Raw genomic sequence first — 68360 nt, 5'->3', positions numbered from 1 at the left:
GAAAATGAATAAGACTATTTGTACAGTTGATCTAATGAACTTAATGTCACACACAGGGGCATATGTAGGCCTATGCTTATCTAGGCCATGGCTTACCCCATGCTCAAACGGATAAATTACTTATTAGTAACTACATATTATTACCTAAATACGCTTAATTTTACGTTTGATTTTGTTTTGGTCAGTCGTCTTTAAAAAATTAGCGGTGTTGTTGATGTGTACCATAAAATAATGTAATATCAATATTGAAAAATAATTAAAAAATGTCACATTAACATCATTGCTAAGTTTTTAACTGTAGGCGATCAAAATAGAACCAAAATGTAAGGTTGCGTATGATTTTGAAAAAAATAATAGTTGAGTGACCGAAAACATAAATTAAGTAATAATTGGGGTGACCAAATAGTTAATTTACCCTAAATTAAAAATATGTATGGATTACGTTAAGAAAATTATTGATCCAATTAATGATTTTTTCTAGATTTAATCTATATATATAATCATCATTATATTTTTTAAATAAAAATATATAATTTAGATAAAATTTTTATTATATTTATTAATCCAGTCTATATATTTTTGATTCGCCGATCTCACAAATAACTATACTACAGTAAATGCATTCATGACATATGCATGTCGATGAATATAATTGTGAAACAATGCTATTTATCAAATGAATTCCCAAAACATGCATATTGACACCAAGGAGATGCCCGGTGTCACGTAGTTCGAAAACACTTCACAACTATACAAATAAACATCATGGTGTAGTTCAATATCACCATAGCATACGATATCACACTCCACAATTTGATAAGTTTTGATGTGTTTCCAAACTTCATTATAAGTTTTGATATGTCAAATTTTTAAAATTTGCATTTTAATCTCTTTGATGATTTGAAATGATATGATGCTTCTTCGGCATGAAGCACATAAAATTATTATAATATTTAAATAATGAAAGTTAGTTTTAGAATAATGTGTCAAAATAAATTGAAAAATCGAGAGTTAAATTTATTATTATATATGTAACATGTTTTTTATGGTCTAAAAAGAAATCAGATCGAAAATACTATCGAGGAACACAAAATCAAATTATCTAATCATATGTCATACATTGATCATACCTTGTCACACAACATAACATAGGTCATATCAAAGCATTTTTAAACTGAAAATTAATCAAGTTTAAAATGATAGCTTATTTAAGGACCAACATATTATTATCAAAATATTCAAGAGTTAAAGTGTAATTTTTTAAAGTTAAGAAATTAACTCATAAATTCAACTAAATCAAATTCAATGAATGATCATCTCAAATATACATTTATTCTGTATTACAAAGTATTTTTTTATGATTTAATTAAATTTTAAATTTTAATGATTAGTGGTAGAGTGATTTAACTAAATCACGTCATAGTAAAAAAATAGTTAAATATATCTTGTGATTATCTATGTTTTTTTTATGATTTAAGGGTGGAGTGATTAAATTATAAATTTTAATGATTAAAATAGAAATGAGTGTAAAATTGAATAGTGAACTTTATAGTTTATTCTGAAAACGAATACAATACTGAACCGAAAGCTTTAAAAGAGAATTTCTGCTCAAACTAAAACGTGGAAAGGTGCCTTTTGGTGTCAACTCCAGAAAGCATAGTTGGTGCATGTTCAACATTTGTTACCTTCATTTTCAGAACCAAATATAATTGCTGCATGTCAAACATATGTCCACTTGTTTCTTCTTTTTGAAATAATCCATTTACTTACACTCCCTTGCTCTCAGCCACTGCCTTCTTCTTCTTCATGCAAGTAAAACAACTTTTGTTTGTATTTTGCCCTCCCCCCAATATGAAAAGGCTCCGACACACTCTACATACACAAAACTACTTATAGAATTCGGTGCATGGCCCTTTCCCCAACGTCATAGCTTCGTTTATAGTGCCTTCCTGTGTTTCACTTTCCTTTTGAGTTCACGGGTAAGCTCTTTTCAGTTTTCTGATGGTTCATTATCACATATTACTGATTGGGAACAACTAAGAATTTACATACAAATCATAATGTTGAGTTCGATTCATTCTTAGTAGTTTTCTTGCAGGTTGAGTTCCAAGTTTATCGAACCTGGACATTATGGGTGTTAAGGCATTAGATTACGAGTCACTGAATGAAAATGTGAAGGAAGTTCAATATGCAGTTAGAGGTGAGTTGTATCTTCGAGCTTCTGAACTTCAGAAGGAGGGGAAGAAGGTACGTTTGGCTTTAGTTCAGTCTTTTGAGTGTTTAATGTTGGTTTAATTATCTTTTTTCCCCACATATATTGTTCTCTCATGTGTAGTAATTTGTTTTACTGCTTTTAATTTGATGTCTGCAGATTATTTTCACAAATGTTGGCAACCCTCATGCTCTTGGACAGAAGCCGCTGACTTTCCCTCGTCAGGTATAGTTCTATTTATTCCAATTTTTATCTGTTGGGAAATTTTGTGCTGTGCTTGTGCATTCAGTTGCTAGTATCATGTTTAAGTTGAAAAATGTGGTATTGCAGGTGATTGCTCTATGCCAGGCTCCATTTCTGTTAGATGATCCTAATGTAGGACAGTTGTTTCCTGCAGATGCAATTGCAAGAGCTAGACATTATTTTCATTGACTCCTGGTGGTCTAGGTACATCATCATGTTATCTGTGGGAAAATAATGGTCAAACCACCTAAAATACTCGAGAATTCTCTTTAATATATATGTTTGTTAAGTATTGTACTGCAATATAGTTGATTTAGGAAGAGTTCTCAGAGTTTAAAAGGTATGAATATGGTATGCAATATAAATAGCTTGTGTTCCTTCACTATATATCTAGGTGCATATAGCGATTCCCGAGGTCTTCCGGGCATAAGGAAGGAAGTCGCCGAATTCATCGAAAGGCGTGATGGATATTCTAGGTGACGATCAGTTGTCATCACTCATAATATCACAAAAGAATTCTCATTTTTTCTTCCCAAGTGGTAAGCTTAGTTTGCACTTCATTTACCAATGGTATGCAGTGACCCGGAGCTCATATTTCTCACGGATGGTGCCAGCAAAGGCGTGATGCAGATTTGAATTGTATTATCCGTGGTCAAGGGGACGGGGTAACATGTTTTGCTCATCCATTTTTCTAGAACTTGCTTTCACCATCTGTATCATCGTTTTGAATCATCCTAGTTCAATTTCTTCTGGCTTATATAGTACAGACTACAGAGATTTACCATCTTAGTGCATAATGCTGATATATTTTTGTTAAAATTTTGTATTTCCAGGTTTTGGTTCCTGTCCCGCAGTATCCGCTTTACTCAGCTACTATCTCTCTCTATGGTGGTTCTCTTGTTCCATACTATCTGGAAGAGTCTGCAAACTGGGGTTTGGATATAATCTTCGTGAATCAGTTGCACAGGCTCGCTTTAACGGAATAACAGTTAGTATGCATTATATTCTTCTTGTTCCTGAAGGAATTTGAGAAATAAGGTCTGAAACTACAAAGACATCACAATTAGATGAAATAATGGATTGAAAGAACCTAAGTAAGACTCTTAGGCATACATAATTGTTATCTTCTGTACTACTCGTTGAAACTGTTTGTTACATTTTGATTTTCCCATCAGGATTATACTACTGTAGCTATCTTTATTCTGGCATGAACTTTTCTTTCCCTGATACATGCCAACAAGCTGAATTTGCTTTTTGTTTGTATATGACCAGGTTAGAGCAATGGTAATCATCAACCCCGGCAACCCTACCGGTCAGTGTCTCAGTGAAGCAAACTTGAGAGAAGTATTGAACTTCTGTCACCGAGAAAACTTAGTTTTACTTGGAGATGAGGTTTATCAACAGAATATATACCAGGATGAGAGACCCTTTATAAGTTCTAGAAAGGTAGATGCTATTTTGCAGTTACCTGTTAGATCGAACTGGCATGGAGTTTTAACATTTTTATTTGCATATTTTTCCTTTGTACCACTGGAAGGTTTTGATGGATATGGGGCAACCCATTAGCAAGGAAGTCCAGCTTGTTTCTTTCCACACTGTATCTAAAGGATATTGGGGTGAATGTGGGCAGCGAGGCGGGTACTTTGAGATGACCAACATTCCTCCAAAGGTTTGTGCCGTCTTACCAGCCTAATGATTTTCATGTTCCACGGTATGAGCCGAGAATTTTCTCCCGATTTCCCAAATGTCGATAGGTGATGAATGTGAAATAATTTTACCATATTGAACTTTCATGTTAAAATGAAATCCAACTGAATTGGAGCACATTATAATTCAAGGTCATGTGTCATATAGAAGAAGGTATTAGACATGTAATTGTTCCAACATTGATGTTATCTGCAAATGGTAAACTTGTATGATTCTTCTTACCTAATGTAGGACGAAATTCTGTCATGATTTAAGATTATTGAACCGATTTTCAGTTCCCTTTTGCTTTTGTGATATTTTATTTCAGACAGTTGACGAGATCTACAAGATTTCATCAATATCACTCAGTCCAAATGTTCCTGCTCAGATTTTTGTGAGTTATTGTCATGCTAATTTCTGTGAAATTGGACACTTCATTGTTCAGTTCTAGTTATAGTGACGGTAAGGTAAGCAAGCTTTCTCTTCTCTTGACAGATGGGATTGATGGTCAACCCCAAAGCTGGAGACATTTCATATGGCAATATGTTCGGGAAAGGTAAGCCTTTTAAGACGAAGTTTGTAAAGATTTGTGCGAACATAATTACTTCATTGATCTCGGTAGATACACCTTTTTAACGGTTTAAAATCTATGGTACATTACTTGAAAAAGAATGTTGGTTTGAGCATTGGGATGTTGATTTTCACTATGTCATGAAGAAAGAGATTTCTCCTTTAGCTTTTTAATCAACAATGCCATTTAAACTTGCAGCAAAGGAATCCTTGAATCCTTGAGGAGAAGAGCAAGGATGATGACCGATGGATTCAACAGCTGCAAAAATGTTGTTTGTAATTTCACTGAAGGTAAAATAGTTGTTTCTGAACAGAGAATGTCAAATCTTTCCTTCTTGTGTTTTTACTCTGGATCTTTCTTGTTGAATCATACAGGTGCCATGTATTCTTTTTCCTCAAATCCGTTTGCCTCCGAAAGCAATCGAAGCATCCAAAAATGCAGGAAAAGTTCCAGATGTTTTTCTATTGCCTCAAATTATTGGAAGCAACTGGCATCTCCACTGTCCCTGGTTCTGGATTTGGTCAAGAAGGGTACTTCTCCATTCATTTTTATTTTCATTTCATCATTCCTGTTTTCTTTTGCGAAAGCTGTGACACCCTCGACCTAGGTTAGAACCTGAACTTATAGATTAGTTTATGCTTAAGTTCATAGGTTCTTCTAATCTGCTTCAAACAAGTTCGTAGCTAACATGTGTTATTTCCGATCAGGGTCTTCCACTTAAGGACGACTATTTACCGGCCGAGGAAGCCTGAAATCATGTCGAGTTTCAAGAAATTCAATGACGAATTCATGGAGCAATACGAAGCTGTTAAAATCTGATATGATGAATTTGTATCTTTCCTCAACTTGGAAGTAAGATAATTATGTTGTATTTTAAGTCCTACTGTTCTGTTCCTTGGTTTATGTATGCTGTGCTTCAATAAGACCATACTGAATTTTCTCTATTGTAAAATGGCAGTCAAATCTATGCAGCAACTCTCCTTTTTGTAACCTTTAAATTTACCCTGATCAAAAAATTAATTAAATTTCAAATTATACATAATTTTATTCATGTAAATATCCAAATTTGTCACTTTTCCATTAGTTTTGGATAATCACAAAATAATTCAAGTTATGTCACTGTTCTCCCAAACATTTCAGTCATAATCAAAGTCTCCCTTTTCTAAACGTGTAAAAAGATGAGGGGTAGGTCCTAACACTTATCTTCCTTGACCGGAGTTCCCAAGTCATCGAAGAACTCCATCAAAAACTGGAGAAAAATGGCATCCCAAGCCTCAACAGGTTACAGCAGAGCTAAGGAGCTGAAGAAAAATTCGATGAGACAAAAGCCGGTGTTAAAGGACTTATAGATGCCGGCACAGTAAACATCCCCAAGATGTTCATACGACCAGCAGAGGAGCTTTCCCAGGAGGTCATCATCAATTCTACACACACAAACAACAACATCCAAGTTCCCATCGTCGACCTAAGTGGCATGGAAGTCGATAGCCGGCGTAAGGAGATGGTGGACCAAATTAAGATTGCATCAACAGAGTGGGGTATTTTCCAAGTAACCAATCATGGGATCCCTTTGAACGTGCTGGATGAGATGATAGATGGGGTGCGTATGTTTAACGAGCAAGATTTGGAGTTGAAGAAAGAGATGTACAGTCGTGACACCACAAAGCCAGTAAGGTTCGACTCCAACACTGATTTGTATACATCAAAAACTGCTGATTGGAGAGACACTCTCTTCCTTCTTCCTTCCGTTCTGATCTTGACCCCAGCAAAATCCCAGCAGTGTGCAGGTATATACAAGTAAACACACACTGTTAAAATCTTTTAATCATATATGACCAAATGAATTCGTTGTTCAATCTTTTGAAAATCAACCATAGAGTATGTAAAGCATAACAGAAGGTTAGGAGAAACGTTGTTCGAGTTGCTGTCGGAGGCACTCGGACTCCGATCAGACCACCTCGGCTCGATGGGGTGTGGCAAAGGGTGTAGCATCGTGTGCCATTACTATCCGCCTTGCCCCCAACCCGAACTGACTTTGGGGAAAAAACATACGGATCCAGGCTTCTTGAACGTGCTTTTGCAGAATGAAATCAACGGTCTCCAAGCCCTTCACAAGGGCCAATGGTTAGATGTTCACCCACTCGAGGGGGACTGATTGTAAACATCGGAGATCTTCTTCAGGTCATACAATTCCATATTCTGATTTGGTTGAGATTCTTGTTTCCAGATAGCCACTAACTCATAAGTTGTTTATGGCAAATTATATCAAATGACAAGTTGAAGGGTGTGAGGCATAGGGCAGTAAACAAGAATGCAGGTCCCAGAATTACAGTGTCGAGCTCTTTCTAAGGACATGTTAGCTTGCTTCACGAAACGTTCAGCTCAATCAATGAGTTGACATCAGAGGCTGATCCTCCTCGATACAAAGATGTGTTAAAGGAATATTATGCCAGATTTTTATCAAACTCAGATGGTAAGTCTCTTACCGATTACTACAAGATGTGAAAAAGTAAAGTAACCCCATCGATGGCCTGGAGGAGTTTAAGCGTTGGTTGATACGTATGCAAGATGTGGGTGTATTGAAGTTTTCAAATGAAATGCTGAGGGTTGAAGTCGTAATAGAATATTGAAATGTTAAGGGTTTTTTAATTAGGACAAAACTAATAAAGTGTACGTAACACCCTGAATTATGAACCATAATTTTTCTAAGTTCAATGATCAAATTTTTTAAAGGGTTTAAATATTAATTTAAGTCATTGAGAATATAATCATATTCGATTGAGTTCATTTTATTCGAGGTTGGCTTAATTAAAAATTAAATTGAAAACTAAAATGTAGTAATTGATGTTTAAAGACCAATTTGAAATTGAGGCAAATGTGGAAACTTTTCATATCAATTATTCCAACAAGTGAACTAGTGGAATTTGGTAGAGAATTTTAGTATAGGTGTCGAGGAAAACTTGAGTTATCAATTTGAGACATATATTAAAGTTAATTGTATCTTAGAAAGTTAATAATAATATTTCTTTTATTTCATTTTGGCGAAACCTAATTGGAAAGAAATTCTTTCATCTTCTCTAAATTGCTTTTGGGATTTAGGATTTAGGCTTACACTGAATATAATTATGAAGGATTGGAAAAAAGATTTAGGGATAAGACTTACCAATCAGAGAAAGGGAATGTGGGAATACTGTAATCAAGGGTATGAGGGTATCCTGACGCTCGTTTGGGACGAATACATGAAGAGGTTGAAGGGGTGCGACGCAGTGCACGAGGGTGCAGAGAGGTACTATCGTGGCTTGGAATGTTGAACGTAGGGTATCGGAGATAAAAATTGTTACAACCTGAAAAAAAAATGATGAAAATTTATTTAATTTGGTGAAATTTAAGGGCTAAATTAAAAGTTTTCAGAATTATAGGCCGTTTTAGAAGTTGAAGAAAATTCAGGGACCTAATTCTAAATTTACCCATTTTGTGTCGACAGAGAAAAAAAAATAAATATGTTAAACGTATGGTTTCTGGTTTCAAACCAGAAACAAAAACTAAAATTTCCACCCATGCCAACCCTTCTTCTACAGTCAAATTCGTCGTCATCCGCCGTTCCATCTCGCACCACCACTCCCGTTTGGTTCGTCGACGGTGAACAAAACCTTGCAAATCTCGTCGTGAAACATCATCTAACGCCGTGAATTTCGACTCGAATTTTTGAAGTTTTTTTTAACCCACCGTCGTGAAAATTGTCGATTCGTCGTTGATTGTTGCTCCGTTTTCAACACCTCCCGCACCATCGTGTTCCTTGCATCGTTCCGAGCCTACCAGTGTCGCTTTTGTCTCCGTTGTCACCGACATGTGAAGGGGTGAGGAAGATAAAGTTTATGACGTTTTAAAATCGAGCTCCGCCGTTCAAAATTATGAAACGAGCTTGGGTAAGTGACTCAAAATCCCTTAAAATAATTTTAGAAATTTTTGTGGAATTTTCCGACCTCCTAGTAAGCCGCACGCGCCGCCCCGCTGAGTGGTGGATAGCCTGTAATGGGCTGACCGACCTGAACCGACCCGCTGACCCGCCCCGCCTATGACCTGATTTGACCGCCCATTGACCGCCATCGTTGACCATTAACTTGACCAAAAAGTCAAAATTTTCGAAAAGTCCTATCTTATGTTTTTCGACATCCTGAGTCCGATTCTGAAGTCAATTTTGCCAAATTCAAACCCGAATTGACTCGTAAACCCGAAAAATGCATATTATTTAATTGTTTTAATTTAGTTAATTGAATTAAATGATCAATGACTAATTATTGTTATGGTATGTTAAAGGTACTTAGGGATCTCCTGACCGTTTCACTGCTCGACCCGGTTCTTCCCGATCCGCTCTTCCTCGAGAGGCCGTGAATACACGTATAGTTCTATAACCCTAGTAGTTATTATGTTTAGAATATTATTCCGAATATGACCATGTTCTGATATGGCTTAGGTTCCCGTTAAGTTGAAGAGCCTAGTGAAGCTGGTTCGATAGATCTTCCGGACTGACCCTATTATCGAGGTGTGTTCCTTGTGTGCAGTAAATGTTTTAAATATCTGTTTGAAATCTCATGTGCACATGAATGTTTTCTCTGATTTGAAATATAATGTTTGATCTGGTTTGACTACTGTATGTTATCTGATTTTCGATTTACTGAAATGTAAAGCATGATTGTTTGACTTACGATTTTGGAGATTGTTTTACTGAATCGATGATCTGTCTGAACTCTGATTTATGGCTGCAACTGGTCACTGTGTGAAAATTGTTTTCTTCGGGGTACTTTAGGATATGGTATGAAGACTCTGGTAGGTTCAGTAGCTGCTTTAATTCCTTTTATAGGTTCTGCACGGACTGGTAATTTCTTATGGACCTAAGACGACTCTTTGGTTGGCCTGGGCCTAATGGGCCTAGTGGTATACCTTATGGACCCTAAGGCACTCCCTTAGGGTGACTCCTCTGCTGTGTGCATTGGGTAAGTCCTTATAGGCTTGAAGGCACTCCCCTCAAGTGGGCATTTACATTTTGGCTAGGGTAAGACCTTATGGACCCAAGGTGTTCCCTTAGGTTGGCATCTACTCCCTTCGGACATAGGGTAAGTCCTTATGGATGCAGTTCTGGGGAACTGCATATGGCGTTCGGTTAGAGGACGATTATGAGTTTTTAAACTGAAAAAACTCTTATGATGTTTTAATAAATGTGATCTGTAATGATTTTAAAAGCATAACTGTATGTTTTTATTTTCTGTACTGTTGGGACACATTGAACCTCTAGCTCACTTTTCAAACTGTTTTACCCCTTTCAGATACTCTCGGATAGACACTCAGTTTCAGTCACTTTGAGGATTGTACATGTGCATTATTTTTGAAGTGCTTATCTTTTTATGATGTTTACTGCTTTTGCTACTGATATCTGATTTACTGTGCTCCAGAATTATTACATTTTTATTTTTACCTGATCGGTTTTAGTTTTATATTATGAGTTAGGTTTTATCGTTATTTATTATAATTTTTATAAATGTCATTTGTAATATTATTTTAAATTATCGAATAACGTTTTTGGTAAAAGTTTTTAAGAATCTTTAATGTAATCCGTTAAACTTAGTCGAAACGCATAGGTTGGGTCTAAAGGTTACAAAAATAATAATATCAATAAGCTAGGGTTTAGATGTAGGAGAATACGAAAAGCCAAAAAAGAAAGAAAAGGATCAAATTATTATAATTTAATAATTATTTCAAATTAAAATGTGGAACAAATTGATATTTTTTAATATTGAGCATTTATTTAATTATTTTAAATTAAGATAAAATTGATAGAATGTGTAAATTTAAAAACTAAAATTAATATCAAATCATGTGATATCATTATTTATGTTAAATCAATAATCAAATATAAGAATAGGTGCCAAAATAGAAATAAAATGCAGCATTAATATTTAAAAAAACAATTGAATGGCTAAAAAACAGAGATACTGGAATAGATGATGTATCAAATAGGTAGTTTACCAATTAAAATATCATGAGTAAATGATGGGTAATTAGTCATTGAAACGAAAGTAAGTGGTAATGTTAAAACGGAACCAATTCCGTATCCGTTAAGTAGGCTATGCTTATTTCGAATAGTTTAAAGGCTTTTCACTTTCTGTGGAGGAAAGTGCAGATGCCAAAGCTCAACAAAAACGAAAACAAAAGCTCTTAAACCCTCCAAAATAGCAAAAGGGAAATGACTCTCAAATTCAACCCCATCACTTTTCAATCTCATAAAACTCCCTTCATTTTCTCTTTCTCCAATGGCAAGCCTCCGATCTCCAAGTTCTTCATGGCCTCCACTCTTCGTTCTGGCTCCAAGTAGGCTTCTTTCTTTCCCTTTTATGTGCCCTCTGTGTTCATTGTTACATCTTTAATATTTTCTTGTCAAATTTTGGATTTTGTTGCTGATTTTCATTTAGGTCTCTGTGTTTTTGCTAACTCATGGTTATGATCTTAGTGTTCTCTTTTTTTAATGGTCTCTAATGAAGTTCTTTGATCTTGGTTTTCTCTTTGTTCAATGGTCTCTAACGTAGTTTTCCGTTTGGGATGATCATTTTAATTTATAAACCGCTTAAATAAGGTTTATTTCTTATTAAATGTTTGTACTTTCTAGTTCATTCCTATTTTTTTATATTTTCCTATGTTATTTTTACTAATCAAGGTTCAATTATAGGAAAAGCACGTTCTTTCAATGGTTGTTTTTGTCGTTTTTATGAATTTATTTGCCTACCATCTTATTTTTGATGTTTTTGTGGTTGCGTGTTTGGTGGGTGGTTTATTTTCATTATCAAATTGAGACTTTGAGAAGTTGGTATTAGACTCAGTTCTGTGCTTCATTGGAATTATCGCCTGCTATGAATTTTAGAGTGAAAGAGGTCCTGTCATGTTAAGCTTCTAACTTTGTGTCGCTTTCATGTGAAGGCTCCATGATAGTTTCTTTTTCTTCTCTTAGTATATTCTCAAGTATATTATTTCGATATGCGCGTTTCTTGTTGGTTTTTTTTATATTGGTTTGACTGCAAGATACCTGGATTTCTTGTTCCTGTCACTGCATATGCTCATACTTGGAAGCAAATGGGTTTTCCATGATATGCTATTTCGTTGTTTGTGCAGCTTTAACTCGATTTCGAAACATGTGAATGCTCCACAAAAGGGTCTTTCAATTTTCCATTTGTTTCAATGGTTGAGTTTATCTTTGAAAAGAAAACTCAAATTGGTGGAAGTGTTTAGATTCTCTAGACATGCTGATGAATAGCCTAATTTTCTCGTTTGTCCTTTAAATAACTTCATTTTATTGTTTTAAAAATATAATTGAATATATTTTGAAAAGAATATTCAATTTGGTAAAAGTAGTTCAGAATATGTTTCATCCCTTCTTTTTCTTGCATAATTTACTGAAAATTCTTTAGATGTGGTACTTTTATCTTCTTTTTATCTTTTAACTTGTATCATTTTGTATGTGTTTGAAAAGTATAATTACTGAACTTAGTCTTGATACTTTTGACATTCTTTCCTTTACCATATAAAGCAAATTCGACGGTAATCCTTGTAAATTTTAAGCACGGGCGAATCTTTGTGTATTGGAAAAAGAACATTTAAAGTAATTTTCCTTGAGCTTTTCTGGTATCGGTTTTTGACATCTTTGTCGTCCATTCTTGATCCATCTGTTTTGCTTGTTTGTTTGATGCACTTTTCCTTGCGTTTGTTGTGAGTTCCCTTTTTAATTTATGAGATGGGCTTTGCTCGCTTACAATTCATTGTTACCTTTTAATCCTTACTGGCATATCTGATCGATAAGAATGTAATCCCGAATTCATTTACTTAACGCAGAGAGGTCGACAATCTCAAAAGCCTTTCATGCCACCTAGGGAGGTGCATGTTCAGGTCACACACTCGATGCCACCTCAGAAGATTGAGATCTTCAAATCTTTGGAGGACTGGGCCGAGAACAACATTCTAACTTACCTCAAACCAGTTGAGAAATGTTGGCAACCCCATGATTTTCTTCCGGATCCTACATCGGATGGATTTTATGACCGAGTCAAAGAACTTAGGGAAAGGGCAAAGGAGATTCCTGATGATTACTTTGTTGTTTTGGTTGGTGATATGATCACGGAGGAAGCTCTTCCAACTTACCAAACCATGCTTAATACCCTTGATGGAGTTCAAGATGAAACAGGCGCTAGCCTTACTCCTTGGGCAATTTGGACAAGGGCATGGACAGCTGAAGAAAACAGGCATGGTGATCTACTTAATAAGTATCTCTACTTGTCTGGAAGAGTTGACATGAGGCAGATTGAGAAGACAATCCAGTATTTGATCGGATCGGGGATGGTAAGTAACATGCAAAACTTTATCGAATCCTTTGCTGTTCATCTTCTGATTTGATTAAAGCATTGCACTAAAACACTTCTGGAATTAGATTTCCCTGGTGACATTTTCCCCGTGTAGTGTACCACCATGGAGTTATATTTCGGAGAATAATCGAACATTTACAAAAGCATGCATGCAAGATGTCATATTTCTTAAATTTTTCTTATGTATATTTATAGGATCCACGTACAGAGAACGTACAGAAACCCATATCTGGGTTTCATCTACACATCATTCCAAGAAAGGGCAACTTTCATCTCCCATGGGAATACAGCCCGACTCGCGAAGGAGCACGGTGATAATAATTTGGCTCAAATATGCGGTAACATTGCCTCGGATGAAAAGCGCCACGAGACTGCGTATACTAAAATCGTTGAAAAGCTCTTTGAGATCGATCCTGATGCAACAGTCCAGACATTTGCTGACATGATGAGGAAAAATCTCCATGCCGGCACACTTGATGTACGATGGCCGAGATGACAACCTTTTGATAATTTCTCAGCTGTTGCACAAAGGCTTGGGGTTTACACTGCCAAAGACTATGCTGATATACTTGAGTTCCTGGTTAACAAATGGAAGGTGACGGAGATAAATGGACTATCTGCAGAGGGTCGTAAAGCTCAGGATTATGTGTGTGGACTTGCTCCAAGAATCCGAAAGCTGGAAGAGAGAGCTCAAGGAAGGGCCAAGCAAGCACCCAAGGTTCCATTTAGCTGGATATTTGACAGACAAGTCCAGCTTAAGATGATGATGGCGATTTTGATTTTCTACTGCATTATGTCTTTAAATTCATGTTTAAAAGTTTTCAACTATATAAATAAATGTTTAATCCATAAGAACCGAAACCCCAAGTGATGTTTGTATCAAGTCGATAAAATTCAATCTATCTTGTTAAGTTTGTTATATTCCAACTTGTGATTGAATTGGATATTATTCTAGGATTATATATTATTTGTGTAGATTGCTTGCTATTTAAGTTATTCTAGACTTTATATATTTTATGTAAATCCCTATTTAAATCGTTCTAGTTTGAGGGCTTATATATTAAAAAAATTAATATAATAATTTATTTATAAAAGTACATAGAATTCGAAAAGAATCTTAGGGTGTTTGTTTGGCTGTAATTGGTTTTCTGGAAATTAAATTATGAAAAATGAATTACTGGAATTTGAATTCTGAAAAATGAATTACATTTTTGGAAAATGTTTTCCGAAAAATGAATTACATTTTTCTGAAAACATCTGAAAAAATTTTACGATGTTTGGAAGATGTTTAAATCTTTTTTTTTCCAGTAGTTGATGAGTTTTTTAAAAATTATTTATTACAAATATTAAATACAATAAATAATATTATTTATCATAAAACTTAATATTATTATTTTAAAATATTAAAATAATTTATTTATTAATAAATATTATTTTATAATTTTTTAATAAAATATTATATGGTATATTTTAGTGGAATGAAAATATTATAAATTATATTAATTATTTATTAAAGTAATAGTGTTATATTATATTTTAAAAATATTAATTAGTATTTTAAATATCTTTATTAAAATATTATTAGATTATAGATTAATATTAAATATATAAATAATATTATTCATTATTAAATATATAATAATTTATTATATATTATTAAAATAAAATTATATCTTATATTATTATATATAATTGATTAATTTATTATAATATTAAAAATATATATTAGAAATATTAATAAATATTTTAAATATTTTAATAATTAATATTTGAAGAAAATAATATTAAAATATTTTATTAATATTAAATTCATAAAATAAACTTATTTTGAGTATTTATTTTTTGAAGTGAAAAGTTCGGAAAATGACTTATGGAAAATCAGACCGTAAGTCATTTTCCAGAAAACACAAAGGAAATTTTGTGATCAGAAAAATGTTTTATGCTGACCAACCAGTTTTTCTCCAACCAAACACTGGAAAATATTTTCGGAAAATGAATTACGTGAAACAAACACGGGAAAACATTTTCCGGAAAACGAATTACGTGAAACAAACACGAACGGAAAAAACCAATTCCATAATTCATTTTACGACAAACAAACATACCCTTATTCTTTTAATAAGTAAATATTTGCGGGAAAAATATATTTAAGCTTTTTTTTTTAAATGCATACAATTCAAAAGGACAAATTAAAAATATGAAGGAAAAAAAAGGAGTTGGCTCAAGTAGCAGCTTAATATTATTTAAATAAGTTTTGAGTTTGGAGTATTGTGTATGTGAAAAATTTTAATTATGAGACTTATCCGTCAAAACTAGGTATACGACACGAGTCAATCTATGTTAATCTAGGCAAAACCTTAAAAAACTAGGAAGACAATTAAAAAAATCCAAATTGGTTGGGGATCATTGTTTTCGGCTCTAGACTTGAGCTGGTCGGTGCCCATAATTTTATGTAAAATTATTGAAAAAAACAATATTAATATCTTTTTCAAAATTATTAACACTACACATTACTTTAACAATATTTTACATCATTAAAGAAAATGATAAAATCATATATTTATTCACTAACTTATTTTTGTGGTTATATTTTGATTGTCTAATTATTTTTACGAATTAATAATAATACTAATGTATTATGATAAAGTAAAGTTACATCATCCTTAAATAAAATAAAATAAATACCATATCAACGGTTTCGTTTTTTTAGCGGCTGATAACTCAAAAGTAATATTAAATATGATTTAAAAATAATTAAATGATCAAAATAAAATCACGAAAAAAAATATGTGACTATATACGTAGTTTATCCTAAAAAAAATTAAGACTCGCAGTTTGCCCCCAGTCCCTCACTTGAGAAATTTTATTTTATAAAAGTTATTAAAATAAATGAACTCGTAACAAGTGTAGTAAATTATACCGTGATACAAGAGGCATAAATAACTCCCCCAGCAATCTGAGAGATACCTCTTTCCGGTCATAGGCATTGATTATACAGCTTGCAAGATAAGTACAACAATAATCAATTGCAAAGACCCACCAAAACTGTAAAATATGGACTGTGCAACATGGACCAACACATAATCTCCAACAACTAGGGGAAATTGGACCATTAGGTTTCAATGCAGCAACTCTTACTTTGCAATCTCAATGGTTAAAAAATTATTATTATATTTTAAAATTTCGAGTTCGAACATCATATATATCAAAGATATATGTATTCAATATTTTAAATGATTGAGAGTCTTTAAACAAATATTTCATTGTAGTCACCTCGTATTAATAAATAAATAAAAAACTTGACCTCAGGCCTTGATTTCTTCTGATAAACCCTTTAAGTTAATAACCTCAAATCAACTTTCCACATTCATTATATCATGATTCAAGCTTCAACTTCTCTAAGATCACGGAAGTAGGATTTTGAGCTCCTCACCAATCCGAAAACCAGCGGTGGACCCATCAATGAGACCAGCAAGATGGAAGGCCAGTGTGTTCTTGAGGTCACCAAGGAGGTCATCAATGGCAACGAGACAACTGAGGTTTTTAAGGTCATCCATAATCCCCACATTTGGCCATATAAACTAGCCAAACCTTTGAAGATAAACGATATATATACATATACATATACACACATGTGAAATTTTTCTTCGAACCTATCCTGAGAAAGGTCATCAGGGGAAACATCACAAACACAAAAAGTGCCTAGGCCTTGAGCTTTTCAAACAATAAGCAGTGTTTGATCACAAAAATTTGATAAATGATCGTAAGCTCTTTCATGTCCAGTCCAGATCCAAGAAGAGTAAACATAAACAATCAGTTTGAAGACTATATCCAAGGAAAAAATTAGGTAATAGGTCACTTTTATTATTAACTGTAATATAAATATAAAACGTATAACCAACAAAGACAATCAATTAAACACAGAGTTTAACCACATAACTTTGTCTGCCATACAAATTACCTTTACCTAGTTCTTGAATACATTATGACAGAAAGAGTGATGAGCTCAAGCCTTTCATCCCCTGTTTGATTTTGCCTCTAGCTTTTTCTGCTCCTCAAACTTATCTATAGCTACCTGGAGTTCATCCGTACCTCCAACTGCTCTCATGGTATAGAAATATACACCAAAGACGAAGGCTGACAAACCCCCAGCAACTACCAAATTCTTAGTCTTGGGTGCGAGGTTGTTAAATGCCAAAAGCCGGCCATCTCGAAGCAAGTAGTTGATCCAATGGGTTAATACCTTCAAAGCTGAAATTCACCAAGATATGAGTCTATTATCTTCCACGAGTCCAATTGGCAAAGGGGAAAGGAGTAGAAAAACACGAAAAATTAACACCGTCATTCCATACGATTCTTCGGAAAATTGAGGAAAAGTAAAAATTATGAAAAAGAAAAAGATGGTAGAACTCCCGTCTTGTTGAGTGATGGAAAACAGAACGAAAAATGTTAAGGTTTATTTGGTTGCTTCTTTTCCCCCTAAAATTGCTAAGAAGCTATGCAAAGGAAGGAAACAAGAACATAATTGACTGCAAATAAACAATCGAAACTTGATGGATTCATGGGTCACTTGATTATTCATTTGTAGTCCTAAGTCAATGATAGAACCACTCTCTCTCTCTCAATATTATATTCCGGGAATTCAAGGAATCATCTTTTGCATGATACATGAATATATATTGACAAGCAAGAAGAATAACCAAATTATCTAGCACATCATGTTGATATACTTTTTGAGCTTTCATTGTTGATTGGTGCATGACTCCTATTCAACAACCAAGATTTAATCCCCTTCTCCAGATCAAAAGTAAATAGCCAATTGAAATGTAACATAAATTCTATTGTTCCTAACAAAGTAAAATAGTGCAATTCATTTTCTATATACAGTTCCAGTTTTTCTTATTATTCAAAATACACGCGCTACTTGCTTTGGTATCAACAGATTACTTTGTACTTTCTGGTTCTGGAAACGAAAGTGTAAGCAGTTAGGTAACAGTGATGTTCAGAATATTAAACATAACAGAAAATAAGGCATCGAAATTCAAACAAAGTGATAACACTGATTTCAAGCAAAAACTTCACAGCAACAAAAACGGGCATTGTTCATACTTCATCCTTTAAACAATTATTAAATCGACGAATATGTGTATCTAATCATAAAAACAATAACAACCAATCAACCATCCAATACAAACCCATTTCTCATATCACTCAGAAAAATTAGATTCATAAAAGTTTAAGCCAAGAACTTGAAAAAGAAAAGTGTTCATCCAAAATTTTGCTAAACAATAACCGTTCTCTCACGCTTAGAAACTAGTCCAATGATTTCTTTCTTTTTACAGTAACACACACACAAAAAAAAGAGTTAAATGGAACGGTGGAGTCAAAGCTGACCTGAAAATCCCAAATCAATGATGGGGTTTTGATCCTAATTTGAATCCAGAGAATGAAGAGAAACGAAGGGGAAGAGCTGCAGGTTTGAGGTAAATAAAGGGACAAACGGTGCATGGGTTTGGTTGATGGGCAAGCAGAACTATGTAGGCCCAATAAGTAACTTGCTGGTCTCAACTCTCAATGTTGGCCCTTAATCTTTTATTATTTCCATGTGAGAGGGATAAAAAAATCACATTAATTAATGGTGTTCTTCAAGTATAACTATAATTCAGAAATGCGAATCAAATTATCTTAATAGCTAAAAGGATGATTGTTATTTTTGTGATCTCAAATTTAAATACGATTTCTGCATAAATATTTGAGTGTTTATTATCATATGATTAAAAGTTCTTAAAATAAATATTACCTATAATTCAGAATTCAAAATAAAACACTTTAAACTGTAGGTAGCATATTGACTATTTAATCAAATTATAAATACCATTTGTGACATTTTTTTTGAGAAATAAGTAATAATTATTATATCAAACTCAATGAGTAGTTCTAAAGTCTAGATTTATTATAAGGTCCAAATCCTATAAAAAAAACGACCAGTGGGCAACTGATGCGGCGGAAGCAAGGCCAAGCTAACGGCGACTTCAGCAGCGGCATCATTGAGAGGAACAAGAGCTCCTCCGACTCCCTATATACATTGGTCCCAAGATTCTATAATTGAACAATGTTTCATCATGAAGATGATTATTTTTTATCCCAAATTTTTCTTGATAAAGAATAAAAAAGATATAAATGTTTGGATTGATGAAGACTTTAAGTTGATTTTTCGTGAAAAATGGTATAGCTAGGGGAGTAATCATTAGCTAGGTTAGAAAGAAAAAGGAACATGTTTTTAATGAATTTGAACATTGTTAAGTGAAGTTGTGTGCAATTAAATACGGGTGGTTACAAAAAAATAAATAAATAATTGATGACTATGTGTATACGTTGTGTGATATTGATGAGCAAAAATATATACTAGATGAGACATGAGGATTAAACGCTATGTTCAAGAGCAATGATGATGATTACATTTTAAAATTATTTTATTTTATTTTGGTGATATTTTTTTCAAACGTGTATATATATTGAACAGGACAGATGATAGTCATCTTCTTGAAAATTTCAAATTAACATACATTTTAGATTTTTCTATATTTTCAAGATAATCCATTTCATCTCCTAGAATTTTATACGTTGATTATACCCCTTCATGATAAAAGTAGTTAAAATAAATTCCCATGTATGCAACTAGGTATAAAAACAAGCCATTTCCAGCACATTTTTTCAAGTTGGGGTCATATCAATGTAGGCTAGAAAATAACAAAATCTATTATTACATTATCAGTAAAGATGCCATGTTCTAGATTTAAAACTACAGAGATAAAATACAACTTTCCTACTTAGGAAAATAAGACTTCTCTAAGATACCCTTCCAATCACTAACAATCAGTTCGGTAGAAAGCGGCAGAAGCTATGGCACAGTTCAGAATTCCCCTAGATAAATCTGCTTATCGCTACTGCATGAACCGATGATCGGTTCGTTGGGATGAAAGACGGATTCATTCACGGATCCTGTGTGGCCAGGAAGCTTGTACAAGATCCGTCGAGAAGTTGTGTCCCATATGTACACCATCCTATCCGAACTACCAGCTGTGACCTTGCTTCCATCTGGTGACCAGCCACATTTCAACAAGTTCTTTTCAAAATTGTGTTGGTGCCCTTCAAAAATCTTTACGCAGCGGTTCTGTGGTGCATAAGGGCGCATGTCCCAGATGCAGAGTTTGCAATCCATGCCATTGGTGAGAAGGTAAGAACCATCAGGACTCAAACTCATACCTGTTATCATGTCTTGATGACCCTGAAGTGTCATGGTTACTTCACCTTTTCGTAAGTCCCAAACCTTAATATCGTTGTCGATACCACCTGTGAAGATCTTATCTGATGCATCTGAGAAACTGACAGCTGTAATTTGGTATTTATCGGGAAATGTCTGGATGGCACCCTCTGACGCATATCCCAAAGTTTTGCTGTTCCGTCATCAGATCCACTAACAACGAGAGGTAGTCCTCTCCGTGATGGGCAGCATGAATTCACAAAAGATGAGTGTTCTGCCTTTTTTATTTGTTTCCCTGTTTCAACGTCCCATGCTCTCAACGTTTTGTCAGGGCTAGCTGATATTATCTGGGATCCATCGGTGGTCCAATGAAGATCCAAGATTGCATTCTTGTGCCCTTTTAGAAAAATGAAGTTTTTGCAGTCTCCATGGACATTCCACATAAAAATTTCTCTGTCATGCGATCCCGATGCGATGACAGTCCCAGCTGGATTAAACTTCATGGTATATATAGAACTCTGATGTCCGGTAAGCAACATTATTGGTGACTCCAGACTTGATGTACGTTTGTTTCCATTTCTGTCTGGAGCTTGGGGAGTGTACGGAACAGTGGACCATTCCATAGGCCTTGGACCTGACAAAGCACTTTCAACCTCCCTTGGAACAATTTCCATCTTCGAACCTTGGGTTGGTATTTAGCAGGTACAAAAATACACTTCTCTCAGCTTCAACCTGTAATATAATATCATAGAAAACAAATATTACATAAAAGATATATGATTGTATCTTGAAAGCATTGGTCCATCCTGGACTAGACTTCATAACTTACAATGCAAATTAATGTAACTATGATCCTGACCCTTTTCCCAGCATGCCAACAACACAAATATACTTCTCAGAAGAGGATAAGAGCAAAAAAAAAAGAAGAAAGTATCTTGCACACTATCAAAACAATTCAACTAATTGGAAGAACACGATTTGAATAGAATAGACATGCATCACTGATGTGTCAATTACATCAAAAACCATAAATTGGTGTAACTTTGATTTTGAAACAGATCAATAAGGTACCCCAAACAGGAATAAACTCACAAAGGGGTGGTATATAATTATACCAAAAACAAGTTAATAAACAGAAGGGTAAACCTCAGGTGCTAAGCACAGAGTTTATCAGGTTCCTAAATATAATCAAGCCTTAAGGAAAAAGTTACTGATACAGTTCACCTTAATTCTCACAATGCCATTTCCACATGAAATATAAGCAAGTTACTCTACAAAAATCTTAATCTAAAACAACGAGCTAAAGTAACAAACTTTACTATCAAAACATAAAATTCACAGGAATAAACAAAAAAGAGTTATGCTAGACAAGGAGTCAAAAGATCTAGGGATGTTCAACTCGGAATTCGATTCAATTGTAAGATCATGTATCCATTACAGAAAGTGTTAAGCTATAACAAAAGGGTTTTCAAAAAAATAGCAATTAGCATGAAGCTAAACCCTAAACGGTTAGCCAGTAAAAAACGAAACTTCGCTCACTATGTGGATCTGAAATTTCATCATAACAAGCTAAAAAATATCAAATCATAACTCAACAATGCAATCTATTAAATCCAAATAGATACAAAACAAGGGATCTTAAATGGTAAGTAAATGAATAAAGAAAGTGAAGAGAATGCGATAACACCGCCGCCGAGGAGTGCGACAACGAAATAAGACTGACCTTTGAGCAGAAGGGAAACGAAATAAGATTAACCTTCGAGGCTGTGGAGAGAAAGTGAACTGTTGAATTTGGCAGAGAGGAAACAAGGGCTTTTGAATTAGAAGGAGCACTTTGAAACGTATGAGCCCCAAATAACATGGGCTGAGACACTGGGTCTAATAGAAAACAAGGCTTGGTGACTCCAACATTATTGCAAGGGAAAATGATGTCATTACACTTTAGGTTTTAACATCTTCAAATATTATAATTTTAAGTGTCTTTTCCCGTCAAAGTCATTACAAAATTATCAATCACTCAAAAAATGACACGTGTTATATTTATATTTTTTTTAATTTTTTTTTAAATTTTAAATAAATATTATATTTTTTAAAGACCCTAATTTTTTCTAAAATAAAAAAAAAACCTAAAAACTTTTAAACCCAAAGCATCAGTTCTTACCGTCCAAAATTTGTTGACCATCCCTTGTCGATTGTCCACATAATCGCCCCTAAATTTTTAGCCAGCAGTCGAAACTTAATGTAAGACTGTACGAAGAAGAAAGACCATGAAATTCAAAAAAGAATCCTCGAAAAATCTCATATGTCTATCACTGTCACTATACCGAATGATCGTCAATCATCACCACTGCAGCAAACGGTCGTTTATCATTGTTATTGCATCAAACAACAATAAGAGATTTTAATTATTTAGGTATTGAGAATTTTAGAAATTTAAGTTTATGAATTGAGAGGGTTTGAGAGATAATAACGGCGGTAGATGGTCAGTGGATAACTGATGACAAGTGACTATTTGACGATTGCTGATAATGTAGTTTGGAATTATGGGTTTTAAGGTTTTTGGGTTATGATTTAAAAGAAATTTGAGTTTTTTTAAATATGATTTTAATTTTGAGTAATTGATGATTTTTAATTACCGTTATGGATTGAACACTAAAAATAATAACATTAAAAATATTGAACATTTATTTTGATTCAACAATACTCTTAAAATTTTAAGTGAACAAATGTATATTTTACGAACTTATTTTTTCATCAAGCTCCTTATAAATAAATAAAAAGATGGAAACTTTTACTTGGGCTTTTGAGGCATTGTTCAAGACTTAGTGATGTATGGAGCAATGAAGCATTTGAGCATTCAGCCCAAATTTTCCAGCTACCTGGATCTTTCTGGCCATCCAAACACTGACAAAATTATCAAATCAAAACCCAACACTTAGATCTTTCTGGAATCTTTTTTCTAGCCCTCTCCGCCACTATTATCTTCTTACTTCTCACCAACCCCGAACCTAACTTTGCCTTTGCCTAACAGTTCAAACCCTGCTTCCCCTGCGAAATTGGGTTCTTCTTAGTTCATCCACTCTCCGTTCATCCTTCTTTTGATTGCTATTTTAATTTGTTACATTTGAAATATAAAAAATGGCTTCTTCAACTGCCCAAATCCACGCCCTTGGTGTTGGTTTCTCTTCGTCAAGAAAACCCAACCACCATTCACCCAGAACGGTTTTCTTCGGTCAAAGAGTGGCCAAAGTATCGCCGTTAAACGCCGCCTTCTTACGACTCGCAAAAACTAGCAACTCTCAACGGTACAATGTTGGGCCGGTTAGAGTTGTGAATGAGAAAGTAGTCGGAATCGATCTCGGGACAACTAACTCGGCGGTGGCGGCCATGGAAGGAGGTAAGCCCACGATTGTAACGAATGTTGAAGGGCAGAGAACGACGCCGTCTGTGGTGGCGTATACGAAGACTGGGGATAGGCTAGTTGGGCAGATTGCGAAACGGCAAGCCGTCGTGAACCCTGAGAATACATTTTTCTCTGTGAAAAGGTTTATCGGAAGGAAGATGTCGGAAGTGGATGAGGAATCGAAACAGGTTTCGTACAAGGTTATTAGAGATGAAAACGGGAATGTCAAGCTTGATTGTCCTGCCATTGGTAAACAATTCGCCGCCGAGGAAATTTCAGCTCAGGTATATTTTATCAATGGCTTCTTACTTCCACTGTTATGTTACAGTCATGAATTGAGTTATATTTCCTATGTTTATCGAGTTTATTTGACTTTTAAGCTTTAGAAATTGAAAATGTTTTGAAAAACAAAATTATGGAACTTTGAGTTTATTAGCATTAACGACGAAGTTTTTTAAGGTTTGGGCATTAGTCCATGATTGCATTATAATTAAGGAGTTAGCTATTTTTCCTTAGAAATTTAGAATCTTTCTGTACCTAATGTGTTGTTTCTCGTCTTGGATATAGGTTTTGAGAAAGCTTGTTGATGATGCTTCGAAGTTTTTGAATGATAAAGTGACAAAAGCTGTGTTACTGTCCCTGCCTATTTCAATGATTCCCAAAGGACAGCAACAAAGGATGCAGGCCGAATTGCTGGGTTAGAGGTTCTCCGTATCATCAATGAACCTACAGCTGCCTCACTGGCATATGGGTTTGAGAAGAAGAACAACGAAACCATCCTTGTTTTGATCTCGGAGGTGGTACTTTTGATGTTTCAGGTATGGTGGATTGTTGAGAAACTATTTATCTACATATATAGTGGTTTCGTTTATTGTTTATTGGTTAATGTATCAGCAAATGCTTGATTGTCGATTTGTTTATTATTGTACAGTGCTTGAGGTTGGTGATGGAGTGTTTGAGGTGCTCTCTACATCTGGAGACACTCATTTGGGTGGTGACGACTTTGATAAGGTAGGTGTACTTGATGAATCTGAATGTTCTTCTTTGTGTCAGGTGTATTTTTCTGCACTGAAGTATGTGCTATATGTCTTATTTTATGTGCAGAGAATTGTAGATTGGCTTGCTGAGAACTTTAAGAGAGATGAAGGCATAGATCTTTTGAAAGACAAACAAGCTCTTCAGAGGTTAACTGAGACAGCTGAGAAAGCTAAAATGGAGTTATCATCTTTGACTCAAGCAAACATAAGGCATATCCCTCCTCTTCTTTGTGTATACGTATTTTGTTTGTCGGTGCTTGACAAAGCTTTTTCTTTTTTGGTTCCAGTTTACCTTTCATAACTGCCACTGCAGATGGGCCTAAACACATTGAGACCACCATAACCAGGGTTAAGTTTGAGGAATTGTGCTCAGACCTACTTGACAGGTAGATGCACCATCATTTCAATCTTTTTTTTATAATGTTCAATTAGAAAAAGGACACACGGAAAGAAAAGGAGAATATGTTGATATTGTTCCTAATTTTTGGGCTCAATCACTAGGGGTTCTAAGTTTCTCTTGTCTATTTAATATGATATGAAGGCTTAAAACACCTGTGGAGAATTCCTTGAGGGATGCTAAACTTTCTTTCAAAGACATTGATGAGGTTATCCTTGTTGGTGGATCAACACGAATTCCAGCTGTTCAGGAACTTGTGAGGAAGATGACTGGCAAGGAACCTAACGTGACAGTCAATCCAGATGAAGTTGTGTCCTTAGGTGCTGCAGTTCAGGTTGGTTCAGTCTTGTTTAAGTTTAGCAATAGGTCTAGGGCACTTGTTCCTTTGCAGTTGAATGTTAAGGGTTGATTTAGATTTTGCTGCAATTTTTTCATATTATTGTTTGAAGCTCTATTTTTCATGTTTCTACCATCTGTCACTCTAATGTAGGCTGGTGTTTTATCTGGAGATGTCAGTGATATTGTGCTTTTGGATGTGACACCTTTGTCGATTGGTCTAGAAACTCTTGGTGGTGTTATGACCAAAATCATCCCAAGAAACACAACACTGCCAACCTCCAAATCAGAAGTGTTTTCAACTGCTGCTGATGGTCAGACAAGTGTCGAGATTAATGTACTCCAAGGTGAAAGAGAGTTTGTTAGGGATAACAAATCTCTTGGCAGTTTCCGTCTTGATGGTATCCCCCCAGCACCACGGGGGGTTCCGCAGATTGAAGTCAAATTTGACATCGATGCCAATGGTATCCTCTCTGTCACTGCTGTTGATAAGGGAACTGGGAAGAAGCAGGACATCACCATTACTGGTGCTAGTACCTTGCCGAACGATGAGGTATGCTTTCCTCTGATGCACAGACAAATTTCTCGGAAGATGTCTAATAATTATTTGCACTTATTTCACGACATTAGCAAATGTGTGTATTCATTGGGTTTGGATGTAAGTATAGATAGTTAATTGTTGCCTATTCTGTTGTTAAAATTATTCAGGTTGATCGAATGGTAAAGGAAGCTGAGAAGTTTGCAAAGGAGGATAAGGAGAGAAGAGATGCTATAGACACAAAGAACCAGGCTGATTCTGTTGTCTACCAGACAGAGAAGCAGCTGAAAGAGCTTGGAGAAAAGGTTCCCGGTCCAGTCAAAGAGAAAGTAGAGGCAAAATTGCAAGAGCTCAAGGATGTGATTTCGGGGGGTTCAACAGCAGGTATGAAGGATGCCATGTCTGCCCTCAACCAAGAAGTCATGCAGCTTGGCCAGTCGCTTTACAACCAACCTGGTGCAGAAGGGGGTGCTGCTGGGCCTGCACCTGGTGGTGAAACTGGACCTTCGGATTCATCGAACAAGGGGCCTGATGGGGATGTAATTGATGCAGATTTCACTGACAGCAAATGAATAAGGTAGGTTTTGAACCAGGTATGAGATTTCGGTTTTGCAGGTCTTTAATGTGGAGGTGGGGGTTTGGGTTTACTTTCATTTTTGTTCCCTGGTAGTAAAAGAAAACAATCGGGTTTAGGATTGTAGAGGATGAAGCACCATATAGATATAGAACGATTTGGGTGTTTTAAGTTGCGAACATTGTTTCAATTATTAATGGATTTCTTGATTTAGCTCCTATATTTAAGAAATGAATGTTACTTGATCATTTTGGTTTATGAACTCATCTAAAGAGGCTTTCGGGTTTGACTTTCATTGCAAAAGAAAATAATTAAGTGAATTTTATTGTGAATTTAACTGTTGCAGGCTAAACTAAACTCATTCACAAGTTTGAAAGCAATTTTCAAACTGATTGGTTTGGTACTTATTTTTCCGATGCTTATTATCATACAACTCAGATGATACAAGTAATGTATAAGAATCCTTCTTAGGTGTATTTGGTTTGTTGGAATGTTTACGAGGGAATTGGATTCTGTGAAGAATTGAAATTGAAATTTGAATATGAAACATGTTTGGTTGGCAGGAAATTGAATTAGAATCTAATTCCATATTCTGTTTGGTTCGCATACATGTCAGATGAATTTGATTTCAGTAATATAAAATGATAGAATTGTCTTTGTTTTTTTTATTTAATTTTAGTTTGTTTTATAACTTATATGTAGTAATATATTATAAAAATTTAAAAAATATTAAATTTTCATTTTATTGATTGATTATTTATTTTAATAAATTATAAAAATTATATTAATAAATATTATAAGTAAAAATCATCATAATTAGGGATGGCGATTGGTCGGGTTTATGGTCCACCGACTTGACTCGAGAACAAGGGAATCTCCACCTGAGACTCGACTTGATCCGTTCAAAATAAAGTTTCACCCGACTTGAATATATAAATTAAAAATCTGATCAGACACGACTCGAAATAATAAAAAAATATTTTTATTCAATAAAAACAATGATTTAATTGAAAAAATTATATATAAAAGGGTATTATTATAATTATTTCTAAATATATAAGGTAAAATTATATATTTTTTTGGGTCGGGTATTTTTCATCCTAAACCCGAATCCGACCCGAATATCACACTTAAAAAATTCGACCCGACCCGAATATCAAACTTAAAAAAACCCGACCCGACTCGAATTCGAATTTTTTTAAAAAAAATCCGACCCGATTCGAAATTTTTAAAAAAACTCGACCCGAATATCATACTTAAAAAACCAACTAGAATATCAAACTTAAAAAATGACCCAATCCCGATTTTTTTTAAAAAAAAATCCGACCCGAATACCAAAAGATTGATAAAGGTAGTATAATCAAATTTTACATTCCCTCCTCCAAAAGATTTTAATTCCATCATGTTATGGATGAAATTTACTTTCCCTCCCTTAATAGAATTGGATTTCAATTCCCCTTAATTCCAAAGGATTTCAACGAACCAAACGCCACCTTAAAAGATATTTAAGTATATCAATCATTCTTAGGGTATTTAAAAGGTCACCATATCGATCCCTATTATATCGGTGATACCAGTAATGTATAAGAATCATTCTTAGGGTATTTAAAAGGTCAGTATATCAATCATTCTTAAGGTATTTAAAAGGTCAGTGTTACGATCCCTATTATATCGGTGCGCCAGGTTGCCTGCCTATGCTTCCGAGGGATTGACTTTGCCATCTATTGGAGCAATTGATCTTGTGCATTGGATGGTTGAGATTCAAGCTTGGCAGCAACTTGCAACACTCGGTTTTGAACTTCTAAGGATGAAAGTGAGGTTGGAAGTCCAATGCAGTCGGTCTCTAACTTCCCAGCAATAACAGGAGCAAGCAACAGCCTTCAATAACAGCTTCCTGAGCCGAACACAAGTTGACATTTATTTTTTTTAAAAAGCGTGCTTTTAATTTCAAGTCATTCAAGGATGGTAAAAGTTCAGCACTGTATAGTGCTTGAAAATTTTCAGGGAAAGGGAATAGAGAATAAGAAACAGCTCATTGAGTATAGAAAGGGTTGTCTCTGGCTTTAGTTCCTTAAGGACACCCAATATTGGAAGTCACCCTGGACCAAGTATGGTATCTGTGAACCACAAATAACATTCAGTTTATGTAATCTGTTTTGCAGCATCCAATAACTTACTAAATGCAATAACTAGTGTACAAGTGCAAGAGGTTAGCGGGTAAGACATCTAAAAAAATAATATTGTAATGAGAGAGAGAGAGAGAGCAATAATGCAATACTGGCAAGGATTTAAGGATCGAACCATTTGGGGCATTGTGTGTTTGGTCAGTTTTTAAAACCACTAGTGTGACCATATTTAGCACAAAGCGGTTGAGGATTGATTTCATGTAACATGATGACGTTTGTCTAAACCTCAGGTAAATAAAAGATACATAAGCATAACGAAATTGTTACGAGGGGAGATGAATTAGGGTTAACTGAAAAGGAATTAGGAGATTTAGGGTTCGAAAGAAATTGGGAATTAGAAAAGGGAAAAATTGAGTCAGGTCAGCCAAGTGGTTATGATACAATGACCAAACCAGATCCAGGCAGCAGAATAGGTCAAAGGGGAATACAACAACAAGCCCAATGCCAGCCGAGGAGCCTAATGGGTATCAGCAAATGGACTGCCCAACAACCTGTATGAGTGAGCAATAAACCGTTAGAATTATCAGTACGATTGTACATTGTTAGTAAATGGAGTGCACTGTTGATATATAAAACTTGTACCCGATCATCGGGGATTTTTTATGCTGAATGAAATGAATCTTTTCTAAATTCCTCTTTTTCTTAATCTATTTCTTCCGAGAAACCTTACTAAAATTCCTAAAACATAGCAATTGATATCAAAGTCAGGTTATTTTGATCCAAAAATCAGTAATTTTTTTTTACCTTAAGGATCTTAACAAAGTTAATGTCCAAAAGTAAGCCACTTCAAAAGTTGGATTTCGATATAACAGGAAAAAACTATTTTTTAAGTCAAGAGAATAATAGATTAACCATCTATGAGAGAAGATTACAACTATTTAGACAATATTGTCACCCTCTTGTTACAGTAACATTGCCCACACAAGTCTCTTGCGTCATGCCGGACATCAATAAGTAAAACTCCCTAACCTAAATAAGAAAATATTCTTGAAAATGTCTGTTTAAACTGAGCACATAAGAACATTCATACTTCAAAGTGGTTGAGGTATCAAAAAGTGCCACAAGAATAAAATCATGAGATTTTAATATTTGGAGAGAAACTAAACTAAAATAAAATATAAATGTCATATCAATAAAAAGTAATCTATATTAACAGTTTAGCATGTGTGGATATATTATTACTCTTCTATTTTTTATTTAATGTCACGATGATTAGGATAAAAATAAATCAAAAGCTTAATGAATAAATTAAAATTTTTATTTTTAGTAATCTAAATAGAAACGAAAAGACCAACATTCAGTAGGCTCACAATAAAACCCTAGACAACACCCTTTAAGAGAAAAACAGATCTTAGCCGTTAATGCACACTCCATCATGGTGGCTCTATCCTAGGGTTTTTATGTTATATATTTCTTTTTTTATATAACCATCTTCTCCTCCTCTTCAAGCCGTCTTCCCCTCTCCCTTCTCAAGATTGAAGTTTCAAAAAATGGTAAGCCTTTCTAACGTCTAAGAGCTCTATTTAACTGGAATATGTTTTTTTCCCTATGTACGAATTTAAGATTTTTTTTAAAGATCTTAAACCTGCATTAATGTAATGAAATCTGATGACTTTCTGGGTGTTTGATCCTTTTTTCCACTCTTGGCATTTTCAATAATCTAGCTATCACGCTTTAATCTTCTTTTTAGTTGTTTTGTTTTACTTTGATCTGTGATTTGCTGGTCTTCCTTTTGTGCAAAAAATGGAAGGGTTAGTTTACAGTTTCTCCTATGAAGTGTTAAGATAATGATAATGGCTCTTTGCTCATTGCAGGCATTTGTCAAGGCTCAGAAAACGAAGGCTTACTTTAAGCGGTTTCAGGTTCCTTTCAAGAGAAGGAGAGGTATTTATATATCTATGATTATTTTGTATCTCTATTTGTGCGTGTTTATAAGAAATGCAATTTGAGCTTCTGTCTTTTGACAGTTTTTTCTGTTTTACTTATTATTTGTAGAGGGAAAGACTGACTATCGGGCTAGGATTCGCCTAATCAATCAAGACAAGAACAAGTACAACACTCCTAAGTATCGTTTTGTTGTCCGATTTGTATCCTAAAACTTGTTTATTCTTACATTGTCATTATACTTTTAGCTTAACAAATTCCTACCAAGGTCTTATTTTGTTTAATTGTAGAAATATTAAGCTATCATATGTAATGTCATGAAGATTGAAGCAATACGTTTGAAGTACTGAGTTCTGATTATTAACTCTGCTTTGAGTGTTTATACATATATATATCCTAATGTTTTTGTTTAAGTCATTTGACATTCCTTTGTTTGATTCATTCCTAGTTTGTAAGCTTTTGTCTGATTGTAAAACCTTGACCTTTTGATTAGAGCAACAAAGATATCACTGCTCAAATAGTTTCTGTTAATATTTCTGGTGACATGGTTCTTGCTTCTGCTTACTCACACGAGCTTCCACGTTATGGTCTTGAAGTGGGTCTTACAAACTATGCTGCAGGTATGCTATTTTATCGACTTGGATTCTATTTAAATGAATAAAATTTTATTTCTCACAAGCTTTTGATAAATCTGCACAGCTTATTGCACTGGGTTGCTTTTGGGGCGCCTTGTCCTTAAGATGCTTGAAATGGATGATGAATATCAGGGCAATGGGGGAAGGGTTGAATGTGGAGGTATTATGCAACCCTTCCCCCATTTTTGGGTTAAAAAGAAAAGATATTGTAATTTTTTTCGTATGGTTTAGTTATTGATAGTTTATTTATTACTAGGCTACTGGAGAGGATTACTCAGTTGAGCCAACTGACACCAGGAAGCCTTTCCGTGCTCTCCTTGATGTAGGGCTGATCAGGACAACCACTGGCAATAATGTTTTTGGTGCTCTGAAGGTATTATAAAAATTCTAATTGCAATTTTTTCTTTATGTTGAATATTCTGCTTCTTCAATGTTTGTTCTTAGCATTCAAATTTGTTTGTGCCCTAGAGTTTAATTTAATGGGGGTCGATTAGATCTTTAGTCTTAATGAAGCCTCCGAACTTCAGGAGTTGATAGAATTTGCTTTTTGTCTGATCAGGGAGCATTGGATGCTGGTTTGGATATTCCTCACAGTGACAAGAGGTTTGCTGGGTTCTCCAAGGACAACAAGCAACTTGATGCCGAGGTTCACCGCAAATACATATATGGTGGCCATGTTGCTGCATATATGAGGGTAAGTAATTCTATATCCATAATAGTATATCTCTTTTCTTGAATTTCACTATGCTGGTTTATTTCTTTCTCTTTGGCATGCTTAATAAACAAATATGATTATTTTTGTAGATTTTAATGGAAGATGAGCCAGAGAAATATCAGTCTCACTTTAGTGAGTATATCAAGAGGGGGATTGATGCAGATAACATTGAGACCCTGTACAATAAAGTTCATGTCGCAATCCGTGCCGACCCAAGTGCTAAGAAATCTCAAAAGGAGCCTCCTATGCAGCACAAAAGGTCAGTTTTGATGATCCGACACTTTTTAATCATTGAAGATTCTTCAGGAATATCTTACCATGTTTCATGTTAATCACATTGCAGGTTTAACTTGAAGAAGCTAACATACGAGGAAAGGAAAGCTAAGTTGATCGATCGTTTGCATGCCCTTAATGCAGCAGCCGGTGTTGATTCAGAGGAAGAGGATTGAAGCCTGAAAGCACCACAGCCATTGCTGGTTCATATACTAGCAATTTTATCCAGAACCTGTATTGTATCTCTACTTTTATCTCTAGTTAATTTTTTTGTTCAAGACGGGTTTTTTTTTTACAGTTTTTGAGTAATAGAATTACAAGAATTTTTGGGGATGTTTTGTTGTGTTGTGAAATGCAGTTCAAGTTTTGTTCAAAAGATTTTACTTCGAAATTTCATAAAAGACTTTGCTTTTAATAATTAGGTTCCAAAGCTGTGTAAAAATTGAATTTTTATATCCTTTAAATACAATTTATTTAATGGTAATATCAACTAGACAAAGCGTCCATATACTTGGCAACTTTGTACATATTGCTTTCTTAACTATTTTTTCCTTATCGAATTTCCCCTAAAGTTTTTATTGTTACACATTTCAGCCCATGATGCTAACGTCTCTGAAGTTTGAAATCTAAGCATATGTGAACCACTTATCTTATGACACGTGTTTTTAATAAGTTAATTGACTAATTAATTTTTAGAACATTGGGTTGATGAGACTTTAAAACCCACACTCTCTTTCTCCATTTTCATGTGAATCTCGAAATCCCCAGGATCCTTTCTTCAAATTCTCAAGCAGATTGAGGCCAATCAAATTAGAGGTCAATTGATAAAAGTATTAAGATGATTTGTGTTTTAAGCCCCTATCAAATAAAATATCCATGTTAACATTAAATTTCTGGTAGAGTTGCAGATATCAATTCAATTAAAAAAATATTAAAATAGTTTTTTCCATTAAATAAAAATTAATATTTTTATAATTTTTTTAAAATAGAATTAAAAAATAATTTATTCATATATCAAATTTACCTTCAGAATTACTTATATATAAATTCCTCCCATTAACCTATGATCATTATGAAATAAATTTTAAAAATATTAATATTTATAAAATATTTTCTTTCATTTTTAATGTAGGTACAAAATTTAGTATTTATAATTATATTATGATAATCGAATATAAACGATTTATAATATGAAGTATATGTTAGATGAGTGAAAATAGATGGTTGAGATTAACTCATTGTTTTTTTTCCAGTGAGTATCTTTTATTTCCCTAATGTTACTCTCAGCTGTCTATTTTTACTCATCTAATAATTCTAAATCTGTATAAAACTAATAGAGTTTTATGTTGTGTAATAGAATCTTATTCTTATATAATATATGTAGATATAGATATATTGGAGGGGTAAGATGGGTCCAGAAGAAGAAAACCTTATCAAGTGATGGCCAATGAATTTTGAGATGAGTTTACATCCAAACCTACAAACACTATCCACTCACTCTCATTCCATAGGGTGGTTCTGCGGTGCGGCGCCTAAAAAACGGCTAATATACGGCGTGACCGGTTAAACAAGTGACCGGTTAAAATTTAGACCGGTTATGTTATATTATTTAACCGGAAATATTATAAAGTACAATAACATACTAGGTAGCGCTTATATAATGTAATAGGTAGCGCTTATATTTACCTATTTTATAAGTAAACCGGTATATTTATACCGATAGCATTGCAAATTTACCTATTACATTATATTATATTGAAAGTGTCCATACTTTTTATAAAAAGGATCGATACTTTAACAGTGTTTCATGTTTTCCACCTACAATATTAATTTAATAATTTCATTTGCACAAAAAATTATTTGATTGTTTTGATATTTTATAAAATAATATTTAGAATTTTTAATTTAATAATAATATATATTCGTAACGTAAAAAATAAATCATTAGACGCCTATAATTACTAAATTAATATATTAAAACTCACTCAAAAGATAACCTTAAATTAATGTTTTCCACAGTGAAAAAAGTATGGACACTTTTATAAAAAGGATAGACACTTTACAATATAACCACTACCTATTACATTATATAAACGATACCTATTACATTATATAAGGGCTACCTATTACATCATATGTTTACCTTTCATACATACATACATACCAATCTCTTAGCATCCTTCACTCTCTGTTTAGCTGCTTCAGTTGTAAACATACTATCATATATTGTTACAACATGATCTACCATATCCAACACCAACAGATACCAATGTGAATTATGGTAGTTTATTGTGATCATTATCTGCAACAAATTTCACACCCAATTTGACAAAATTCAACATTCTATATCCGAAAACATCATTTGCAATTGGTATGGTGTCTTACTTCTCACAGTCGGTGAATTTCACATATTATCCAATATGACACCCCAGAAGGTAGAAATATTCTCAACACTTTCTTTATTGTTGGCTTCCAACGCCTGTTGCTGTAATTACGCAACAAACATTATTAATTTACCGTCTATAACACTACTTTTCAATATTTATTAATTTAACTCACCACTAAGAGGTATGGAAGGTAGCCAATCCTCCGGTGTGACTTTTGAGAATCGTAGCATATGGTCCAGGCGAGCAAATCGATAACCTAACAAAATTAATTACACAATCAGAACATATTCAATAAGTTTTATTTATTTTCTACTTTCTACTTACCACACCGCCAACCCATTCCGTAGGCTTCAACGTTGCAACGTCGTATACAGTAGCGAATTGATTTCCCATTGATATTACAGAATATCTGTATGAATCATTAGGATTAATATCTTGTCATGAAATATTTAAATATCACTCACAAAACAATATATTTCACTTACCCCGATTCTAACTCGCTATTCCATAAATAATCACAAATTGCAGCTTCGATGTCATCAATTCCGGTTGGAATGTCCGCTTTTTCAACCTACAATTTTGCATACAAATTTTTGTCACAACAACATAATAAAAATCAAATTAAGTATTCTTTTATTAAACTTACCTTCTGCTTCTTCTTCTGGGGTGCAGGATATTCCGAATCCAAAACTGCTGCTATAACACTCTCCGGTGTATAAATGACATCGACTTCCTTCCTCCTCATTTCTTCCATCTCTTCTTCTTCCTCCTCCCTCTTTTCTTCTTCATATTTTTTCAGTTCATCGTACTTTTTTTCTACATAGCTCTTCATATCTTTTATTTCACCCTTCAATTGAGCTCCTTCATCCGAGTATTTATCAACCACCCCTTCCCCCGTAAGTTCACTCCTCAAATCAACAACCTCCTTCACCACTCCCTCAAATTTTTCTCCCGTCACCATCTTAATATCACCCCTTAACACCGAAACTTCTTTCACCACTTCACCCCTCAACACCTCTACTTCTTTCACCACTCCATCTATTTTTCCTTCCACTACCCCCTTATGCCTCTCGAGTTTCTCTACGACTTGATCAAGTTTCTCTTCGACTCTTGATTGTCTTTGCATGATTTCAAATTGGATTTTTTTGATATCAGCCAATTCAGACATCAAAATGTCGAAGTTACTCTGTTTTGCTTCACCGTCGTCCCACTCACCTTCATCCCCCAATACAACCATCCCTCCTTTCTTCTCCTCTGCCTCCACTGCCTCCTCTACATCCTTGCCAATAACCTTCAAAAAATTAAATTACAATATTAAGACATTGATTATATTCTTAATATTATTTAATTACATTTATTACCATTTCTTGCTTCTTCCCTCTATCCAACTTCAACTTCACCATCACTCTAACCACCTCTTCCTTCCCCCATGCACGGATGCGTGCCACTCCGGTTCTTTCATAAGCCGGCACTGCCTCACAGCCCGACCAAAAATCGAACAGTGCAACCTGCATTTATAATAAAATTTATATTTTATATAAAAACACAAAAAAGTGATTCAACTCATTTACCTCTAAGATTGCTATGCACCCTTTGAGGTATCTCTGGCTGCCCTTTTTAAAGGTGATAATTGATTCAATCAATCTCGAATGGATATATTCAGCCCAATTGAATTCACCCTTCAAGCCTTCATCGCAAATGAGCTTCATATATTCCTTGTTCGTTGACGTATCACCCGTTGGACAAAGAAATATACCGACAAGGTACAATAGAACTCGGGCCTTCAGCTCATCCCCCAAGTAAGATCCACTTTTGATATCCTCTTCAACTTCAGTATATGTCACCTTATGATTCAAACCATATTTGGAGGCAAGTGCTTTCCAGTTCTTACTCCTACAGACTTCTATAACACTTTTGCCTTTATTTTGTACCCCAATACGGCTGCAGCAGTCGATACCCCCAGAGGGAATGAATAATCACCATACTTAGCCATACATTGACTGACGTCAAATTGTGCCATCAAGGATCGACACAATTCCCTCCGAATAGGTCGATCCCTTACTCCGATCAACGATCCAAAACCTATTTCTCCCAGCACATTCAACTGACCCTTCTCCTTAAGGTGTTTAATTAATAAATTCACCCTTTTAATGCTGCATCTTGTCGACACTTCCTACATTTTTTAACAATATATAATGTTATAGTTCTTATATATTTTGTATCAACGTATTTACAAGTTTAATGAATACCTTATTTTCATGTGCTTTCCTCCGTTCTTTGTATTCTTTACTATCATTCCTTGACTGTGTGATGTAAGGTTCCTTTTCAGCATCACTCATTGAATTCCATTTGGACCTCACATCTTTTTTCACCTAATATTAAACATAAACGTTTCTTAATCAATACATTAACACTAAATACTAATACTACTCAATGTCAATTTCATTTTACATACCGAACCGCTCTGTGTGCCATCTCCCTTCATCCTTTTGCATTCGGCCATACTGTTAACATTTAAAATTTGTAATCAATTTAAAGTTTATCGATACTTTAATCCAATTACCATTTCAACAATAATAACAAAAAGACATTGATACTTACTAGAAGTACATATATCCACCCTTTGGTTGCTTTCGAGTCTCGGCCTCAATTTCAAAGTCATCTGCTCCACCAACAATTTTCCAACCCATTGACTCCATTTTTCCTTCATATATCAGTTTACGCAAATCAAATTATTTTGTTACATACACTTTTCAATATACAAATATAGATAACTACTCTTGTGGTAAAACGGTTTTCTTCAAAAGAATTTGAATGGCCACACCAAAATGTGTCGGCACATTTATACAACCTATAATATCATTTTCTACCTATAATATTTAATAAAAGTATCGACATTTATATTTTTCCTTGAATATCTATTTCTACCTGCAATCGGTCCCAAATGCTTCCTTACTCCAAAACCCCAAACAACACATAAAAAACCCTATCGCGATTACTGTAATAATAAAAATTTAGGGTTTCGACAACATACTTTTCGATTCGACTGCAGCAACAAACAAACAAACTTCGCTTTAGAAACGCCTTCTGAAATGCAACAACAATTACTCTTCGATTTCAAAAACTCTTCCGTTCTATCTTTTTTCAGAGGATATTTAGCTATGGCCTTTATATTTTCATCGGATATGTTATTTATATTTAATCGATACAAATACAAAAGTGTCGATACTTTTATGTCAGGTGTCGATACTTTCGAAAGGATAATTACCTATTTCTTTGAAAGTGTCGATAATTTATTACACGTACTTACGAAAGTATCGACACTTTCAATATATCCGGTATCATTTTACCGGTTTTATCATTTTGATACCGGTTTATCATATTTTTACCTGTTATATCGTTGTGGATCGATATATTTTTTTAAAGTATCGACACATTATAGGCGCTATAACTGCTTCTCTTTTAAATTCACAAAGTGTCGATCCTTATATAACGTATCGACACTTTTAAATTTACCGGTTTTATCATTTTGTTACCGATTTATCATATTTTTACCTGGTATATCGTTTTGGATCGATATATTTTTTAAAAGTATCGACACTTTTTAGGATTTAAAACTGCTTTTAAAGTTATGTAATTTATGTTTCAATTTATTTAATAGTGTTTCATGTTTTCCACCAACAATATTAATTTAATAATTTAATTTACACAAAATTTTATTTGATTGTTTTGATATTTTATAAAATTTTGAATTTAAATTTAACAATATTAACCAAATATAATAATAAATATGTTTTCAACAGTGAAATAAGTATGGACACTTTTATAAAAATGATATATACTTTTTTGAAAGTTATGTAATTTATGTTTCAATTTTTTTAATAGTGTTTCATGTTTTCCATCTACAATATTAATTTAATAATTTCATTTACACAAAAAATTATTTGATTGTTTTGATATTTTATAAAATATTATTTAGATTTTAAATTTAACAATATTAACTAAAGATAATAATAAATATATTTTCACAGTGAAATAAGTATGGACACTTTTATAAAAAGATAAAAAGGATAGATAATTTACAATATAACAGGTAAAAATATGACAAAACCAGATTCATTATGACAAAACCGGTAAAATTTACTTGATATGTTAAACGTATGGACACTTTTATAAAAAGGATAGATACTTACCGATAACCAAAGTTTACCGGTTACCAAATTTTTTAATAGTTTTTCATATTTTCTACCTAAAACATTATTAGTTGTCAACATAATAGGTACCGCTAAACCGAATTTATTAAATACATTTTAATGTATCCGGTAATGCTGTATATTAGCCGTATATTAACCCGCCTTTCCTGAGACAATCCCCATTCCATATCACAATTTGACTTGCTCAAAGTAAAACACCAATGTTGGCTTTCCTTATTTATTCCCCCTACAGGAGGAAACCTTGTTGAGATGTCGAGTGTGCCAATGGCGCATTTAATAACTCCTGCAATATCCCTCATTCCCAAATCAAACAACCTTTTATCTCAAACTCCATTGCAGACACATGTTCATGTCTCAGATGATGAACTCCATCGCAGGTTTACATATTCAACCCCCTTTTTTAGAGTCTACATGCTTCAACTTTGTCATCCTGCAATATGTTATGGATTCAAGGAAGATCCATTAGTTTTAGGTTTGATGAAACATTGTGTTTATGGGGTTGGTTCTTTGGTGCAGGACTGTGACATTGGGCTTGGCAGGGACATTGCTTGGCTTCAGTTTCTGCGTCCAGCGACAAGCAAATGCAGCAGCTAGGAGGCCACCACCGCCACCACCAGAGGAGAAGAAAGACCCCAGTGAGTGGTGTTCAGGCAAAAGTATTAGCTAGCAAGCAGAGGAAGGAAGCGATGAAACAAGCCGTGGCTAAGATGAGGGAGAAAGGAAAACCTGTCGATGCCCCACCACCACCTGAGTAGTTTGGTCTTTAGATTATCAATCGTTTTGGAAAGGGAAATCTGCCCTATCTTAATTAGAAACTTTGTAAAGTTTTCAAAACTGCAATCTGGGTGCAGTCAATGCACAACAAGCTTCTTTCATTAGCCAAATTCGATTGGTTAAATGACCCAAAGCTTGCTTTCGGATACAGATCATTTGTAGTCTATTTGTCCCCGTATGTTTTCTTCGTATGCAGCATAAGCTGATAAAAGCAAAATCAGCAAGCTGACTGAAAATCTAGCCTTTTTCAGTTCAGTAACTAACTAACTATCAAACAAGGCTGAGTCTATAGCCATTATGGGGGTTAAACTTGGGAAACAATAGGAAGAGGACCATAAATAACAGAATCAACAAGCAAACAGAAAATTCACAAGAAGAAAAGAAATGAGTTTTGCAGTACTCAATTTCACTAATTTTTGTAATCAAACCTTCAACTCTAGTTTTGGGACTTTTATGCTTGCAGTATCTGACTGATACACTTACAAGACGGCTTGTTAGATAATTTATCATTAGTATTCTGCAAACAAACACCATAAGAGTAGCTAATGAAGTATTCTGCTGAGAATCTCGTCACTATCGCAATGCATCTACGAAGAATGAGCTTTGAGTTGCCAGAACAAACCTTTATAACATGACGACTTAAATCATTGATGTTTTCACACATAGGGTTATTCTCTTTCCCTTCTCAGGTATAGGTCCACCAGGCTTCAACTTCATGGTAAGCATTGTTAGTAGCCACAAACTTATTAGGAATACAAGTGTTGGAGAAGCAAAATCACCACCAACCTCATGTTAACAGTTGGAATTGGCCTACCTCTTCAGGTGCAGAATATGGGAATAAAGCCTCAGCACTATTACTCTGAGCAATGGCCTTTTGACCAGCTGCCGCTCCTACTTATCAATGTGGTTGTCTTCTTATTTGATCAGCACCATTGTTTGTTTCTCCCCTAGATGCTTCAGCAGCATGCTCGTTCAACTGGGATGAGTCTACAAGATATCTCAATGATGATTGTTGTTCAGGTGTTAGATCGTAGAATTTAACGCTCAATGATGGATCAGGAGATGGAGCAAACCTGATGACATCACAACATTCTACTGCAAGCTAGAAAAACCCAACTTATGATTTATTTATTTTTAGTTAAACCCTAAATATATCCAATCAAAAGTGTCACTGGATTATGTTTTCTAATTCAAGAGAAAGAAAAGCAAAAAATAAGAGGGAGAAAATCTGATATATATAGTAGATAAATATGTGGGAAAGTGGTTGAAGTAAATTCCTTTGATAGACTTCCCCATTGAGCCTCAGGTGGGATCTCAAAATCCAGTTCAGGGATCAACAGGAAGAAATAAACCGTGTAAGATAAAAGGCACAATTCAATGTATTTCAGTTGAGAAATATATATATATATATACATCAACGAAACATAAACAGAAATGTAAAATTGGGATCATGAACATTGTAAGGAAATGAACCTTTATCAGCAACCAAACAGACCAAAAATGCAAAAGAAATCCTTGATCATATTGAATTATCCATGCATGCAAATGGCTGGGGAAAAAAGAATTTGCACAGACCAACCATAAACAGTAGGAGAGTCGGGTTGAGGCTTGTCGAAAACTTCAACACCGATACCTTTGGTAGCAAGGTTGCTACCCGGGTGGAACACGCTCCTCCACACGTTCTCCCGGTGCTCCTACACCGGCGTCGTTGGCATCGTCGTACGCAGAGCTTCGTCTGACGGAAAATTATTCATAATTCCAAGAGTGACACAAAACTAAAAGAAAAAATCATAAAATGATCAAAAGAAAAATTGTTTTGAGTTATTCTTTCTTTCCTTAATTTCTTTTAACCTTTGGTAACTGGTAGGGCTGAGTGGTGGTGATCTTCCTAAGCCGGCCAAGGCGCTCCGGTTGAGGGCCGGCCACTACGCCATCCATAGTCTCTGACAGTACCATTTTTGTTTCTCCTCTCTTATGTTTACGTTGCTTTTGGGTGACTTTATTTTGTCCACTAAGTTTTGAGGTTAAAGCAATAAATTATGGTTGCGGTTACTATGCTGTAATTGTTTTTCTTAATACATACTAGGACGTAATTGTGGATATTGCTACACTATAATTTATTTCTTAAAAATAATTACAATTACATATTATAGATATAATATCAAGATAATTTTAAAAAATATTACGATACAACAATTACGACCATAATTTAATACATATGTTCCACTCTTATCCACATGCATGTTCAAAGCCCTTTCACCGTCTCCCATGCAGGCAATACCGATATCTGCAACACCGCCATCGATGACCAATCCACTGTTACTTTGCATTTCCACTCCTTGACTCCTTCCGAATCAAACATCCTCAACAAGAACCCCGACGTTACTCGTCAGTCGTCACCCTTTCGCGTTACCTGTCCTCTAGTGGATCGAACAACTCCTTGCATGAAAAAAGCATTGTTGCTGCCGCTGTTGCCGGTCAAAAAAGAGGGTTCAACCGTCTCATCATTATCAATAAGGTCGGCCACGAAGACGATGAAAACGACGAAGATGAAGATAAAAAAAGGATTGGCCTAGGTATAGTTTTTTTAGAAGCTCCAATTCTTGCGTTTGGATTTCTTTGCAAATCTGTTGGAGGATGGTGTTGAGCTTGGGGCTTGCATTGCTTGTCTTCTAGATTGCTACTAAGCCACCACCTCCTAAGATTTCTATTAAGGAATGTTTACTGATCTCTGTTTTTTCTTCAAACTAAAACTAAAACTCATTTCATCCTATTATTTTTGTCCTAGGTATATTTTACATATTTGTTTTGATAGTTGTAAAAGAATATAACATATAAAAAATAAAGAGAAAATAACTTCAGTGACCGAAAATGTCTTATAATATATGATTTTAATCAATTTTTTTTGGATTTACCAAAATGACCAACAAAATCGCAACGCGAACTCTAATTTCGCAACTCAGTTTCCAAAATCGCAGCGGGAATAGTAAAAATCGGAACGTGAATAGTAAATATCGCAACGTGAATAGTAAAATAGCAACGTGAATGGTAAAATCATAACGCGAATAGTAAAATCACAACGCGAATTTAGAAAATCACAAAATCGCGTTGCGAATTTCAAATGGTAACTCTGCTTATAGATTGAGATTTTAAGTGGAAAATAAAACTTATCTATATATGTACAGGAATCAGCTTTTTCTTAATATAATTCAAAATTTAATTTTTAAATGTATTTCATTAGTCTGAGTTAAGGATTCTTTCAAATTTAAAACCTTAATTAATTGAATTTAGAATAATTTGTAATGAAGATTGACAAATGAAATAGATTTGTTATTCATTTACATATAAATTTTTTCAAGTGTACGAATATTTTTTATAAAAATTATTTATGTATTTTTCCAACAAATTATTATAGATTGATGATAAGAGATAATTTACATATAGATTCGTTGTGATTTTACTATTCACGTTGCGAAATTAGAGTTCGCGTTGCGAATTTGACTATCGCATTGCAAATTTGACTTTTGTGTTGCGAATTTGACTATCGCGTTGCGAAATTGGAAACTGGGTTACGAAATTGGAGTTCGCGTTGCGAATTTGTTGGTTATTTTGACAAATCCCAAAAAAGTTGATTAAAGTCGTATATTATAAGACATTTTCGATCACTGAGATAATTTTCTCAAAAATAAAAAAATATTGTTATTTGTTGACTTTTGTCATAGGATATCTAAGTGGTATAATTTTAAAATCTAAAAAGGACGAATTTGGTGAATAGGAGAGAATACCATTTTTTGGTGAACAATTTATTTTTAGAGATTTGAATTTGTTAATTTATTAATAAATTGCTAAGGAAAAACACTGAAAGATGAGTTACTATTATCTGCTAAAGTAAATTGAATTCAGGTTTTAAGTACGGACGTTACTTTTAAAACATCATTAATGACCATTTATCTAGTTTTCCCTTTAATATTTAGTACGGCACAGGGACCAAAATGAAATGCTCTGGAAAGAATTGGTTTTATGTTGCTATTTCGCTATTTTTTTTAAAAGAGCCAAATACCACGTTCTCTTCCCCACCGTCGGTTACACACTTTAACTACCTTTTTCTTTCCTTCATGTTCATCATTTTTCTCTCGAATTCCTTCTGTTTTCTCTCAAATTTCTCACCCAAAAAATCATAGATCGATAAAAATGTAGTTTATCTTCAAAATAATCCATAATTTCACCTGAAACTCAAACTCGTTGACTCGCAAATCAATCTCGAACTTGTTTTTGAAGATTCCACCCGAATTTGAGCTTCAAACTTGCAATTGAGGTAAATATTAATTTCTAAATTCATTAAATCACTGAACAAAAACAAAATTAAATTTATTTTAATACCAGTAATATGAATAAAAAAGCAAAAACATTAACCTTGTGCAGTATTAAAAATATTAACCACCATTCCATCTCCCCTACTCTTCATTCCGACTTTCATCTTTGAAGAGCTTGATCATATCATCAATTCGAAGAATGGTTATGGCTGCTTCAGTTGCAAACTGGTAAAACAGTATAATCATATTTACCAGGTTAGGTTGCTTTCAGTGTTGGATAACCAACATATTCAAACAAAAACAGCCGCAATTACCTGAAGGATCTTCACTTTGCTCATTGCGGGCTCAATCACTCCTGCTTCTAAGTTGTTACGAACGGTTCCATTCAAAAGGTCCAAACCCATGCTGAAAATTTACAAGATCAAACACATGAATTCTCCAGTATTTTCTTTTATCAAACTACTATGCTCAATGTATACCTTGAAAAATGTTTCTTATCAGCCTTTGTTTGAGCAGTGTGGTGGTAAGCCCGAAGTTTTGCAACTAATTCAGTAGCATCCTTTGCTGCATTGACTGCAAGCACCTGCGCATGTCAACACAAATATTAACTTTTCATTTCAACCATGAAGTGAGATGGGGCAATAAAAGATTAAAAAAAAATTCACACCAATTGCGGCCTAGTCAACATTAATTCTACCTTCGGTATAATTACTAGAGCTTCCGCAAACTCTGCAATTGCCAACTGTTCACGTGATCCTAAGGTCGTGGCAAGACAGCTAAGCTCATGTAGACTATTCTCTCATTCATGCAAGTGCTAGATCGTGAAACTAAAAATAATCATTGGTTAATAGGTATAAGTTTACCATGTTGGACTCGAGAGTCCTTTTCACAATAGATAAAGCATCATGTAGAGCTCTTTCCATCTCATCAAGCATATAGTCATTTGCTCCTCTTAGGATCAAGGAAACCTTGGAAATGATGAAAACAGGCGTCAGGCTCATATGATTGTAAAGAATCAAAAGGCAAAGCCAACACGTGACAATATACTAAGGAACATAACTTCAGAACTTTATCTGTTTGTTTAACATTTTGCAATAATAACAGTAACATAGCTGTAATTTGGTTTCCACAACAATGTCGATAATCTCATCTCGCAGTAGCCCAAAAATCTGTTTTTCAAAATATAAAAGGAGAAATGACTGATATCTGAATGATAATGAACCGCGGACATAATTATAAAGGAATCAAGAGTCCAAAGTTTGATAGAAAAAAAAAATACTGCACTGGTACTCTTGGTCCCTTTAATCATAACCACATCATCATCAGCAATGCGCTCCTCTACAACTTCAGCAGCATATCCAAGAAGCGATGAATCAAAAGTTTCTTCACCCTCCATATCAGCAAAGGTTGAAACCTACACATCCATCAGTGAAGAAGAACACTATAAGACAAGTTCTTACTAGACCTTTTCAACTATTACAAACTAAGACAAGTACCATGGTTTTACTAGTCCAAAATAACACAACTAAGCTTCAGAAGAATAATGTCCTTCATAGAAATGGGGCTGATTATCTATCATAACCTTAATCAATTCTATGCCAAAAGGAACATGAAGATGAGTTATAATGTAGCACAAAGCATGAAAAATTTAGATGGTTATGACATAATTGTCATTTCTAAGCTGTGTAGGAATGTACCATGGTCGCACCAGTTGCCTTAGCAACATGGCACATATCTTCTTTTCGGACACGTCTCACAGCAATAGCTCCAGCCTTCACAAAATACTGAAAAAGTAATGTTGGATTTAGGAAGAACTATAAAAACTAAAAAAAATTAGCATGTAAGCAGTTGCATAAAAACAAATACAAAAGAAGCTTGCCTTGAGTGCCATGTCATCAATCCCTTTTGTAGTCAGGACAACATTGGCTCCAGCTTTCAAAAGTTTCTCAATTCGTTCTTTCGTCATATCAGCTTCTCTGTTTAGATATAGATATCATCAGTGCCACATTTAATGTTCATGAATGTCTGTTTTAACATTTACCCTAGGCAGGCTCTAGATAATATGATGAAGTTCTACATATTCCAGACCAGAAAAATAAAAATAAAAAATGAGGGAAGCTTCAATCAATTAATGCGCAGATTGTATCTTCAGACAACAGCTTATGACTTGTCACCTTTGACGAATTTTCTCAAGCTCCCTAGGATTATGACTTGTCACCTTTGACGAATTTTCTCAAGCTCCCTAGGATCAGTAACCAAGACTTGAACTCCCAACTACATTTTTGTCTTCTGGAGATTAAAATCAAGACGAGCAATCCTGGCAGGGAAAACTCTCAAGGACATTCCTTGTGCAGCACGGCCAGTATTCAGAGCATACCCATTCAGTAGGTAGCTATCTCTGGCACTTTTTCCATGTGCTTTTAAAACATTAATTCCCTAAAATATGAAGAAAAAAATAATGGCTTAAAACAAACTAAATGGAGCTCCAATTATAGATAACAGTAGCATCTCTTCCAAAATAAGCTCATACAAGGACCTCCAGTAAGATATATTTTGAAAGAGAAAATAACCTCAGTGACCAAAAATCCCATATAATATACGATTTTAACCAACTTTTTCCGGATTTGCCAAAATGACCAACAAAATCGCAATGCGATCGCTAATTCGCAACGCGATCTCCATTATCGCAAATTCGCGTTGTATTTCGCGTTGCGATTGTCTACAGTGTCGTTGCGATTTTCTCAATTCGCAATGCGAATAAGTAAATCGCAACGCGAATTGGGAAAATCGCAATGCGATACTGACTATCGCAATGCGATTTACGTATTCGCGTTGCGATTTTCATAATTCGCAATGCGAATACGTAAATCGTAATGCGATTAAGTAAATCGCAATGCGAATTAGGGAAATCGCAATGCGAATACGTAAATCGCAATGCGAATACGTAAATCGCAATGCGATTTACATAGCGCCATTCGTATTAACGCGTATTTTTTTTTCAAATTCCAAACACGAATTTTTTCTTAATAAATCGGAAACTGAACCGTCCACAGTAATCGCAACTCATAACCTCAAACCTAAAATCACAACATTCAGTCCCATCTCTATCTCTCACTCTCTACGGCGAAATCCGTCCCCATCTCCGAAGATTTCGGTCCCCATCGCCGGCGAAATCCCTCACAACCATTCACAGTCAAAAATCCCTCACAATCATTCAGAAATGGAAAATCAACCTCCGAGGGTTAGTTTTGTTTTATTTTATTTTTTATTTTAAAATTTTTGCATTATTTTAGGTTTTTCATATTGAGATTGATGATAAGTTTACTGGTAATTTCAATAATAGATTAACCATTTCACTTAGATTTCTTATTAAATTCATTCGATTGCTGCCAATACTGCTAAACTGTTTAGCCTGTGAAGTTAGTATTTGTCTTTGTTTTGTCTTTTGATTGAAGTAATGCAAAAGAATAATAGTTTCGAGAATGAAAATCGCAACGCGGAAATAATTATCGCAACGCGAAATAAAAATCGCAACGCAAAACCAAAATCGCATTGCGATTTTCATTTCGCGTTGCGATTCTCTCGTTGCGATAGTCATTTCCGCGTTGCGATTCTCATTATCTCGTTGCGATTTTCATTTCAACCAAAAGACAAAACAGTGTTGCAAATTTTAGTTTCAAGAATAAACTACTATTTATGTTTATTGTTTTTGGTATATCTTGACAGTGTAGTTTTTGGTATATCTAACTTGGTATGTTTATTGTTTTTGTAGAAATTTTTTTCGGCTTCATTGACATTAAGAAATAAAGTTAGCCTAGCCACTACAATTGCTTCGAAGTTTTCACCTGCACAAAGAAAATTGTTTGAGGAAACCTGCTTCGGGCCATGGCTGAGAGTACAGCATCCGGGTGGAGATGCTAATTTGACCCATTTGTGGCTTCAGACCATGACTAGCGATCTACCCGACAGTATACAACGTGGTGAGGAAGAGATATGGTTTCATTTTCCACCGGCGTATACTTGTTTTGGGCGGAAGGAGTTCTGCTTAATCACTGGTCTACGATTCGGACACGATGATGTAGGCCGGTACACTCGTCATATCACCCGCCCATCATGGTTATCCAGGGTTTTTCCTGATGAGTTAATAGAGAAACCGAACTTACACGTCGACGACATGAAGAAATTGTTTAATAAGAAAGATGATTTTACTCGGATGAATGACGTCGATGTTGTCCGAGTATGCCTTCTACTACTTTTGTATGCCGACTTTTTAGGCAGAGAGGCCAGACAACCTATTCCTCAGGAGCTAATATTATTGGTAGAGAACCTAAATGCATTGAATCTGTTTCCGTGGGTTCGTATATATGGAAAGCTACCTGGACTAAGTTGTCGTCTGCCTTTGATGACCGCAAAAGTTTACGGGGCGATGGGTCGAAATACACTTTGTCAGGCTTTGTTTGGACCTTTAAGGTAAGAATTTCTATATAATGTTTTCAAAATTATAATTAATTATTTAACAATTACTAATGTTTGTTATTATATTGTTTGTAAATTTGGATATTCGAGGCCTTTCTCGCCATGAAGACATATGCAATAAAAACTTAAAATGATATTTCCAGGGCTATTTCCTGGAAGAGGAAACATCTGTTGGATTGGGAAGACTTAATACCATATGCAACGAATGATGAGCAGCCTCCACTTCCTCCACTTCGAGAGCCATCACCTCACCCAGAGCCATCACCTGATCGACCCGACTATACACTTCTACAACGAGAGCCATCACCTATCCCGTCACATCATCGAGCCTCTTCTCCACCATCACCTTATGATAGGCGACCGACAAAGATGCCACGACTTCTATCTCTTTGTTCTCCACCTCCACCTCCACGGGATGAGTCAAGGGAGTTACGTGATGAGGTCAATGCCTTGCGTGAGGAGATCGGTACTCTACGCAATAACGATGGTGCATGGCTTGTGTAGGTGTCTACTTTACGTGGTGAGGTTGCCGCTCTACGTGAGATGGTAGTATCGTTGCAGAATGAGGTTTATACTCTACGCAACGAGGTAAGTTTAAGATTTTCCATATTTAACTTGATAAATTTACTTGTAATTTCACTTAGATTAACCATTTCACTTAGATTGCTTAATAAATTTATTCGGTTGCTGTCAATTCTACTAAACTGTGTATTCTTTATCACTGTGAAGTTAGTATTTGTCTTTGATTTGTCTTTTGGTTGAAAGTAAATTTGTTCGGTTGCTGCCAATTCTGCTAAACTGTGTATTCTTTAACACTATAAAGTTAGTATTTGTCTTTGTTTTGTCTTTTGGTTGAAAGTTTGAAATAAATTTGTCTTTGTTTTCACTGTTTAAATATCATGTCTGTTTATTTACTGATATTTGTATTTAATTATTTAGCGGACCGATAAGGTGGATGCTTTACGTCAGGTTTTTCTTGCACGACATAGTTCACGCATCAGACGGCGTGCACGTGCTATTAAGTCTCCGCATACCCCAATAGTGCGAAGACACCGCAAGAAGAAGCCCGACTCGCCTGTCATCTCTCAAGAATCCACTCCTATCGTTGAAGAGGCCCCTATCATTCCTTGAGAGTCCCCTCCCACCGTTCAAGAGGTCACTGTCATTCGTTGAAGAGGTCTCAAAAATCGCAACGATAGAATCGCAATGCGAAATGAAAATCGCAAAGAGTAAATCGCAAAGCTAAATTAAAATCGCAACGCGATTTTAGTTTCGCGTTGCGATTTTGTCTTTGCGATTTTCATTTCGCGATGCGATTCTCTCGTTGCGATTTTCATTTCGAATTACGATTCTTTCGTTGTGATTTTCATTTCGCATTGCGATTCTCTCGTTGCAATAGTCAGTTTCGTGTTGCGACAGTCAGTTTCGTGTTGCGACAGTCTGTTTTGCCTTCAACATAATGCAGATTGAAAATCAACAAATCAACTATTACATTTCAATCAATTAAACAAGCACAAATAAGAATTATGTACACATCAATTAAACAAATCAACATTTACAGATCATTTTTTACAAATCAATTTAATAATCAAAAAATAATAATAAGAAAACTGCATTTCACGAATCATTTTTGCACCCGTATATCCATTTCACGCAGCTCACTTAAGGATTAACCTGCATAAACCAAACATTTGCTCAAACAAGACTTCCTACAAACAACAAATTATTGAATTCTAAGTACTTAACCAAACATTTTCAAACCAAAAGGAATATATATGTTAACAAAACTTGCATATGACTTACCAATTAACAATAGATACTTTAATAACGCGGATGCAGGTAGGCAGCGTCTATCTCTATCGGTGGGAGGTAGAAACTTTGTGCTTTCCATCATCAAACGCACCAAGCACATGCATATGAGAGGACCACAATCCCCTCTAGCTCCCGGGGATTGTTGTTGCACGGTCTCGTCTCTGACAACTGTGACATTGAACTTCTTTGGCTTCTTGTGTCCAGAATGAGTCCAATAATTAATCTCATCCAAGAATTTAGCCAAAAGAGAGCTACATCCCTTGATAATATCTCTCAAATCAGACAGTGATATGTAATTTATCATGCTGTCATATACTATTATCTTCAGGGATAAGAGCTGAAGTTGGACGAGAAGCCAATGACGACGTTCCAAAACAGGGATAAACACCTCCCATCAAGCAGGATAAAGTTTAATTTGTCCGTTGCCCAACGAAAATGATTCATCTCGTTGATTTTTCAAGTGAACTGCGTGAAAAGCCACCGGCATTACTGTATATCGCGAATTTATTTTTCCTAAGCTTCCTTATTATTAGAAGACGTGACACCCACGCATAGATATGCTGTTTTACAAAAAAAAAACATATATTAGTAAATTAAATTAATTTTTAAAAAAAATTAATCAGAATCATATATAAGACAAATATAAGACTTACCTCCCATCGAAATAGACACTGTCTTCAACCCCTAATAGCACACCTCACCAAGACCGATCAAGCAACAAAAACATTTCATCGTTGAGTTTGCTTATGTCAGTGTAACACCCTTGGCTCCGCTCATGTAGATAAAAATCAATTGCGGTCTTAGCCCAAAAGGTATTATCCACAATTGTTTCCGGTAGTTGTCTCCTCTACACTTCAGATACCGGAAGGGTACTAGCCGGTAACTCATACGAGAGCCAACTCTCATCCATCATGTTCGGAACCGGTGAGGGTTTCTCAATACTTCGATATATTACCCAATGTGAATCGGGCTCTGGAATGGTGGGAGGGACCTCTTCAACGATGACAGTGGCCTCTTAAACGGTGGGGGAGACTCTTGAGGGAGGATAGGGGCCTCTTGAACGATTGGAGCGGACTCTTGAGAGATGACAGGTGAGTCGGGCTTCTTCTTGCAGAGTCTTCGCACCATTGGGGTGAACGGAGACCTAATAGCACGTCCACGCCGTCTGATGCGTGAACTCCGTCGTGCAAGGAAAACCCGACGTAAAGCATCCACCTTATCGGGCCGCTTAAAAAAATTAATACATAAATCAATAAATAAACAGAAATGATATTAAACAAAGACAAATATGTTTCAAACTAGCATTGTATTCACCTAAGTCATTATTCTATCATAGTTCACAAAATGCTTAGATAACATTTCAGAAGTAAGCACTTATATAAACATTTAAAAGGACAACATATATAAACAATCCAGAAGAATCATAGTTTACTTTCGCAACACGCAACGACAAAATCGCAAAGCGAAATGAAAATCGCAACGACAAAATCGCAATGAGAAATGAAATCGCAACGCGAAACACAAATCGCATTGCGATTTTGTCGTTGCGATTTTTATTTCGCTTTGCGATAGCCATTTTCGCGTTGCGATAGTCATTTTCGTGTTGCGAAAGTAAACTATTATTCTTCTGCAAATTAAAACTTAAATGGATTGCATTACTTCAACCAAAAGACAAAAACAAATACTAATAAAAGCAATTTAGCAGTATTGGCAGCAACCGAATGAATTACGAGTATGAAAAATCTTAAACTTACCTCGTTGAGTAGAGTATGAACCTCATTCTGCAACGATGCTACCATCTCACGTAGAGCGGCTACCTCACCGCGTAATGTAGACACCTCAACACGCCATGCACCATCGTCTTTGCGTAAAGTACCGACCTCCTCACGCAAGGCATTGACCTCATCACGTAACTCCCCTAACTCATCCCGTTGAGGTAAAGAATAGGGAGATAAACGTCGTGGCATCTTTGCCGGTCGCTTATCTTGCGGTGATGGTGGAGAAGAGGCTCGATGATGTGACAGAATAGGTGATGGCTGTCGTTGTATAGTCGGGTCGATCAGATGATGGCTCTGGGTGAGGTGATAGCTCTGGGCGAGGTGATGACTCTCGAAGTGGAGGCTGCTCATCAACCGTTCAATCAAAAAAACGCTTACTGGCTTGCCACCAATCAGTGGCAAACTCAGCTTCCGTGGGTGTCAGCCTCTGTAGAGGAGTGTTGGCCTCCTAACAATATAAAAGCTCAAACAAAGTTAAACGTGTACTAGTAAAAACTTGTTTATAAACATATGGTAGTATTTATGTTAACTTACATTATTTATTGTCGTATACCGTAGTAAATCTTCCCATTGCAAGGTCCGTTTCCTCTTTTAGGAAATAGCCTTGGGAATATCATTTGAAGTTTTTATTGCACATGTCTTCATGGCGGGAAAGGCCTCAAATATCCAAATCTACAAACAATATAATAACAAACATTAGTAATTGTTAAATAATTACTTATAATTTTGAAAAATTATATAAAAATTCTTACCTTAAAGGCCCAAATAAAGTCTGTCAAAGTGTATTTGAAACCATCGCCTTGCAAACTTTTTCGATCATCCAAGGCAGACGATAACTTATTCCATGTAGCTTTCCATAAATACGAGCCCCACGGAAACATGTTCCACTCATTTATGTTTTCTACCAATTTGATTAGATCATTTGGAATAGGTTGTCTGGCCTCTCTGCCTAAAAAGCCGGCATGCAAAAGAATTAGAAGGCATACTCGGAAAACGTCGACGTCATCCATCCGAGTAAAACCATCTTCCTTATTCAACAATCTTGTCAGGTCTTCTACGTGTAGATTCGGCCTCTCCAGCTCAAGAAAAACCCGGGATGTTGTCAACATCGCATCTCCACCGGGATGTTGTACTTTCAGCCATGGCCCGAAGCATGTATCCTCAAACATTTTTCTTTGTGCAGGTGAAAGCTTCGACGCAATTGTTTTGGCCAGGCTGACTTTATTTCTTAAGGTCAATTGAGCCGAATAAAAGTTATAAAAAAACAATAAACATACTAAGTTAGATATACCAAAAGCTACACTGTGAAGATATACCAAAAACTACTACTCTTTATGTTTATTATTGCTTTTGGTATATCTTCACAGTGTAGTTTTTGGTATATCTAACTTAGTATGTTTATTGTTTTTGTAAAACTTTTATTCGGCTCAATTGACCTTAAGAAATAAAGTCGGCCTAGCCAAAACAATTGCGTCGAAACTTTCACCTGCACAAAGAAAAATGTTTGAGGATACATGCTTCGGGCCATGGCTGAAAGTACATCCCGGTAGAGATGCGATATTGACACACCTGTTTCTTCAAACCATGACTAGCGATCTACCAGAGACTATACAACGTCGTGATGAAGAGATATGGTTTGATTTTCCACCGGCGTATACGTGTTTTGGGCGGGAGGAGTTTTGCTTAATCACCGGTCTACGCTTCGACACGATGATATAGGTCGGTACACTAGACACATTACCCGCCCATCATGGCTATCTCGGGTTTTTCCTGAGCTGGAGAGGCCGAATCTACACGTAGAAGACCTGACAAGATTGTTGAATAAGAAAGATGGTTTTACTCGGATGGATGACGTCGACGTTGTCCGAGTATGCCTTCTAATTCTTTTGCATGACGGCATTTTAGGCAGAGAGGTCAGACAACCTATTCCAAATGATCTAATCAAATTGGTAGAAGACTGCGTGTAACCTGTTTCCGTGGGGCTCGTATTTATGGAAAGCTACATGGAATAAGTTATCGTCTGCCTTGGATGATCGAAAAAGTTTGCATTGCGATGATTCCAAATACACTTTGACAGGCTTTATTTGGGCCTTTAAGGTAAGAATTTTTATATAATGTTTCTAAAATTATAAGTAATTATTTAACAATTACTAATGTTTGTTATTATATTGTTTGTATATTTGGATATTTGAGGCCTTTCCCGCCATGAAGACATGCAATAAAAACTTCAAATGATATTCCCAGGGCTATTTCCTGGAAGAGGAAACAGACCTTGCAATGGGAAGATTTACTACGGTATACAACAATAAATAATGTAAGTTAACATAAATACTACCATATGTTTATAAACAAGTTATTACTAGTACACGTTTAACTTTGTTTGAACTTTTATATTGTTAGGAGGCCAACACTCCTCTACAGAGGCTGACACCCACGGAAGCTGAGCTTGCCACAGATTGGTGGCAAGCTAGTAAGCGTTTTTTTGATGGAACGGTTGATGAGCAACCTCCACTTCGGGAGCCATCACCTCGCCTAGAGCTATCACCTCACCCAGAGCCATCATCTGATCGACCCGACTATACACCTCCACAACGACAGCCATCACCTATTCTGTCACATCATCGAGCCTCTTCTCCACCATCACCGCAAGATAAGCGACCGGCAAAGATGCCACGACGTTTATCTCCCTGTTCTCTACCTCAACGGGATGAGTTAGGGGAGTTACGTGATGAGGTCAATGCCTTGCGTGAGAAGGTCGGTACTTTACGCAAAGACGATGGTGCATGGCATGTTGAGGTGTCTACATTACGCGGTGAGATAGCCGCTCTACGTGAGATGGTAGCATCGTTGCAGAATGAGGTTCATACTCTACGCAACGAGGTAAGTTTAAGATTTTTCATACTCGTAATTCATTCGGTTGCTGCCAATACTGCTAAACTGTTTTTGTTAGTATTTGTTTTTGGTTTTGTTTTTGTCTTTTGGTTGAAGTAATGCAATCCATTCAAGTTTCAATTTGCAGAAGAAGAATAGTTTACTTTCGCAACACGAAAATGACTATCGCAATGCGGAAATGGCTATCGCAATGCGAAATGAAAATCGCAACGACAAAATCGCAATACGAAATGAAATCGCAACGACAAAATCGCAACGCGAAATGAAAATCGCAATGCGATTTATGTTTCGCGTTGAGATTTTGTCGTTGCGATTTCATTTCGCATTGCGATTTTGTCGTTGCGATTTTCATTTCGCATTGCGATTTTGTCGTTGCGATTTTCATTTCGCATTGCGATAGCCATTTCCGCGTTCCGATAGTCATTTTCGCGTTGCGATTTTAAGTTTCGTGTTGCGAAAGTAAACTATTCTTCTTCTGGAATGTTTATATATGTTGTCCTTTTAAATGTTTATATAAGTGCTTACTTCTGGAATGTTATCTGAGCATTTTGTGAACTATGATAGAATAATGACTTAGGTGAATACAATGCTAGTTTGAAACATATTTGTCTTTGTTTAATATCATGTCTGTTTATTTACTAATTTATGTATTAATTTTTTTTAGCGGCTTGATAAGGTGGATGCTTTACGTCGGGTTTTCCTTGCACGACGGAGTTTACGCATCAGACGGCGTGGACGTGCTATTAGGTCTCCGTTCACCCCAATGGTGCGAAGACTCCGCAAGAAGAAGCCCGACTCACCTGTCATCCCTCAAGAGTCTCCTCCAATCGTTCAAGAGGCCCCTATCCTCCCTCAAGGGTCCCCCCCACCGTTCAAGAGGCCACTGTCATCGTTGAAGTGGTCCTCCCACCATTCCAGAGTCCGATTCACATGGGGTAATATATCGAAGTATTGATAAACCCCCACCGGTTCCGGACATGATGGATGAGAGTTGGCTCTCGTATGAGTTACCGGCTATTACTCTTCCGGTATCTGAAGTGGAGAGGAGACAACTACCGGAAACAATTGTGGATAATACCCTTTGGGCTAAGACCGCAATTGATTTTTATATACATGAGCGGAGCCAAGGGTGTTACACTGACATAAGCAAACTCAACGATGAAATGTTTTTATTGCTTGATCGGTCTTAGTGAGGTGTGCTATTAGGGGTTGAAGACTGGTTATTTCGATGAGGAGATAAGTCTTATATTTATCTTATATATGATTTTGATTAATTTTTAAAAAAATTAATGTAATTCACTAATATATGTATTTTTTTTGTAAAACAACATATCGATGCGTGGGTGTCACGTCTACTAATAATAAGGAAGCTTAGGAAAAATAAAAAAATTCGCGATATACAATAATGTCGGCGGCTTTTCAAGCAGTTCACTTGAAGAACCAACGAGATGAATCATTTTCGTTGGGCAATGGATAAGCTAAACTTTATCCTGCATGGTGGGAGGTCGATAAGGTTATTGTTTATTTTTAAAATATTTTAAAGGTTTTCGTAAATAAGTGCGCAAATAAATGAATTATTACTTATGATTGCAGGTGTTTATCCCTGTTTTGGAACGTTGTCATTGGCTTCTCGTCCAACTTCAGCTCCCATCCCTGAAGATAATAGTGTATGACAGCATGATAAATTATATATCACTGTCTGATTTGAGAGATATGATCATGGGATGGAGCTCTCATTTGGCTAAATTCTTGGATGGGAATAATTATTGGACTCATTCTGGACACAAGAAGCCAAAGAAGTTCAATGTCACAGTTGTCAGAGACGAGACCGCGCCACAACAATCGCCGGGAGCCAGAGGGGATTGTGGTCCTCTCGTATGCTTGTGCTTGGCGCGTTTGACGACGGGAAACACAGAGTTTCTACCTCCCACCGATAGAGATAGAGCTGCAGTAGGCTTGTGGTTTCGGCATTATATGGCTAGAGTAATATATTCGATACGCTGCCTACCTGCATCCGCCTTATGAAAGTGTCAATTGTTAATTGGTAAGTCAAATGCAAGTTTTGTTAACATATATACTCCTTTTGGTTTGAAAATGTTTGGTTAAGTATCTAGAATTCAATAATTTGCTGTTTGTAGGTTTTAGATGTGTAGGAAGTCTTGTTTGAGCAAATGTTTAGTTTTTGCAGATTAATCCTTAAGTGAGCTGCGTGAAATGGATGTACGGGTCACAAAGTTGTTGATTCATTGATTCAATTATTTATGAAGAAATAAGAATTATTATTATTTTTTGATTGTTTAATTGATTTGTAAAAGATGATTTGTAAATGTTGATTTGTTTAATTGATGTGTACATAATTCTTATTTGTGCTTGTTTAATTGATTGAAATGTAATAGTTGATTTGTTGATTTTCAATCTGCATTATGTTGAAGGCAAAACAGACTATCGCAACACGAAACTGACTATCGCAACGAGAGAATCGCAATGCGAAATGAAAATCGCAACGAGAAAATCGCAATGCGATTTTCATTTCGCATTGCGATTTTCTCGTTGCGATATCAATTTTCGCGTTGCGATAGTCAAATGAATGTCTAACACCATGAACATTCTCCCATGACTCTCCAAAACACAAATCTATCCAAACATGAATAACATTAGATGATTTCATGGTTGTAAATTAATTTACTAAACAAACGAGCTGTGAAACTAAGACCTGTTGCCGGATGGAGAAGGATGTAGGAACGGATATAGGAACGGATGTCGCCAGAGAGAGTGAAAGATGGAGATGGAATGAGTTGCGATTTAGGGATTTAGGTTTTGAGTTGTTGCTGCTGCGTAGATATATACCTAAAAAATTTGTGTTGTTAAACTAAAACCTGTTGCGAACTTTGAAAATCGCATTGCGATTCTGTATTATCTCGTTGCGAAAGTCAGTATCGCGTTGCGAAAGTCAGTATCGCGTTGTAAAAGTCAGTATCGCGTTGCGATAGTCAGTATCGCGTTGCGATAGTCAGTATCGCATTGCGATTTTATCAATTCGCGTTGCGATTTACTTATTCGCATTGCGAATTGGGAAAATCACAACGATACTGTAGACCATCGCAACGCGATTTCCAACTATCGCAACGCGAATTTGCGATAATAGAGATCGCGTTGCGAATTAGCGATCGCATTGCGATTTTGTTGGTCATTTTGGCAAATCCGGAAAAAATTAGTTAAAATCGTATATTATAAGGCATTTTTGGTCACTGAGGCGATTTTCTCTAAATAAAAGAAATCATTACAGCTGAAACCAGAAATCCTTGCTGTAGGAAGGTGAAAATGAATAATGCAGGTCAACTAGAGGGAAGGATGAATATATTAGTTATAGTAGACTCCACATGGAGGAGATTTTAAAAATAATAAATTACTTATGTGGGGCAATAATCATACCAAATTAGCAAAGAAGTCACTGTCACCAGCTATGAGCTTCGAGGACATACTTGTCTTGGCACAGTTTATTAGAGAATCTTTCCCAAGCTTCTCAACCTTGTAAAGGAAAACAAAGGATGAGCAAAAGGAAGACAACAAATATAGAACCAAAAAAGAAACTATAGGATATTATTCAATCAGTTTAAAAAAAATTATATTTCACACTATAGAAGGTCATATTCATTCACTTTTCAAAACAAGTTCACATATAGACACTTACTTTCACAACCAACTTCTTTTCGACATATTTGCATGCTTCCCTCATAGCTAGCTGGGAGAACAAAAGACCCAAAAACATGTTCAGATTCTGAAACATGATATATTGTTAACCAGAAAAGGAGGCCACACCAAAGGAGGTGAAATCTACTCACTCTGAAGCCACTAATTATAGATGTTGGGTGAATTTTATTCCTAACCAGATCATTTTCTTTCTCTTGAATTGCAAGTAAATTCACACATTATCAAATGAGAATAATTCTTAAAAGGCAAAAAACATCTAAAATGACTATTTTATGCATTGATCAAATCCTGGAAAGAAAGAGATGCGATTACCTTAAGAAATTCTGCAGCTACAATAACAACCGAGGTTGTTCCATCACCAACTTCTCGATCTTGAAGCTCAGCCAATTCTACAAGTACCTGCCACCACAAAGGAGATAAAAAAAATATACTATCACTGAACTAGCTATGCAACGGCAGAAGTATAATAGTAATATGCAAAGTCCGGCTACTTATCAACCTTTGCAGCGGGATGCTCAACTTCTAACATCTTGAGGATCGTCGCACCATCATTAGTTACATCACAAATATCATCAACAAGCATCTGGAAATAACCAAACCAAAAAAAAGGAAAAAAAGAAAGAAAACATTACAGAAAATGCAACATCATTAGAAACACCTGGCAGCTGATAATTCTTTGTTTTAAAAATAATAATAATTCATCTAAGAACAGAAAATGAGTTTCAAATCGGTATTCAAACAGAGACTAAGGGAGACACCTTATCGAGTCCAACCAGGCCGAGTGAGGATTTAACAATATTAGCAACTGCTTGACACGCTATTACTTTTGAAGAGCCCAAAAGGGAAAAAAAGAGAAGAAAAAATGAGTAGTTATTAATAAATGAAGCAAGGAAGGGGTGATAGAAAGAGAGAGAAGGTTACCGTTTTGAGTGCGAACATCCCGACCAGATTGACGGTCGCCGTGAATATCTGGAGCTTGCGCTGCAATCGCCATATGAGGTTACGAAAGAAGAACAAATCGGGATCTGAGGGCGGGAGGTGAAGTTGGGGAAGAGGGGGATTTGCAGAGAGTTAAAAGAAATGGAAAGTGGGTCGAGATTGTTCAAAATCCGACCCACTATTACTTTGACTGTTTAATTGTTATTGAACGACGTTCTGTACTTGTCTTTCGAGGCCCAATGCCGGAGCTATTCGCCTAAGCCCGCATTTGGATTTCATTTTATCAGTTAAGTATTTTTTTTTATTAAAATTTAAGATAAATATTAAAATTTTAATTTATATAATATAAAATAATATAAATATATTTTATCACTCAATCAATTAAATATCAATAAGCGGCCTCTATGTCAAAACAAATATTAATAAGTTGTAACCAAAAAAATAATATTAATAAGCGGCCTTGATAACTTTCAGGTTAATGAGTCGGTTAAATGGTACTATATTAATTACCAGATCAAATTCAATACAAAGAAAATTATTTATTTAAAATCGAATCAATGTACACATATAATTTATAAAACTTAGAAACCTGAAGATAGTATATTTTAATAATATTTGTGAAAACATGACACTAAGTACTCATATTCATGGGTGGGTATTGATATTTTATAGGTAAATAATATTAGTAAGTAATTTATGTTTTTAGTCCGTACAGTTTTGAAAAAAATAGTTTTGATCGAAACAAATACTTTAGGACTAGGTTTTTGAATATTCTTAAATAAAATATTACAAATTAAATGTAAATTACATGATATTTTACCATATTTATTTACTGCATGCATTTAACGGCGTTTAATTTTTGTTTCGAGCTTGTATAATGCACTACAATAATATTATAGGTGACAATAGGAATTTCTACGAGGATTTTTACTCTTTGATGTTGCAATATTTGATCTTGAACGTGTTCTATTTCGTTTGGATGTCTTAGGCAATGTATTATCCATTTGGTAAATAAAACAGGCAATAAAACCATTACGTATTGTTCTCGCCGGTTAGTGTTGTTTTTATTCGCGTTGAATATTAATGTTGTCTAAGTAAGAAATTTGAGCTTCTCGCCACAGAGGAAAAGTGAAGGCATTCCTGAAGGATGGCCCCAACAAACCTTGCAGGCTCACTGCCTTTTGGGGGGTACAAGGCTGGTATGACTTACCGTGTCAACGAGGTTGAAAAGCCTGGATCTAAGCTTCACAAGGAGACATGTGAAATCTGTTATTATCAAGAATTTAAATTGTGATTGCGAACGTACTTTTAGTTGTATTACGTTTATCGTGATTATGACAATAACAAATGATATTGTGTTCATTACGAGTGTCGTAGCAGTCACTATCTGATAGCGGATCACTATTTAAATCATTGGTTATTATCATTAAAACCCCTCCTATAGTGATTTTTAGGGTTGTTGGATATGTGAAGACACCACTTGGCCTCCGCTCCTTGGACACCGTTTGGGCTCAGCATCTGAGCGAGGAAATCAAACGTCGGTTCTACAAACACTGGTGCAAGTCCAAGAGGAAGGCTTTCGTCAAGTACTCAAAGCAATATGAAAGTGAAGATGGGAAGAAGAGTAGCCAGGCTCAGTTGGAAAAGGAATATCGGAAGAGACAAGGTACTTAAACTTTTGGAATGGTCTATTTGTTATAAAATAATAATATTAATGACCATATCTTTACTTTTGAAACTTTAGTACTGAAAACAAAAAAGTACTCATACATAAGTGACTATTTATGTAGTTTATCTAAAACAAAAAAGAAGAGACAGACCAATTGACTATTTAAATACTACGGATCCTCTCAAGAGCTAAATCCACTCAACTAACCACCCTCAATTTCCTTTGCCACCAAAATTTAACTGAATGGAAGGGGGTGGGGCACCTCAGCCGGCTGACACCGAGATTACCGGGGCAGCTCCACCTACACCGCCGCAACAGTCTGAACCACAACACCCCCAGAAAAGTCCACTGCATATGCCTGCCGGGTTTGAAATTACGGCGACTCCTAGTCATGGCGTCAGGTTTATTCAATATAACATGTTGGGCAACATTTTTGAGGTCACTGCTAAATGTAAACCTCCTATCATTCCTATCAGTAAAGGCGCCTACGGCACCGTTTGGTAATTCTTGTTCTCTTTTGATTATGTTTCTTTTAGTTTCGTTCTTACTTGCTTGGTTTTTGCTACTTAAAGAATCGTCATCTTGTTGATTCTTTTCAATTATTTGGGTTTAGGTCTGCGTTGAATTCGGAGACAAATGAAAGGGTGGCATTAAAGAAGATATCGAATGCGTTTGATAACAAGATTGATGCAAAGAGAACTCTTCGTGAGATCAAGCTGCTTCGTCACATGGATCATGAAAACGTTAGTGAGTGGAATCTTATTTTCTGGTTTCTTTTAACTTGCTTTTTTATGCAGTTCTTTTGTTATTAATATTTTTCTTTATTTGGTCTTATTTTCTTTTTGGCTGTTCTAATGCTGTTAATGGCTATGCTATTGGTGTGTTCATATTCCTTTTAAAGTTTTTTTTTTTGGTTGTTGCTATATTTGGAGGATAAGAACCTTATTTCCTTTCAACTTTTGGGAGTATTTAGTCACTGCTCACCGATCATTGAATAGAACTTAAGAATCTAACGAGGTTACATTTAATAAAATATTGAATGTATATTTATGATCTGTCCCGGGTATTATATCATGTGCAAGCGCTTCTAATTCTTCGCAAAAACATAATTAATATGTTTCTGTAAATACCAAAAACATTGCCTGTTACTAATGCTACATTGGTAACGACCAGCATCTTGGAGTCTTCCTCACGTGAAGAACAGAAAGTTCATTTTATATGTAACCCTGCCAGTGTTTATCATTTCGTTTTGATGTTCCATTCCATCTTAAAATGGTTTCACTTTCTGAATTTGGTTGTTAAGATCGATGAAATATATTATTGGTTTGCATTTTGTAATGCAATCACTATTGTTTTTGTCTAAACCTTAGCGTAACACCCTTGACATTATTTGTGCGAATTCTTTTCTCTAGCTATAAATAGACACAAACATAGGTTATTTGTGTTATAAGATAATAAATACACACACGCGCACATACAGAGAGAGGGCTAGGAAGAATGATATCATTTTTGTTATCCTTGTGAGTTGGTCTTATCTGCGCATTTAATGCAGATTATTGCTATCAGGTATATAATTCCACCACCCCAGAGGGAATGCTTTAATGATGTTTATATTGTATATGAGCTGATGGCTACAGACCTGCAATGGGTAATCCTTGCTAAACATAGACTCTTGGTTAGTTTTTTATAATTGTCATATTCCTTTAATTGCTAGCTAAAGTTTTAATGGTATAGCTATTTCCAGTTGACTATGGTAATTTAGATTCTTAATTTTGCTCCCTCCAATCCAAGTTGTTATCCAGTACAGAACTTTTCTTCTTCCTAGTCAACTGGAAATAGCTATACCATTAAAACCCAACAACTAGAAGTATTCAAGTTAGTCATAGTGGCCATGGTTTTTAAGGGTTAACATTTGAGCCTTAAAATCAAATTAACTACCTTCTTTGTGCCTTGCAGTATTTCCTCTATCAAATATTACGTGGCCTGAAATACATACACTCCTCAAATGTTCTTCACAGGTCTTAAAACCTGGCAACCTTCTCGTGAATTCCATCTGTGACTTGAAAATATGTGATATTGGACTGGCTCGTGTCACCTCCAAAAGTGATTTTATGACAGAATATGTTGTTACTAGATGGTACCGTCCACCAGAACTGTTGTTAAGTTCTTCAAATTATACTGCAGCCATTGATATATGGTCAGTGGGTTGCATTTTTTTGGAATTGATTGATCGGAAGCCATTATTTCCTGGAAAGAATCATGTACAACAGCTGCGGTTGCTTTTGGAGGTAAATTGTTTTTATCCTGCAACCAATATAAATTATGTAAAGTGCAGGCAAATAAGTTGCTAAATAGGGTGCTATGAGCATTTCCGGAAAAAAGAAACGATAAACTACAAAAATGCTTGTACTATTTCACCGTGTACACTGAACTCTTTGCCTTGCAGCTAATTGGCACTCCATTAGAAGCTGAAATGGAATTTTTGAATGAAAAGGCTAAAAAATACATTCGAAAACTTCCTATCTATCCCCGTCAATCTTTTGCAGAAAAGTTCCCAAATGTCTATCCTTTAGCTATTGATCTTGTTGAAAAGATGTTGACATTTGATCACAAAGTAAGGATTACTGGTGAGTTTGTAGCGAAAGAACATTTGTTTCTCTTCAATTCTTTTTCTCTCTTATGCATATGCCCTGTTGCCATGCGGCTTATGCTTCCCAAATGTCTACTTCCTATTCGTTGCAGTTGAAGATGCCCTTGCTCACCCCTATCTATCAAAAATGCATGATAGAAGCGATGAGCCTGTTTGTACGACCCCCTTTAACTTTGACTTCGAGCGGCATGCATTAACTGAGGAGCAGATAAAGGAGTTGATATACCAGGAGGCACTTGCATTCAACCCACAATATCAATAGCAGCAATGAGGCTTTGAATCAGTGTTGTACAAACGCTTGTATGTTTTGGGATCGGTGATCGATTTCTTCCTGCAGAGGTTCCATCCAGAGCAGGATGAGCTCTGGGCAGAACTGCACTAAACGGAAACAGTTGTGTCGGTGTTTGTATCAGCTGGTGATTGTATCTGCTGTCTAGTACGGGTTCCGACCACTCTTTCTTTTAATGGTGGCCGTCTCATCATGTTTCTGAGATGGATATATACTTTGGCATATTTGTAACATTCAATCAGTAGCCTCATGTGTTCCGATTTGTCGATCATGAGTAGTCTTGATTAAGAGGAAGATGCTGAGACTTGCATTCTCTAAAGTCATAGATAACCATTAATTTAATGCTTTTTAATGCAAACAGACAGAGTTAACTGATTAAATTTAACAGGTTTTCATAAGTATGATCCATCGATGACTACAAACTAGGAATGAAGCAGAAAACAAAAGCCAAAGGAAAGACGAAATCAAACATCTTTACAAACATTTGATTCAGAAACTATGGGAGAAATTTTAGTATATCTTTTAACATCCCATTTTAACTCTTCACATCCCCAGAAAATCTTGAAAGTGGCACTGGACCTTCACCTTCTTCATTATCAGTACTTGAGTTCTTATTTCTTGATTTGTGTTCCTTTTTCTTCTCTCTCCTAGACTTGGACTTCGATCTTCTTGATTCTCTCTTGTCATCACTACTTGATTCTGAGGATGAACTTGAGGAGCTAGAGTCGGAAGACCTGCGTCTTGAACGCTTCATAAAGTCAAAGGTTCAATGACTGCACTTCAGTTAATAATAATAAAAAAAAGGGGATGATACGGTTCAATTCTATGGCTTGATCAATTTCATCTGTATTTGTTTTGTAATCTCATTACAGATAGCAGAACTGAACTAAAAATAGTTACCATACAAAATTGGAAATCTCAACTTCATTTGTCCTTTTCAATTCATATACAAAACATAGAATTAGTCATGAAGTTGTTGGAAACTACAAATACCTTTCTCTTTTTGCTGCTGCGCTTCTTTGCATCCTTGTCTTTTCTATCTGTGCAATGAATTCAACACCCTTAGAGAGCAAGCAAAAGGCGTGGTATCTAAAGCACGGACATGAGAAGACCAGCCTATTTAAGGCCTTTTAGACGTACCTTTTTTTGGCTAGATTTACTACTAGAATGGTTTCTACCATGTGCAAGCTTGCTTGCCCTTTCAGCATCTAGCTGGGCTCTATATTCTCGCATCATTCAATCTGTATCTGCTTCCAATTCCCCCTTTCTCAATGCATCTTTCTATCATATCAACAAATACACAAAACAACGTTGAAACATGCCTTATGAATCGTGTTGTTTATCGCAATCAAATAGACACCTGGGTTAGCAATGCAATTTAACATCAAGGCTAGCACTAGTCCGAAGAATATCTTTATCATATTTATCAAATGGACGGATAACTTCAACAAAGCAACTCCTTAGTGTCTTATTCTTAGAGCCTTGCTGATAAACCTCAGTTGCATAAAGCTCACTACTGATGTTTTAAACTAGTACCGATATGGTCAGGTTGTTATTGACAAATAATACTTAACTGGATGGTATTTGGGCCAAAACTAACTCACCCACAAAGGCTTAATGCAAAGTAGCAAGTTTCTCGCCAATGCACACTAAATTGATAAACAGCAAGGGGAAAAGAGTTTTGTTCCCTACCTGTAATGACATTAATGACACTAAAAATTAAAAAAAGCAGGTACGTTTTTCGGATCATTTGCAAGAGCTTTAGTCGTATGAATAACTAAGTAGACATATGTTTATACAAAAAATGGAATTCTTAATGATTTTTCCAATATATATGCTTGTCTAATAACAGAACATGTGATTTATCATGCATCTTTGTCCAATTCAATATGAATACTTGAGAAATGCTTCCGACAAGTCAAGATGATAGAAACAAGGGGGGGAATTTTTCTCTAGCTTACTTTTGTTTCTTTTTAAACTCTTCCCACGTAACCGTATGAGAAGTTTTAAGGCTGGCCAAACGAGCAGCATGCCACTCTGGTGAATGAAAAGTACCATCCATCTGTGATTCTCCTCATCAGAAATGCTCCAGAAAACAAAAAATAATTAAGAAAATAAAAAGTCTAAAACAAAAAATCCACAATCTCATGGCAATTTAATAATAAAATAAAGAGAGCTATGTTTCCATCAAAAATCAATTTGCAGCCAATGTTCTTAAGTTCTTCAACCAATTATTTAATGTTAGCAAACATAATAGCTATCGAGCATCAAAAAATCTTAATCGGTAAAGACCAAAAACAAATTTGAAATAAAATTGAATGATTGCATACTTGAAGAAACATAACATTTATTACACTGATTACCCAGGAATAAGAAAAAATAGTGATAAATTCAAAACCATAAACTCTCAGTAAAATGCAACTTATCAAATCAAAATTACAATGAATTAAAACAAATAACAAATTCCCTTATTAGCATATATATAAGCTAGTAAACCTTTTTTTTAATCTAAGAATCAATTCGGGTCAGTATTTGATCGTTAAGGTACTCCAAAAGCGGCATATTCACGCTTTACAGGAATTTACTGTTAGATCATAACAAATATAACATATCAAACTCCAGAATACCACAGTGATTCTCAAAACAATTAGTGAGAGATTAACATTAATGCTTCACTAAATCACATCTAACTTCTAACACTGAATCAACTACATACAAATTTTACCTATGCATCCAAGAACTATGACTAACAACTTGATACAAAATAAGTCAACAAGATTTTAGAAGACCCCAAAAGTAAATTTACAAACTTAGGAAGCACCGCGAAACACAACAACCAATATAAATGAAATGGAAATAAATCAACAAATACAAAGCACCCAAACGAAAAACAATCTTTTTACATAAATCAAAATACATATAATTGTTTGAACATAGAAGGGTACAAACCATGCCATCCTATATCTCTTCAGGGCCAGCAGAGGAAGAGCCAAGCCTAGCTCTTTGCATAGCCTTGTAGGCTTGGTTTTCCCCCATTTTCAGAAATAACCAGATTAGAAAAACCCAGAAAAAACGAAACTAGAAAAAGAAGATAAATAGCTTTCTGGTGTTTAAGATAGTATGGGTAAAATACCCATATTGAAGTAAGAATATAGGGATTTGTATTTCAGCAAAGAGAGAGGTTAGGGTCAGGGAGAAGGAGGGATGGGAATCTCATTTTGTTTTCCCTTAAATGCTAAAAAAGTTTTTAGGTTTTTAAAAATTTATCTGAAAAACAACACCAAAAAAATGGAAGATATTAGGGAGTAAAAATTAGAGCGTAAATTATATATTTAATCACCTAACTATTATTTAATTTTGTTTTAGGTAAAAATTATTTTTTTATAAAAATATATAATGTTATATTTTATTTTATTTTGATTATGTTTTAGTCGTCTGTTATTTAAAAAAATAATGTTGGTGTTATATTACTTTAAAGTGATAAATCAATGTCATTGTTAATTTTTTAACAATCGGCGATTAAAATAAAATAAAAATATAATATTAAATATAATTTTAAGAAAAAAAAAGTTAGATAACTTAAACATAACTAAAATAACAATTAAATGAATAAGTGTAAGAAATTATTATTACAAAATGACAATTATGTAAACAACGATGATGAAGAAAACAGTTCTTTTTTGTTATAAAAGAAAGCAGTGCAATAATGATATTGTCAACTTAGCCATGACGAGGGTGAGAAGGTATTGTATTTAATAGGGTGGATACGGAAAGTCGCAACCTTCCCAAGCGAGCCAAAGGTTCAACGTATTGTCACTTCGTGATCGAGATAAGTGCGAGTTAAACCAATTAGGATATCACCAAGATCATTATGGACCATCAAAGGAGTTTGAAGAATATCTTAAGCCACTTTAGCTGAAGTTGATCCGATTTTAATAAGTTTTTCTTATTTATTTATTATTATCTTTTATTTAAATTTGGAATAAAGATAATGTAAATATTTAACTAGATTTTCTTTTAATATTAGTCATTGATTGTATTTAATTCTACCCGTCGGATGTAAATAACTTCAACTATAAATAAAAGCTTACCCGTGC

General features: G+C 35.2%; 6 protein-coding genes and 6 pseudogenes across 10 annotated transcripts; 7 read left to right on the top strand and 5 right to left on the bottom strand.

Annotated features, from left to right (window-relative positions):
* The first annotated feature begins 2098 nt into the window (after nucleotides 1-2098).
* On the top strand, nucleotides 2099-5531 carry LOC120139593 (annotated as a pseudogene).
* Nucleotides 5532-5909: 378 nt separating this feature from the next.
* LOC120139583 lies at nucleotides 5910-6746 on the top strand (annotated as a pseudogene).
* Nucleotides 6747-10888: 4142 nt separating this feature from the next.
* Nucleotides 10889-13988, top strand: LOC120139592 (annotated as a pseudogene).
* Nucleotides 13989-17014: 3026 nt separating this feature from the next.
* LOC120139591 lies at nucleotides 17015-18316 on the bottom strand. Its single transcript, XM_039154755.1, has 2 exons — nucleotides 18313-18316; nucleotides 17015-17368 (listed from the first exon to the last, which is right to left on the bottom strand). The coding sequence occupies exons 1-2, from the start codon at nucleotides 18314-18316 to the stop codon at nucleotides 17133-17135; spliced, it is 240 nt and encodes a 79-aa protein (XP_039010686.1). The 3' UTR covers nucleotides 17015-17132.
* Nucleotides 18317-19856: 1540 nt separating this feature from the next.
* LOC120139597 lies at nucleotides 19857-22201 on the bottom strand (annotated as a pseudogene).
* Nucleotides 22202-23441: 1240 nt separating this feature from the next.
* Nucleotides 23442-26727, top strand: LOC120139595 (annotated as a pseudogene).
* Nucleotides 26728-30273: 3546 nt separating this feature from the next.
* Nucleotides 30274-32692, top strand: LOC120139598 (60S ribosomal protein L5-like). Its single transcript, XM_039154759.1, has 9 exons — nucleotides 30274-30345; nucleotides 30667-30736; nucleotides 30848-30939; nucleotides 31230-31356; nucleotides 31436-31513; nucleotides 31626-31744; nucleotides 31931-32065; nucleotides 32176-32345; nucleotides 32430-32692. Exons 1-9 carry the CDS (start codon nucleotides 30343-30345, stop codon nucleotides 32533-32535), a joined length of 900 nt encoding a protein of 299 aa, XP_039010690.1. The 5' UTR covers nucleotides 30274-30342; the 3' UTR covers nucleotides 32536-32692.
* Nucleotides 32693-44188: 11496 nt separating this feature from the next.
* LOC120139590 (T-complex protein 1 subunit alpha-like) lies at nucleotides 44189-46013 on the bottom strand. The gene is made up of 7 exons (XM_039154754.1): nucleotides 45927-46013; nucleotides 45745-45831; nucleotides 45327-45461; nucleotides 44911-45015; nucleotides 44527-44630; nucleotides 44362-44452; nucleotides 44189-44272 (listed from the first exon to the last, which is right to left on the bottom strand). Exons 1-7 carry the CDS (start codon nucleotides 46011-46013, stop codon nucleotides 44189-44191), a joined length of 693 nt encoding a protein of 230 aa, XP_039010685.1.
* LOC120139599 (T-complex protein 1 subunit alpha-like) lies at nucleotides 45927-59802 on the bottom strand. 2 transcript variants are annotated; one of them, XM_039154760.1, is made up of 9 exons: nucleotides 59638-59802; nucleotides 59475-59539; nucleotides 59216-59299; nucleotides 59029-59115; nucleotides 58848-58907; nucleotides 58697-58747; nucleotides 58438-58533; nucleotides 46266-46483; nucleotides 45927-46023 (listed from the first exon to the last, which is right to left on the bottom strand). In XM_039154760.1, exons 1-8 carry the CDS (start codon nucleotides 59708-59710, stop codon nucleotides 46322-46324), a joined length of 678 nt encoding a protein of 225 aa, XP_039010691.1. In that variant the 5' UTR covers nucleotides 59711-59802; the 3' UTR covers nucleotides 45927-46023; nucleotides 46266-46321. The 2 variants fall into 2 exon arrangements, with proteins under 2 accessions (XP_039010691.1, XP_039010692.1); XM_039154761.1 differs by lacking the exon at nucleotides 58848-58907.
* Nucleotides 59803-60802: 1000 nt separating this feature from the next.
* Nucleotides 60803-61329, top strand: LOC120139589 (60S ribosomal protein L3-1-like). The gene is made up of 2 exons (XM_039154753.1): nucleotides 60803-60914; nucleotides 61100-61329. The coding sequence occupies exons 1-2, from the start codon at nucleotides 60803-60805 to the stop codon at nucleotides 61327-61329; spliced, it is 342 nt and encodes a 113-aa protein (XP_039010684.1).
* Nucleotides 61330-61567: 238 nt separating this feature from the next.
* On the top strand, nucleotides 61568-64270 carry LOC120139602 (annotated as a pseudogene).
* A 360-nt stretch (nucleotides 64271-64630) lies between these two features.
* LOC120139600 (protein FAM133A-like) lies at nucleotides 64631-67509 on the bottom strand. 4 transcript variants are annotated; one of them, XM_039154762.1, is made up of 5 exons: nucleotides 67213-67509; nucleotides 66225-66325; nucleotides 65404-65544; nucleotides 65257-65304; nucleotides 64631-65011 (listed from the first exon to the last, which is right to left on the bottom strand). In XM_039154762.1, exons 3-5 carry the CDS (start codon nucleotides 65497-65499, stop codon nucleotides 64799-64801), a joined length of 357 nt encoding a protein of 118 aa, XP_039010693.1. In that variant the 5' UTR covers nucleotides 65500-65544; nucleotides 66225-66325; nucleotides 67213-67509; the 3' UTR covers nucleotides 64631-64798. The 4 variants fall into 4 exon arrangements, with proteins under 4 accessions (XP_039010693.1, XP_039010694.1, XP_039010696.1 ...); XM_039154763.1 differs by having other exon boundaries at nucleotides 66225-66300; nucleotides 67213-67506; XM_039154765.1 differs by lacking the exon at nucleotides 66225-66325 and having other exon boundaries at nucleotides 67213-67507.
* Between the last annotated feature and the right edge of the window lie 851 nt (nucleotides 67510-68360).

This window comes from Hibiscus syriacus, unplaced genomic scaffold (assembly GCF_006381635.1).
Source record: "Hibiscus syriacus cultivar Baekdansim isolate YM2019G1 unplaced genomic scaffold, ASM638163v2 tig00110763_pilon, whole genome shotgun sequence".
Taxonomy (NCBI): Eukaryota; Viridiplantae; Streptophyta; class Magnoliopsida; order Malvales; family Malvaceae; genus Hibiscus; species Hibiscus syriacus.
The sequence above is the reverse complement of the archived record's forward strand: the minus strand, read 5'-3'. Positions and strand labels throughout refer to the sequence as shown.

Excerpts from the sequence above, each read along its gene's own strand:
- LOC120139598 (XM_039154759.1), top strand. Across the intron at positions 32,066-32,175 it reads ATGTTGCTGCATATATGAGG|ATTTTAATGGAAGATGAGCC; the intron begins GTAAGTAATTCT and ends TTATTTTTGTAG. Across the intron at positions 32,346-32,429 it reads CCTCCTATGCAGCACAAAAG|GTTTAACTTGAAGAAGCTAA; the intron begins GTCAGTTTTGAT and ends ATCACATTGCAG.
- LOC120139599 (XM_039154760.1), bottom strand. The coding sequence starts at position 59,710 with ATGGCGATTGCAGCGCAAGCTCCAGATATTCACGGCGACCGTCAATCT. Across the intron at positions 59,116-59,215 it reads TTGAGCATCCCGCTGCAAAG|GTACTTGTAGAATTGGCTGA; the intron begins GTTGATAAGTAG and ends TTGTGGTGGCAG. Across the intron at positions 46,484-58,437 it reads GTGACTTCTTTGCTAATTTG|GGAATTAATGTTTTAAAAGC; the intron begins GTATGATTATTG and ends TTCATATTTTAG.
- LOC120139590 (XM_039154754.1), bottom strand. The coding sequence starts at position 46,013 with ATGACGAAAGAACGAATTGAGAAACTTTTGAAAGCTGGAGCCAATGTT. Across the intron at positions 44,453-44,526 it reads GATAAGAAACATTTTTCAAG|CATGGGTTTGGACCTTTTGA; the intron begins GTATACATTGAG and ends GTAAATTTTCAG. Across the intron at positions 44,273-44,361 it reads GCAAAGTGAAGATCCTTCAG|TTTGCAACTGAAGCAGCCAT; the intron begins GTAATTGCGGCT and ends CTGTTTTACCAG.
- LOC120139589 (XM_039154753.1), top strand. The coding sequence starts at position 60,803 with ATGGCCCCAACAAACCTTGCAGGCTCACTGCCTTTTGGGGGGTACAAG. Across the intron at positions 60,915-61,099 it reads TAAGCTTCACAAGGAGACAT|TGATTTTTAGGGTTGTTGGA; the intron begins GTGAAATCTGTT and ends CCCCTCCTATAG.
- LOC120139600 (XM_039154762.1), bottom strand. The coding sequence starts at position 65,499 with ATGATGCGAGAATATAGAGCCCAGCTAGATGCTGAAAGGGCAAGCAAG. Across the intron at positions 65,305-65,403 it reads GTAAATCTAGCCAAAAAAAG|GATAGAAAAGACAAGGATGC; the intron begins GTACGTCTAAAA and ends ATTCATTGCACA. Across the intron at positions 65,012-65,256 it reads GCAGCAGCAAAAAGAGAAAG|CGTTCAAGACGCAGGTCTTC; the intron begins GTATTTGTAGTT and ends GACTTTATGAAG.